Source organism: Lathyrus oleraceus, chromosome 3 (assembly GCF_024323335.1).
Source record: "Lathyrus oleraceus cultivar Zhongwan6 chromosome 3, CAAS_Psat_ZW6_1.0, whole genome shotgun sequence".
NCBI classification, from domain to species: domain Eukaryota; kingdom Viridiplantae; phylum Streptophyta; class Magnoliopsida; order Fabales; family Fabaceae; genus Lathyrus; species Lathyrus oleraceus.
In genome coordinates, this window is record NC_066581.1 from 19,385,016 (window position 1) to 19,457,104 (window position 72,089).

The 72,089-nt window shown below is 33.7% G+C and overlaps 2 protein-coding genes and 1 pseudogene across 2 annotated transcripts; 2 read left to right on the forward strand and 1 right to left on the reverse strand.

Annotated features, from left to right (window-relative positions):
• The first annotated feature begins 842 nt into the window (after positions 1 to 842).
• LOC127133734 (uncharacterized) lies at positions 843 to 942 on the forward strand (annotated as a pseudogene).
• A 9,032-nt stretch (positions 943 to 9,974) lies between these two features.
• LOC127132179 (GDSL esterase/lipase LTL1) lies at positions 9,975 to 12,038 on the reverse strand. The gene is made up of 5 exons (XM_051061072.1): positions 11,667 to 12,038; positions 11,378 to 11,505; positions 11,050 to 11,292; positions 10,645 to 10,897; positions 9,975 to 10,440 (listed from the first exon to the last, which is right to left on the reverse strand). The coding sequence occupies exons 1-5, from the start codon at positions 11,920 to 11,922 to the stop codon at positions 10,202 to 10,204; spliced, it is 1,119 nt and encodes a 372-aa protein (XP_050917029.1). The 5' UTR covers positions 11,923 to 12,038; the 3' UTR covers positions 9,975 to 10,201.
• A 22,004-nt stretch (positions 12,039 to 34,042) lies between these two features.
• On the forward strand, positions 34,043 to 53,361 carry LOC127129434 (uncharacterized). The gene is made up of 5 exons (XM_051058619.1): positions 34,043 to 34,202; positions 34,320 to 34,502; positions 34,579 to 34,689; positions 34,762 to 34,811; positions 53,318 to 53,361. The coding sequence occupies exons 1-5, from the start codon at positions 34,051 to 34,053 to the stop codon at positions 53,359 to 53,361; spliced, it is 540 nt and encodes a 179-aa protein (XP_050914576.1). The 5' UTR covers positions 34,043 to 34,050.
• The last annotated feature ends 18,728 nt before the right edge of the window (positions 53,362 to 72,089 follow it).

The window sequence follows — 72,089 nt, forward strand, 5'->3', positions numbered from 1 at the left end:
CTTCCGTTCCACTTCTTAATATAATTGCATGAGCTTGGCTTCTCAGATTGGGTTGGGGCTGTCCAGGGAATGTACCAGTTGGTGCAGCAGTAGGTGCTTGTTGTTGAGCTACTTGAGATATTTGCGTTTCCAGCATTTTGTTATGGGTAGCCAGGGCATCTACTTTGCTTGCTAGTTGTTTAAGTTGTTCGCCAGTGTGTATGTTCTGGTTTAAGAAATCTTTATTGGTTTGTTGTTGGGAAGCTATAAAGTTTTCCATCATGATTTCCAAGTTGGATTTTCTAGGGGTATTATTGTTAGGATTCGGTTTCTGATATCCCGGAGGTATAGATGGGGCTTGATTTGGAGACTGTCCAGGTGCGTATAAAGCATTATTACTCTTATATGAGAAGTTTGGATGGTTCTTCCAATTTGGGTTATAGATATTCGAATAGGGGCTTCCTTGAGCATAGTTTACTTGCTCTGTTTGGATTCCAGTCAAGAGTTGACATTCCGCAGGAGTGTGGCCTTGGATTCCACAGACCTCGCAATTCTGAGTTACAGCAACCACGGCGGCTGGAGGTGATACGTTTAAACTTTCAATTTTCTGGACCAAAGCATCCACTTTTGCATTGACGTGATCAAGGTTACTTATCTCGTACATGCCAGTTTTCGGTTGAGGTTTTTCCACCGTTGTTCGTTCGGTTCCCCACTGATAGTGGTTTTGGGCCATGCTCTCGATAAGCTGGTAAGCATCAGCGTAAGGTTTGTTCATTAGTGCACCACCTGCAGCGGCGTCTATTGTTAACCTTGTATTGTATAAGAGACCATTATAAAATGTGTGAATTACTAACCAGTCTTCCAAACCATGGTGTGGGCAAAGTCTCATCATGTCTTTGTATCTTTCCCATGCTTCGAAAAGAGACTCGTTGTCTTTCTGTTTAAATCCGTTTATCTGGGCTCTTAACATAGCTGTTTTGCTTGGTGGAAAATATCGGACAAGAAAAACTTTCTTCAACTCGTTCCATGTGGTGACTGAGTTGGAAGGAAGAGATTGAAGCCATCTTCTAGCGCTATCTCTTAATGAGAAAGGAAAAAGACGAAGTCGAATTGCCTCTGAAGTGACACCATTAGCTTTAACAGTATCAGCGTATTGGACAAATACGGATAAATGAAGGTTTGGATCTTCGGTAAGATTTCCAGAGAATTGGTTCTGTTGCACAGCCTGCAACAACGAAGGTTTAAGTTCAAAGTTGTTTGCTTCGATTGCGGGCGGAGCAATACTTGAATGCGGTTCATCTTGCGATGGAGCGGCGTAATCTCTAAGAGCACGAGCTGGTTCTGCCATCTCGGTTAAAGAAGGAAAATCTTTGAGATCAGGAAGGTCTATAGGAGGGAGATTGTTTTCAGCACGATATTCCCGAATTCGTCGTAAGACTCGGAGATATAGTTCGATATCGTTGATTCGTAAATAGAGCGGTTCGCCTTGAGAGCGAGTGCGTGGCATACAAATCAACGAAAGAAAGAAAATAGAGGGAAAAGAAACCTTAGTCTCTACAGCGTAACGGAAGAGTTACGATATCGATTGAATAAAAGTCCCCGGCAACGGCGCCAAAAACTTGATCGCTCGACTGTGTGAGTCGAGAATGGGATACAAATTGCAAGTGCACAGTTCTATCGCGTAGTTTTAAAAGATATCGATCCCACAGGGACTTATGAATCGATATACCGTTATCTAAGGTTACTACGTAAATCTAAGGTGAAAATGTTTGATTGTTTGGGGAAAAACTAAGGGCTAAACTAATATCTAGATTAAATATTAATAAAACGGATATCGGTATGTAGTTCGTCAAAACTAGGGAATCAAGTCTTTGTCGGCTTCTTGGTTTTAAAATGAATCGTTTCGGTTAACTTTATTGGTTAAAGGTTCTATCTCAAACTCTCGCTCTGTTGAATAAACCATGATTTTATATTAATGTTGCTGTCACTTATAATTAAGTCAAAAACCATATTTTGAAAGCAATAAAGTTGCAGAAACTCTTTTTAAGAAAATACTGACCGTTTTAAACACCCTTATCTCAAACTCTCGCTCTGTTGACTTAGGTTATATAATTAAATCCAAATGCTTAACTCTCGTCCTCACATTCAATCTTTAAAAATACTTTTTGGAAAAGGTCAGAATTTAATTAACTCTAAAACTTGCTCTCGCCCTGATCTAGAATTAATGCCTAACTTACACTGTCCAGTTAAAATCTCAAACTCTCGCTCTATTGATTTTAACTTCTTTATGTCTTTTACTTTTGTAAAAAATCTTGTTATTAAACCTGTAAGTTGAGACCGTAAAAAGATTGATTTTGATTTTAAGTTTAGATAGACCGACTCAGTCTTGATCCCTTATTCTGCTTACTTTACATACCGATACCTAGGCAAATTAGCCAGACATGCTAAACAAATAAGAATTTATATCATGCATAAACAGACTCATTCCAGGCAGATAATATAGATAAATAATAAAACAAAATATTAAATAATGATTAAAGAACCTGAATGCGTAATACAATAGTCTTGAACACTCCACCACAAGCCGGTAGGATTTGTTCTTGGATTCTTCAATTAAACAGTAAATTAAATCAAGGAAATAAAACTGGAATATAACGTAAGGTTAAATCCAGTATAAAGTTGCACAATAGTTTCCGGTGTAGAAACTATTATGCGAAAAATATCTAGAAGCTGAAACGGGAAAGGTAAATTTTGCAAGGGAAAAAAAGAATGTAAAGCTTGCAAAAGAAATAAATAAAATAAACAATGTTAAGTGCTGGAAAGGAAAAAATAAGCAAAAGGTGTGACAAGAAAATTTGGCAGAGCTTCGGCAATATGAGCGTGGAAAAACCGGGGGGCTTGAAACTTCCCAATTAGCTGCTATTTATACAGCTGCTGGTGTAACTGCTTTTCAAGGGTTTCCGTGTGCGTGGTCTCGTTCCGAGGGTTAAGCGTGCGTGGAAATAGCTTTCAACGTGGTCAGTTGAGTTCCTTGCGCCAAAAATATAGAGGACTGGTGTGACGTTCGTCACACCATGTGTGACGCTCGTCACAGGAGTGCTTTTAGTGTGACGCTCGTCACAACCCTTGTGACGCCCGTCACAGGCATAGCGTGCACTTTCTTTGGGCTGGGCTTGGTCTTTGTTATTTGTGTCCTTTTTATTCCTTTTTACACCTCCTTTTCTTCCCTTTTTCACTTTTGCTTCAAAATGGATACCTGACATACATAGCAAGGAAATACTGCATAATATCTGATAAAATGAGATATACTAAAGTAAATGATAATATAATCTAATTGAATTAAGTCTTAAAATGTGATATAATTTCGTGTTATCATTCGTCGAATCAACGATCTTCTAAAACACATTCACATACATACATTGATGGATGTAAAATAGAGCTTTCTGATCTTTCTTCATCAACTCTCTATACATGTTCCTCTATGCTTCAGTTGCATCTGCTGCAACCGCTACATAATCGTCATTGACGAGATCAAGGACGTCTTGAGCGCCAAACACCACACGCCTCTGAATCATCCACCGAATCTAATTCTTTCCATTAAAGACTAGGAGTTTCGTGTTCAAGCTACCGTTTTCATCGTTCATCTCCGATCTTGTGCAAAAATTCACTCAGATCTCATCAAACACTCGTGTTTCCCAATCCCGCGGAATCAATAAATATGATTTTGTTACGATTCTGATCGTAAATTCAATGTGAATTCAAGAAGCGAAATCAATCACACACGCCTCACCGTTCACTCGTGTTTTTCTTGGTGTTTTTCGTGGATCTGAACCGAAACTCTAGATACCAATTATTGATGCACAAGAAGGAAGAAGATCAAGATGGAAGAGAGATAATGTGTAACTGAATTGTAACAAACTTTCTATTGGAAATTGAAATTCAGTTATGAATTAGAAATTACAAATAAAGCTTAACTTTGTTTATATACTAAATGAACCAACTTATATAAAACTTAAATTCATACTAAATGCACCTTCAAATGAAAGGAGTTATAAGTAATAAATATTACTACTTTACAATTTATTAACTTGTTTAACATGTTATCTTATTTGTTTTCCTGACCAAGGAAACATACGATGAACAACCAAGGAAGATATAATTGAAACACTAAAAGTACACGAACAATCAATAGAATACATCAAAGGAAAAATTAATAGGATTTAATACCATCCAAATTTATGATTTGAAATCAAAAGGATAGCTAAAAGAAACAATTAACAAAAAAATAAGAAAAAGAAGCTTGCTCAACTTAAAGCACCACAAGGTGAATCTTCCATTTCTGTTATTTCTTAAACATAATTTTTTTAAAGATAAAATGATTGAAGCCGATCAAGAACCTCATATCAACAACAATAGTCCAAGAGAATTGGCACACATCAACAAACATGTGTCAATCAATGATAAGTTGCGATGAAACTAGAATCTTATAGCTTATTAATGTTAATGCGTTCATGGGAATGGACCATGAAGATCCTATATATCATCTAATTAATTTCTATGAGATTTTCGGTTCGATAGGTGCATTTAAAACTAAATAGAAACCAATTTTTGTAAGGCTTTTCCAAATTTTCTTATTAGAAAGGCAAAGGATTGCCATTTGGATATGCTGACTACAACTATGACCTGATAAATATATCCCAAGATATTTTAACTTAAAATAAGAATAATGATTTTCTTACATAAATTCATACACTTGTATACATTATTCACTAATTCGGTGAATAATATTTTATTATAAAAATTAAATAATTTTTTATTTAAAAAATAATAAAATTATTTTGTTTGATTTTTTTAATTAAGAAGTATTAATAATTAACCAACTTTATCATTCCATTAACCAACATTTTACATATCATTAATCAACTTTGTTTTCCTACTAAAAATTATTTTTAATATCGACGGTTATTAACCAACTTCATCACTTCATTAATCAATTTTTTACTTTTTATTAATTAACTTTGTTTTATTGCTAAAAACTATTTTTAATATCTGACCGTTTATTGACCAACTTCATCACTTCGTTAACCAACTTTATTTTACTATAAAAAAAACATAATGTGCACAGACACTGTTCATGGGTACTATTCACGCAAATGTAATGTTCACCTGAGACTATTCACGCACTGTTCACATCACTATCTATGTAATGTTCACTATTCACGACGTTGTTCACCGTATTTGTGAACAGTGCATACGGTGTAATGTATGATATTGGTGTAAGCATATCATTGCTAATAATCATAGAGTCGAAAACGACAATTATTATACTCTCCCAAGGTTTGACATCAACCTTATGTGCGTGGAGATTTATTTTGCAGGTCATAGAACATGCTTTTAATGATGACAACCCTTATAGATTAACATGTCCTTAATAATGATAACAACTAAAGTCAAACATAATGTGGTTACTGGTTAAAGATGCAAACCAGAATATTAGGGTTTGATGAACTTGACTCTCTGATGACGACAATCAAATGAAATATAACTCAAGTCTCATCTCAAAGTAAACACAAGCAAGTGCCTGTAAGAATGAAACATCAGTTAAGTCTTGAAGTATATGAAAGTCTGTCTCGAAACGTCTGAGCGAATACATTGTAAAAGCATGATGGGGGTTTTCTCCATCAAAGTGCATGGCTAAATCACAGGCACACACACGCGCGTACACACACACACACACACACACACACATACACACACACGCATGCACACACGCACTCACACGCACGCGCATGCACACACACACTCACACGCACACACACACATACACACACGCATACGCATATACACGTGCACACACACATACACATACACACACACACACACATTTTTCAAACTTATTTTTCTCAAGAAAACATTTCTAGAAATGCCTTGAGTTCGTGCCATACAAGTTAGGAATTGTCAGAAAAGATTTGGGCAGGTGTATGCTTTTGCCAATCAATTGACACCTTATGACCATCGATTGAAGAAATTCAAAAATGCATCGGAATCGATTAAGACAATGCCTTAAGGACTGGTAACAACCAAATATCTTGTTTTTTGTTTGCTTTCTCTTGTTGGGTGAGAATATGGACTATGAAAGGTATGGATGGGGGTTAAAAGGTCTCTCAAATTAAAAAATTCGTTTGAAAAAGATTTTTATTAGAGTTTCAAAAACAAAATGTTTTTCATGGCGGAAGCAAAGTTTGCGTAAAAGAGATTATGCTTATACTACGAGATTCACAAATGTACTTAATGAGTTTACAATATATTCAATTGGACTACTGAATTTCACCAAAGTACAAACTAATTGAATTGTAAAATCGTTCAATTTCACAAGATGTGTTATCGAATTATTTTCAATTATGCACCGAATTACCAATTCTAACAAAACCTACAACTTATGCAACAAATCTCTACTAACAGATAAACCTATCAGCGTCCAATTCTAGAAAGCAATAACAACAAGTAATCATGTGATCAACTAAGAAATTAAATTAGTGTGAAAGAGAGAAGAGATTACACCAGGATTTATAGTGGTTTGTCATGTTTGTCCTCTCTTTGTGCTTAATTCATTCCCCAATGGTTGCCCATTGAAAATTTGTTGGTCTTCCACTATGATTTACAACAATATTACAAGAGTTTGTACAATCACTAGTCCATAAATAAAACGACAAACAAAAAATTTATTTTATTCGGGATCTTGACTTGTACACAACTCCACGAACTAAAATATATGTGAAATCTTTACTCGAGATCGCTTCATGAATCTTCCAGTCCCAACAACCTGCTCCTAAGTTTCCACCTTCGATAATTTCCACATAATTCTGATGGTGTCTTGAGTGTTGGTATGTCTGAAGATCAAAAGAACTCATACCATGTATGTAGACTTTGACACAGTGCTACCAAGGTCAACCTAGAGAGAAGAGCCTTATCACTTTCCATTGCAATTGTCACAACAAGTCATAACACTACACAAACTTGTAAGCCTCTGAAATGTTTAAACAAATATTCAAAGATACGTTAAATCCAAAAATAAATCTCTTCAATCAATCACAAATCTATCCAGATAAGATTTGGATCCATGCAACAATGGAAAAAGAATGAGATAGAAGATGAAAGAAATCAATTGCAAGTGTTCAAGAAAGATTCAAAACCCTTTTGAAAATGTAAGAATAAGTGGCTTGTGAGTTTCCAAATCATCATTGAAAGAATTTGTTTTCTAACATTATGAAAGATTGAGATATGAAAATAATTTACATGTGCTAGAGGTGAAGCACAAAAATTGGTGAAAATATTATATTTGATTCGAGTGAAGAGCATTTGGTGATTTGGGTCAAGTTGGAAAAGTCGTGTGAAACAAGATCTGCATTTAAAGGATAGACCCATTTTGTGTGATTCGAATCAAGTACAATTCATGATTCAACTCACAAGGTATGTGATTCGAGTCATAGTTAAGTCACGATTCAACTAAAACTTGACAGTAGTTGAAGGAGGGCATGTGATTCTACTCATGCATAACCTTTGATTCGACTCAAAGTGTGCATGACTCAAATCATAGCAAGCTATGATTCAACTCACAAATTGCAACAATGCCCTGATTCATTTCTGCTTTTTTTAATTGACTTAGGGAGTGTGTCATTCGACTCACACATCCAAAATATAAAAAATTCAAGTTTTCAAAGTTGTTTTGAGATTCTACTTTTGGCATGACTTGAATTAATCCCAATTATGGTTCTTGTTCATCAAAATCGACTAATTGACCTAAAGCATATTAGTGAAAAAGATGCATAGATGTGAAATTTGAATTTTTGAATGGTCTCTAATGCATTTAGATTCTTTTTCATAAATCCCAATTATAGCTGCTAATAGAAATTGGCCTCTAATGCATTTAGATGTGATTTTTTTTAATGGTCTTTTACAAGAGGAAGTTTATGTGTCGCATCCTTCTGGATTTGTGAAAAAGAATCAGGAAGGGGTGGTGTATAAGTTGCATAAAGTTTTGTATGGACTGAAACAAGCTCATAGAGCTTAAAATCTGAAAATAGATTCCTTTTTAAAGCTTTAAGGATTCAGAAAATGTGACATGGACTATGATGTTTATGCTCAGCATACATCTGATAGCAATACAACTTCGGTGTGTCTCTATGTTGATGGCATATTTCTGAGGGAGTTGTTCATATGAGATAGTCAAGTTTAAGAGGGTGTTGATGAATGAGTTTGAGATGATTGATCTAGAAAATATGGTATAATTTCTAAGGATGAAGATTATTTACTCTGATAAGGGTATAATTTTGCATCAGCTGAAGTATGAAATTGACCTTTTGAAGAGATTTGAGTTAATAAATTGCAAGTCTTCAATCACACTTGCTAAAATAAATCATGAGATAGATTCCGATGTTAAGGATGATGGTGTAGATGCTACAACTTTTAAACAGTTGTGGGATCATTGAGACATCTCTATAACACCATACCTGACATCTGTTATGAAATTAGAATTGTGAATATGTTTATGAACAAATCAAAGTGGTCACATTACCAAGCTACAAGAAGCAACCAGTGGTTGCATTGTCAACCTGTGAAACAGAGTATACTACATATGCTTTGTCTGCGTATCAAGTTGTTTGGATTAAGAACATATTGCAGGATCTGAAGATCAAGGGGATCAAACCCGTGAGGTTGATGATTGAAAATTAAATCAGTTATAAGCGTTGCCAAGAATTCAGTGCTGCATGGAAGGAGCAAACACATTGACACGAAGTTCCATTTTCTGCGTATTCAGGTTCATAATGAAGTGTTTGAAGTTGTTCACTGTAGCACTCAAAAGCAACTTGCAGATGTTCTGACCAAAGCTATTAAGACTGAACACTTCATCCATTTGAGGGATAAAATTGGTATTGTTAATTTTAGTCTTGAATGTGGATTTATGGATGGTGTTGAAGTGTAATCCAAATTCATTTTAAGTTGCATTTAGATTTAATTTGAGTGTCATTTAGTTGTTCTTGTGGTATAAATACTAAACTCAAATTTTAGTTTGTAACATAATTCATCTTGTAATTGTTTTTCAGTTGAGAGTAAAAATTAATTAAAATTCTCTCTCTTCCATAATTTTCATCTTCATCTTCACCATTTTTGCATACCAATACTTAGAATACAATTAAGTAGTTCTTAAAATAGACTTGCTATATTTGTATTACCAAATATTATGAAAAATCTAGAATGAGATAAAACCACATATTTGAATCATGAATCCTTCCAATGGGTATGTAGGAATGACAATTGGACTCATCCTCAGTGGATACCCTTAAAATTCAGTCACAACGAGTATGATAGAAACCCGTAAAGTGGATACTGACATGAGCAACTACCCATTAAAATAAGCGGGTACGGGTACCTTAGTATCCACCCCGTCTCATACCTGCATAATATATATTTATGTATTTTTTATTTTTATTATTATATACACAAGTTGATTTATCAATTTTATTAAACACATCATTATTAAACTTGTATATATTTTAATATTGTTTATTTTTTAATTCAATAATAACATCCATAAAAAATTTTAATATTATAAAAATATATAAAATTATAGTTGATTAATTATTTTTATTAAAAATACGGATAAACGAGAACTTACATATCTATATATTATAGATACACATGAATATAAATCCAGGATATCCATATATTATAGATACACATGAATATAAATTCAGGATAACTTTTTTAAACTGAGGACTGATGCTAGGTACAAGTACAAATTTTAATGCTCACATGAATATAAATTCAGGATAACTTTTTTAAACTAGGACTGATGCTATGTCCATACCCTACTCATTCTCACTGATAGAATTATTCCAATGATCAATGTGCACTGAAAAGTGAGAACTTTTGTAACAATAATTTTAGTGAAATGCAATAACTTATCTATAATTTAAAATAAAAGAGAGTGGCAATGAAAAAGAAATGATTGGAGACAAAAAAAACACTCAATTATTACATATGCAGTGGCTTTTATATTGCCAATAGAGATTGACAATAAAGACAGTACTCATCCTCATCCATCCCTCACTAGTACATCAACTCAAATTCAACTTATACATAAAAATCACAAATTAACCAGTAAATCTTCTTTTAACATATAAAAAAGTTGCAGCAATACTAAAAAAATCAAATTAATTAACTATATATTTTTGTTGGAATCCAATGCTAAAGCAGTGCTGAGATTCATTGGATACATATATTCTGTTGTGCCTGACATGATCTGATTAACAATAATTCTGTTAGCCTTTTCTGATGGATGGAAAGCATCCCAAAATGCATTAATGTCACGATTTGGGCATAAATTTGAGAGTGGTGTGCATAGGCCAAGCCCATTGTAGGGTCCTTGTCCACAACATGCTACCTTTGATGTAACAAATCCTGCATACCCAATAAATTTTATAGTTAGTTATTAGCCACGGAGTCTCCGACCCAGTTAAAGAACACCAGACATGAGACAGACAGATAGTGACACGTTAACACCTTTATAAAATAAATAAATTGAACGTAATTATATGTCAGAGTGTCAATACGTGTCAATACATGTCTGACATCAGACTCAAGTGTTTGTGTTATAAAAGTTACCATATGCTCCGGGACTAGTGATGAAGTTGAGAGCCATTTGTCTGGTGTTGGCTCCTATGAAAACATTTTCACCGATTTCATTGTTGAGTTGTTGGATTATTTCAATAAGTTGCGGATTGAACAATCCTGCTGCACGTTGTAACTCAGGTGAGCATTCTCCATTTGTGCTTCTTTGAGCTAATTCGGCTGGAACACAACCAATTGGACCAGTTCCTGTCACTATCACCCTTCGTGCTCCAAGATCATGTAGCCTCTGATATAATTGATATCACAGTATTCAAATGTTATTGTTACTAACGATTAACGTGACTTTATATAACTTTTTTGACTCAGAAACCAAACAAATAATTAATAGATCACATGCAAAGAAAAGGACATAATGAAATAATTAAGTGATTAATTTACCCTTAGAATCTTCTTGTATTCAGATATGATATATCTGACATAATCCGGTAAAGAGTATTGGCGCGATCTTGCCGAATAAGGCACCAAATAATAATTATTCACAAAATCATTTCCTCCCAGAGTGATTAGTACTAATGCTCCATTCACTAATCTCTGAGTTCTTGCAGGTCCTATAAGACCACTCACTCTCTGTTGATATTCTTGAAAATACTGCAATTGTCTAAAGATTCTAATTATGTTTACCTGCAATTAATTAATTGCAACGTAAATCATATCATACAAAAAATTAACCTTAAATTAAAATATTAAACATTTGAGTTTCACGCACAAATTGGATTCCAGTGTCATTGAGAATTCCAATGCCAGCCGAAGCAAAATTCGCGCCAACAAGCAATCTTTGCCCGTTAAGTTGAGGACTTAAGTAAGGCAAAGTTGCTTCAGCCCCAATTGCTTCACCTGCAAAAGTTATAGAAAAAATATTAGAAAAAAAATTATATAAATGAAACGAGAATAACAAACTAGTGTAACTAACTAACTAACCATGATAACTAACTTTTGGATACGATAATATGAACCAAATTACTGTTTAAGAGAAATTTAATGAAAATTATCTTAACTGATAAAGTCAGGAATGTTGCGGCCGTTAGAGAAACGTCCGGTGGGTTGGCGAGTTGGATAATCAATGCCATATGGATAGGCGTCGGCGCGAGCCGTAGTTGCTAAGTAATTGTTGTTGCCATTGTCAACAAGAGAATCACCGAAAACAAAGAAAGCACGTTGAGCTTCTGTTCCTTTGAAACTGGTTGTGAATGCCAGAATTAATATGATCACTGCATTAATGTGATAAGATTGCAAAACCATAGTGGTAGCCATGGATTTGATATGAAATTAGATTGAACAAGAGTAAAATTAGCAATGTTTTGAAGACTGCAACAAGAGAAATATTATATATATAGTGATTTTGGAAAATAACACTCGATGATGAATGGTCCACATATAGAAGTAGGACACAAGTAGTTGCATAATTTCATTAATGCAATATTGAAGTACTCAATTTTGAAGGTATGGACTCTGATGCATACATAATATATTAAATCCGTAAGTTGTGTTTTTAATTTTAGTTTTTAATTTTTTTAAATATTAAAATGAAAATCCGCATAAAAATCAAAGAGAAATTCACAAAAAGTCTACCGATTTTAAATTCAAAAAAAAAATCTCAAGATATCTGCATATTTTAATTTTTGAAACTAAAATAAAAAAAATTAACATTTAGTAATTATTCCAACAAAAACACGCTAGACAAAAAATTATTTAAGTCTAATAAATATATATATATATATATATATATATATATATATATATATATATATATATATATATATATATATATATATATATATATATATATATATATATATATATATATATATATATATATATATATATATATATATATATATATATATGTATTTATTGATGGTTGATTTGATATGATATGATGTGGGAAATATAAACGGAAAGTAACATATGCAGTAGTATTATGATTACCGACCAAAAATGGAGAATAAATAACTAAGGCAATCTTCATTTCATTCTTCTGCTGTACGGGAGATTTTACCACTCAAATTAGATCAAACATGCAACATTGTGTCCATTTCAAGTACTTTTTTTATGTGTCATCAAAAATAATATTCTTTTTTTAATTATTAAATAATCAGTTCTCTTTGAAATTGTAGGGGTCCAAGGTTTTATTATATGAAATTTGTGAATAGAAAATGAAATCAAGGATTTTGAGAATTTTTTACTCAAATACCACTGGTTTTTTTTTAAATCTCAAAATAACTCAGTTTTCAATTTTTTTTCTAAACTACTTCAGTTTCAAAAACAAAAAATATGTAAGGCATAGGCGCCAGACCAATTAACGTCTACCATTAAACATTAAGTGGAGGTACTGTCAATCCAATTGGCGCTCATGTGTTATTTGTAAGAGGAGACGTCAATTGGTCTGATGCCTCAGTGTAATTTGAAATTTTTTGGTTATAAATAGATGTGTTGTGTGATTCATTTTTCCACATCTCACTTCGTCATATAGCAAACATGTTTGGTGTTCGTCGTCGCTATGGAAAAATGATTTATTCGAAAGACAAGCCTCTGATGTTGATGCTCTTCTGGAACATCTGTAGTTTCGATCAACTGAAGAGGGAGTTGGTTTATTGTTTAGATGGAAAATACCATAAGGGAGAAAAATTAAAAGTATTGAGAGACTCGATAGTATATTTGATTGGGTGCGAGTCAAAACTGATAAGGATGATAGGGAAATGATGTTTGGACGAGATGACATCAGTTTGATTGTTGTAATCAGTTAGAAATGTTATGTTTTAAGTTTGCTTATGTTGTAGTGATGTTTGTTGTTAACCTTGTTGTAACAAAAAGATAATGATATATAAAAATCCAAGGTTACAAAAATTGAAAGGAGATATTATCTTATGATGCAGATGTTGCTCCTAAATTGGGACAGTTGTTCTTATTGTGTCCTGGTTGACGACATATACTACATAGTCTTATCCATTTTTATTCTAATACGCGTGTTGTTTGGCCGTCATTTTTTATTTCTTCGCATCTCATCATTGTGTCAAACTATGTCACCTTCATATGGAGACCAATATTCCTCCATTGGTAGCACTGAGAAGCTTTTGTTATAAACATTCATGACGGTAATGGCCTTGTAAACATCAGATAGATGGTTGTAAGCGTCCTGGCGAGTATGTGCGCATGTCGCAATGACATGAGAGCAGGGAATACGGGAGGCCTGGAACTTTCCACAATCGCACCAACTTCTGTTTAGTTTGACATCATAGGATAAATTTGGCCTCCCCTCATTGTGGTCCATTGTTTCCTATACACTGAAATTTTTCCTATGACGGTCAAAGACTGTAACCGTGTGTGTGCTAGCTCTGATACTTTCCTCTTACATCACTTTTCTACAACATTCACTGAATATTTGACCCGACATTAACACTGCACTCCATCTTTCACCTTTGGTTGCGAAGGTAGAAGCCAACCTAAAATAGGTTGTTCTGACGAAAGCGATTATTGGTTGATTTTTAATTCCTTTGAATACGCCGTTCATGCATTCCACAAGGTTTGTTGTCATGTGACCCCATCGACAGCCTTTGTCAAATGCCCTTGTCCACTGCTTTACTAGTATGTTATCCACTCATCTTCCTGCATCTGCATTAGACAATCTAATTTCATCACGGTAATATTGAAATGACGGTTGGGTTAGAGCATACCCAACATTCACCACTTTTTTTGCGAAGGTTCTTATCTTTGATTGCACGCATGAAGTTTTGTGCGATATGTCTAATGCAATAGACATAGGTAGAAGGAGGATCATGCCATCCGTTATCATGGTTATTGTAAGTATTCTCAATGGCAGCATGTATATCTGAAATCAAACAGAGATTGGATTATGGAGTGACATGTGGTCTGAGATGTCGAAGAAAGAAACCTCAACCACCAGCGGTTTCACCTTCAACCAGAGCAAAGACAATGGGAAAGACATTGTTGTTGTCGTCTTTTGCAACAACCATAAGCAAAATACCCTTGTATTTTCCGTATAACCATGTTCCATCAATTTGAATAATAGGTTTGCAGAATGCAAAACCTTTGATGCATGGTTCAAATGCCCAAAAGAGGCGGTGAAAGATTTTATTTCCAGCAACACAGGTTCCGTCTGGCATAAATGCTAGCAATGTCTCCATAATTGCAACAGTTCCTGGTACGTATGTTTTAAGGGCCCATAAAAAATGTGGCAATTCTTTGTATGAATCCTCCCAGTTGCCGAATACATGTTCAACAACCTTTGTCCTTGCAATCCACGCTTTCTTATAAGATGGAGTATAATTATATCTTGTGACAATATGAGATATTATTATACTCACCTTCACTGATGGGTCTTTGTTAACAAGCGGAAAAATGTCTTGAGATATCAATCCAGCGCTTAATTTACGATGATCTTGTTCAACATTAGTTGCAATGCAACTGTGAGGTGGGTCTATAGAAGTTATCTCCTAATAGTCGCTTCTTTTTTTGTGAGACGCAGCTAACCGAAACTTGCAAAGGATGTTACGACATTCGATGACATACCTTCTCGAATTAGTGCGTTTCACGGTGAAACCAGCATAGTTATTCATATGAAATTTTTTGATAGCTCGCACACATTCTTCTTTAGTGCAGAACATGTCTCCCATTTTTAACTCACCCTATGATCGTGGATACGGGTTATAAAAAACATTGTTGGATGTTTCATTGTCATGCATATCGATTTTTGTCATATGTTGAGGAAGATTATATACAGGACTTGGAGGTAATGGCGCTAGATGATCGGTGTCTCCAATGTTGTTGTTCAACATATGATTGACCTGTGTCTCGGTCTCTTCTTCTTCTTCATCAATGACGTTGACTTCTGCTTCTGCTACTGGGTCGGCTTCATCTAAGCTTTCTGAATCAAATTCATCAAATTCAACTTGATTAGTTATCTGAGATTGCTGAGATGGTATAGTTGGTTGAAGAGTAATATATAACTCAATAGAGTTGCAACCAGAATGTTTGTGACTAACAAACATATATTCAACATCTTCATCGTCCTGTACCTTTAGCGAGAAAATTTTGCATTGACTGTTCTAAAAAAATTTGGATTTTGATACATAATTTGTGACCAAAGACCAGATCCTATGCAGGATTCAATTCGTTTTTTCAAATGCAAGAAATTTTAATTTCTCTTGATCGTAAGTCGGATAGTATCGGTGTTTCGAAAATAAAACCCATATAAATCAGACTCATATGTCTCACCATTGCAGTGATCATTGCTAGTATATTTTGGTGCAGATGACATTCTAATATTTCTTATGCAGATGAAAAATAATATTTTATTTTGGTACAGATGAATTTATGTTGATTGTTGGATGTAGATAGTAAGACACTTAAATAGGTAAGTGATGTGGCAAACCTGCAAGCCTTAACGCCAGTTCAATTGGCGCTAGCATGTATTCCTTGCACATGGGCGGCAGTCCAATTGGCGCTACCATGTCTTACTTGCAGACCTCGTAACCAAGCATGCAAAGCCATGTATGCGCCAGGCTAGGTGAATACCATGCATGCATGCAAGCCTAGGAGGCGCCACTTTGATTGGCGCTAGCATGTGGCATTTGCATGTGTAAGCCAAACCATTTGGCGCTAGCATGCAATCACAAATATCCATGCATTCAAATTTGTGCATGTCTTTGCATGTCACTCATTATAAATAGTCATGCAACTCTCACATTTTCCACACCAACAATCACTTCTTCCTCTACAACAGTCACTTTTTTCATTTGCAACAACCATTGTTTTAAATATTTACTCCGACAAGATGTCTCTCCTCACTATGGGTGAATCGCACAGAGGGACAGTTGCAAACATAGCAACTTATGTAAGTGTTTAAGTCTTGTATTACTTTTCTAGAATAATTTTTAATAACGATACTTAATTTGTTTTTTCTTTTTTAGGATGTTTCTAGGTTTCGAACTCGGGTCCACGAATTTGTACACATGGACCCGATGATTCAACCGTATGTCGAACTCGCCGGTTTTGGACATATAAGAAAAATAATGTCTTGGTCGGTGGATGATAAATTTATTCTTGCGTTATGTGAAAGATGGCGTCCCGGGACACACACATTTTGGTTTCCAACTGGTGAATGTACCGTGACGTTAGAAGACGTCTACATGTTATTGGGAGTGCCTATCGAGGGTAAGGCGATAAATGGTAAAACCAACTATGCGAATTTAATTTGCATGAACCTTTTGGATGTTGATTTGTTAGATGATAACTCGAGAGGTCAAGGTATACTCCTTTCACGCCTTAAGGCATATTATAACAGCTTATAGTTAGATGAGAATTCTACCGAAGAGGCTCGAATAATAAAAGCTAGGTGTTACATTATGCTTTTAATTGGTTCATTTTTATTTCCCGAAGGTAGTGGTTCTAGTATGCATGTTATGTATTGACCTTTACTAAGACATGTTGATAGAATAGGAAGTTACAGTTGGGGGTCCACTTGTTTGGCTTATCTTTATAGCTCTTTGTGTAAAAATGCACACAAAGACACATCTACATTTTCTGGATGTGTTGTTCTGCTCCAAGCATGGGGTTGGTCCAGACTACCGTCCCTAGCGCCCGTTAACAACAACCCATTCACATTCCCGTATGCACAAAAGTAAGTTCTTAAAAATGGAATATATTTACTTACTTTACCGATTATTATCTCTAAATAATATTTTTACTTTTATGGTGCAGATGGTCGGCACGTGGTATGAGTTATAACAGATGTCCTAGACACTGTATCGCCCATTATCGCAATCTCTTGGATCACCTTCGACCAACAGATATATGGCCATTAATCTAATTATTTTGTAATAATTTATTAATTTCTTCTACCAAATTTATAATCTAATATATGTTCACATTTTAGTTCATTTGGCGTCCATATCTAAATTTGGATCATGACCATGAAATCAACGAACAAGACGCATCCGTTTGGACTACATGCACACCAATCATAAAATTCACCACTATGGAGATGCATAATAGTGATCGTGTTAAATTTCAGTTCGGTATGCTTCAACATATCCCAGATCCCTCGACAAACCTAGGAGAATGGCCTCTAAGCAAAGTTAACGACCAATGGAACTTTAACCTATGGCAAAGCTTCGCTAGATCTGAGTGTCGCAAATGGAAGCACCGCCAAGACCGTGTCTTAACTGACGTTATGATGCCAACTGAAGAAAAACCAAGTCGTAATTGTATGGCTTAGTACAGATCGGTTGGATTTGAGTTCATGGCCGAGGATATGTACCTATACGACCCACGCCATGCAACTTACACACCAGAAAGCTCAACATCTAACCCCCAATAACATTTCCAGACCGGTTACTCATAACCCCCAATCCATCAAAATTTTCGATCCACAAACACACAAACCTACAATCCTAACATGCCAAACACCAAACCACAATACCAAGAGCATACCCCGTACCACCACCAATAACTAGATCATCATCAAGACATCCAACATCTCTTTGCACCCAACACATCACCCTATCATAACTGCCTTAGCCAAAACACTCAACGATCATTTAACATCAACCTTCCCTCCTCCTACTATATCCAAGAAGCCCAAATATCTCAAAACCAAAACCTTCAACAACCATATGGCTACCAAACACCACAACAATTATTTCAACCTTTCTTCGACGCATCATTCACACCAATGTCCCCCTTCAATCGTCCCGATCACCCTCCAACAACTCAAACATAGTCCAACTACTCTGGCATGATTCATGAACTCAGCTATGGCAGTACCCCTTCGATGCATACACAAGACTATGTTTATTTGTTTGACTATATCAGGAAATCTCCTGCAGATGACGGTGATGTTCCTGGGCCCTCAGATACTCAATCACCTGGGGTGAATCATCAACGTGGGTTAGGGCCACGAGTTCAGGTAGCTAGGGGATGTGGGACCGGAGGTCGGTTAGGTGATCTCGGTCATCGACATTAGTCTTTTTTGTGTAAATGGGTATTAATATTAATATGAATTGGTCTGATTTCGACTTTATCTAAAATGTACAATATTTTTCAAAAATAATTACGAAACACACACATATGTCAGACCAATTGGCGCCTCCTTTAAAACTTAACACACCAGCGCCAATTGGATTGGCAACCCAAGGTGGATCAGTCAATCCAATTGGCGCCTCCTCTCTAAGTTTAAGAGCACACATCAATTCATCTGGTGCCTCCTCTTCAAAGTGGGGTAGTTTGGGATTTTTTTTGAAAGTTGGGTTATTTTGGGAATTGTTTTGAAAAACTGGATTATTTGGATAAAAAAATCGGATTTTGAATGAGGTCCAAATACATTGGTTAATTTATGAACTTTTAGTTAGCAATATGACGTGGATGTTAACGAGTTAAGTGGAAAGATGGAAAAGATGGCATGTAAGCCAATGTCATCTATATGGACTATTTCTTTTAATTGTTAAAAGAAATAAAAAAAAACTTTTTTTCTTCATTTTTTCTAAATTTCTCCTTTTCAACCAAGTCTCCTATTACAAATATTAATATTAATTAAAATATAGTTACAAATCAGTGCAGCTCATTATTATAATACATACTATAGAGAAATAGGAGACAAATAATAAGTTGTCCCGCTATTATTTTTAGATGGTAGAACCAATTCTCTTAAAAATTATATTTATTGTTCTCGGAGACATAACATTACTATGCATTAGTCTTTGGAATCTCTCTAAAAGATCCACAGTCTCTAGTGCTAGAAAACAAAAAGTGCCAAATACAAATGGTATACAAATATGTTGCAAATTGATTGTCAGGACATGTTTTCTCATGTTTAACCATTTTACTTTAAGAGGCTTTGAGGACTTCTTGGCCCACAATAAAACCTCCAGTCAACAGTCCCACCAGTGGAGAAACACCAGTCAAGTCTACATATGCATAGATGCATGTTTCTCTCTTTTCCACCCGTAAACCCAAACATCTATCAGCCTAAGTGTCGATCTCCCCTCATGTGGGCCAGTCAAGAAATTTACAAGCGTCTCTTTCTTCATAGATACTCCGACTTTGTGGAATATGTCAAATAAGACATTCCTAACATAGTCATATCAGTATTTGAAGCCTAGAAGCTTCCTACAATGAATGACGTGTTCCCCAAATGTATCCAAACACACCTTGTAATAAACAGTGCAAACCTCATTAATAGGAAATAAGGGAATCATAAGGAAATATTTAAGAATAGCATGGTATTCTTCCAAAGACAAATATCGACCTAGTCCATCAATAGGAATAACAAGGAGAAAATATTGAGCATGTGTTACTTGTAAATAATCAAAAATTGATTTATGTCTTGTGATCATGTCAAACTTTACATTCGTATCCTGAACACTTTTACTATAAAGAACACTCACCAAAACATGTTATGCTTTAGATGGGATAGTGTCCTTGCTAGTAAAATGACTAAGGTCAATATCTGGAATTGCAGCACTAAGACCATCCAAAGCTCTATCAAAATCAAAGTACATGCCATATATCACATTTTCTCTCGATATATGATATATTAACATCCAAGATTGGTCCCCTAGAAGTCACAAAAGTGTATGAGGAAACCTCAACTATCAAGTACAATCCCAATTCTCCAACTCTAATAGGTAAAAAAAAACCACCCTCCACTGAATTTCCCTGAAGAAAGGACCTCCACTAACCATAATGTATTCAACTGCCTTATGCAACTCTTTATCAAACCAAATAGTTGCCTTCTACATATGATTAGGTTGACACGTTATTAAGCCAAAAAAGAGTTTAGTGATACCCATGTAGGATTGAAGTAGATGAAGCTCTCTCTAAAGATCCCTTAGTTGTGTAAGAAGATGCATTAACTCAACAACCATAATCACTATCTTAATGGAGAACCCATTGAGAAAGAATCCATTTCGAATAATATCCCATTCAATAAACTTCATCCCTAATATTATCATTCCAATTTCCAAAGGGGAAAACTACCCACAAAGTTTACTACTATCACACGAGGGCCAAAAAATCTCACTTTTACAAATATTCAATTTGAGACCTTAATCTTAGATTTGCCTCTCGAACGACGCCAAGAGTTTTAGCCACCTCTTATGAATCCCCTATGATGTTCTCTTCATCAAGATACCAGGTATAAAGAAGAAGCTTAAAATTGTCTTTGATATAATGAATATGTGGGTGTAACACAAAATAAAAAAGGAGTGGACCTAATGGGTCACCTTATCACAATGCAGTGGCTAACGTAATATGCTTATCCCCAAGGTATAAAGTCTATACCTTATCATAGATAAACTCAACCCGCAAGGAAATAGATGGCCATACCACCCTCACCTTTTGTCGTAGGGTTGATCGATCTACCAGGTTGAAAGCATTCACGAAAGTTAAACATTATGAAAACCATTGAGAAATCTTCTAAACAAAGTTAAACATTTTATTTTCGAGAAAGTATGCTATGTCATTAGGCTTCTTAAAACTTTTGAAATTCTTCCATTTTTCTTATACATGTAACATAATTGTGTTACTCTAACATTACCTAGTCATATTACCATAGTTTTTCATGGGTTCTAATTTTATTTTCTTGGTTCAACCCTACACTTTAGAAGTTATGTTCTTTGACATTTTCTTTAGTATTTTCTTTCAAAAATGTATGAAATTCTCATTTTTCTCTTAAAAATGAAATATAACCTACAAATAGTAAAAAAACTACTAAAAATTATGCCTTCAAATTTTTCTTAAAAAAAGCATTACAAAAATATTTTTCATGTCATTAGTATCCACACAATAGAATATTAGCCGTAGACCATGTAATTAGTAAAATATTTTTAAAAACTTTACGGAATATTATCAGTATAAATTCATTTAACGTAAGTTCAAATTAATTCTTCTTCTCCTGTATCTTATCTCTAAGCCAACTCGTCACCCTTATTTTCTTTCCTTTAATTAAAATAGTTGACTTGGCGATGTAGCCTCTGATTTTAGTGGCGTGATGCCTCGCCTTAGGCCGCTCCACCCTTAACATTTATTCGGTTTTTCGTGCTATTGACGTGCACTGACGTGCACCCGTGGTTTCTTTACTTTCATATATGTTCTTTTTGAAGTTCCCTTACAAATATCTATATGCAAAGTTCACCAACAGCAAACATTGGTATAATTCAGTGCGGTGGAGTTTTTCTTTCAATTGGACGGTTGGCGAAGTGTTTGTTTTCGGGTGGGTTCTCATCGACTATGAGTTTTGTTGTCCTTTTCGATGGTATTTTCTTGTTTGATGGTGTTTGGTTCCGATGACATTTCCAATGGATGGTTCGACATTGCTTTGTTATTTTGATACAGAGTTGGATTTATTTATGATGGTTTCATTTTGAATTTGAATATTGTTGCTCTCATGCTACAATTCGTTGGCGTTGGTGGTGAATTCTTGACTTTGATCTTTGTTTCTTTCCATTCTACTGAGATCTGCAGTTTTCGAGGTGTTTGGGCTTTTAAAACACACCAAATGACATATGATGGTTACAATCTCGTCGCCGATGTGATGTTCTATTGTTGTTCGATCAGATGTCTTTGAACTAGCTCGTTGTGGTCTGGGTTGGGTAGGCTTAAAAGGGATGTTAAGCTTGTTATGGTTTATTTAATAGAGGTTGTTAGTATGTGTATCTGTCTATATTGGCGATCAATATATTCACCATTCTTTAAAAGATGAGTTTGATTATTCAAGCTCCTCTCTACTCCGTTTATAATGCTTGTAGCTTTTTACACTCGTTTAATTTTGCAATTTGGTTTCAGGTCCCGCATTGAATTTGTTGGATTGTATTTTTGTATGTATCTACCTCCATTGCATTGGGCTATTTACTTAATTTATGTTAAGTTTGTTTTTTGTATACCACTTTTGTTTTTACTGATGTCCCTCTAGTTTTTTGTATTTTATTTTTTTATTTATGATGTTTTCTTTTACTTTAAAAAATGAATGAAACAAAATATTTGACTAAGAGGATATTTTCTTATTTTCACCTTGTTAAGTAAATCCAACAAAAACATATTGCAATCATCAACAAATCTAAAAAAAAGTCCAAATAAAGGCCCCATATATTCATATTTACATGACCAAAATTGCAGTCCAAACTAAGGTTTCGCGTTTGCACCATCTATTATGTGCACTTTATCCCACCCGCCTAATTTTTATTTGGATTTATGCAAGCACACACATTAAGATGAATTTTACAACTTTTAAGCTTTAGGACTGCAAAATCCATTGAATTTGTCCTACTCCGCCCTTATTCTTTTATGGGACGAATTAAGGTTTTAGGTACTGTCATACCCCGAAATTCGTCATACCTCCTCATTCAATTCTATTGGATCAAGGTTTTATTCATTTTCATACATTTTTCTATTTGATCATGCATTTAGATCATTCATCGGCATGCGTATATTGCAACGAATTTAGGCCAAAGGTTCGACAATAATTGATTCATTTATTTTTGAGGTGGATATCATTTGGTAATTATTTGGGTTTATTTCCCATATGTCTTATGATGTAATTCATCTCTTTTCATGGTTAGCTAAGAGATTATAATTATCATCACTTAATTCAGAGGTTTGCTTTGATTCAAAGGAAATGGCAAAGTTGGAATAAAATGAAGATTTCATTAATTTATTGAAATTCACGGTACAATACATATTTCTTTACTTACAAATCAAAAGAATATATTACAAGGAAAGAGGGTAAAAAATTATATTTTTTTGGTATAGTTGACTTTTTGGTCAAGCACTTGACTTGTGGTCAAATAGTTGAATTTTTGGTCAACTGTTGACTTTTGGCCAATTATCGACCATTGACTCGATTTTGACTCCTAAATTTTCCTAGACTTATTCTACAAGCATTTGATCAAGGGATTCGTCATCATTCATCATAATTGACTTGTGTCATGATTATGTCAGGTGCTAGTTTCCAACAAATTCTATCTTTTATCAAGCTTCACTTCCATGACTTATTTTTCAACACTTTCCAACATTTTTTCAAGCCCAAAAATTCAGAATTTAATACATGAGTTTATGTCATTCAAAAGTGCTTATTTTCAACACAAAATCACTTCCATAAAGCACTTAAAATAATGGGATGACTCACTAAAAATTCAAGGCAAAAGTGGTAGAAAAATCAAGATAAAAGCATTCAAATTTAAGTTAATTACTAGTGACTCTTTTCCTTACATTCCAACTTGGTACTTTTGCTAAATTCTAACACTACTACCTCTAACCTAACTTAGAAAATTCACAACTATCCATTATTTTTCCACCATTTTTTCTTCTCAAATTCTCTCTCAGTTCATCTTCTCCCTCACAATCACCAAAGTTCATCTTCATCATCATTTAGAACTTCACATTGAAGTTCTAAAATGGTGGAACTTAGCCACAATCTAATTTCCAAAAAACATCAATCAATAATTCATACATTATCATCAACATCATCATCTAAAGTTTATCAAGATTCATCAACAATCATCATCTAAAGTTCATCAAGATTCAAACACAATCATCATCCAAAGTTCATAAATTCAAGCTTATTTGTCAATATTCTACATTCATTCATCATAATAAATAATCATCAAGTTTGGAAGTTAATTGGATTAAAGGAGCTTATTCTTGAAGTATTTTGGTTTTCTCTTTGACATTCCGATTTTCAACACTAACCAAAGCAAAACTCTGCTCCGTTGGTAACCCTTCATCTCTTCCACACTCTTTCCATAAATTATTTGGTGTTTTCTTATTGATTAATTTAAGTTACTATTTTGAAATAGCTTATTGGAATAATCATTTATTTTGGCATAAGACACATAAACTTGAAAATTGTGATTTTTTTTAATTCTTAGCTATTAGTAACGCGTGAATATGTAATTAGAAGCGGTTTTCTTCACGATTCTGAATATGTGATTATTTTTTCACTAATTATTATATAAGGAATACGAATTGATTGATTCTTTATACACTTTGTTCTTCACTTTTTTTGCCTGATTCTTCAAAATTCTTGGCTCATTAGAAATTTTTTATCGTATATTTGGATTCCTTGCGAAAAATTGAGTCTGGTGATATATTATTTGTATATTGTTTATTTGATTTGGGAATTTTAGTGGATTAAGTTCATGATTGTCTAAGAAAAATAATGAACAAATGAGTTATAAACTCATAATGTACAGAATATTGACACGTGTCCTGCTAACCTTTTTATTTTTCTCTCTCTCTCTCGGTGTCACGTGAGGCGCTGTCAGTGGTTCTTCCCAGCTAATAAAACAAAACTGAGAAAGGACAAAATTGTTGCTCACATGCATGCATGTGTAGTGTGCAACAAGAATCAAGGTCATAAGATCTTCAATGTTTCCATCCAACAAAGCACATCTCTTCCCTGTGTTAACTTCCTTTATGGACTGTTGACCGCGTTTTGGTGGCTTTTGGGGCCCTTTTTACTTTCAGCATCCCCTATTGGGCGTACACCCCATTGCTGACTTTTTTTTTCTTCTCTTTTTTTAATTCTTTTTGTTGTTTTTTTAATTCATGAAAAAGAAATACATAAATGCCTATTAATACACACTTTTTAATTAAAATAGCTTAATACATAATTAGTATTATATTTAATTAGGCTTTTGTTAGGAATTAATTAAATTTTAATCTCACTAATTTTCCTTTTAGTTTTCTTAATCATATATTTAATACACATAAAAAATATTTAAAGTACACATTTAAATAGACATTTTTAATAGATAAAATTCATTTTAATTGGATTTGGTTTTTGTAGAATTTAATTAATTAGGATTAACTTTTAATTAAGTTTAATTGCTAATTTCTTCTTAATTTTATTTCATGTTTACTTAGACATTAGAATTGACATGATTAAATTCCAATTTTCAATACCGTTGTTTTTCTCATAAATCCATGTGCTTAGCTTGTATTAGCATGATTTTTGTCCCTTAATTAGTTGATCAAATTCAACCTTGATCAATTAATTGCACTTAATATTGGACCTTGTCTCACACTTGTCCTGAACAACATGTTTGTTTCCCCTATCCATGCCAAGTAATCATAAGTCCCTTGATCACTTAATTGGATTAGACCTTTGTAATTACACTGCACTGGATCTTTCAGGTCAAAGTCAAGTCATGTTTCACATTCAAGACTGGATCACTTTTTCATCCTTCAAGCACAACAAAAAGATTTTTCTTTTAACACTTGTCAATTATGATACGAATTGTGCGCCATGAGCCTTAAGTAATGGAGAAGGAATGAGAGGGAGTATTCCTATTCTCATTATGAATGTCTTTGGATACAGGATGCCTGACTAAGTTGTTCAAAGTATTCACATTCATAAACTTTAGTGCAATTTAAGTCGAATAACTTTCAAGTCTTCTTCCCCATAAATCACACTGCAACAATCTTCATCAACAACACTTGTCTCTTTGGACCAAACATAACATTCTCTTTGACGCCCATACATTCTTTGGGTTAATCAAATTATGGTTAAACACCCATCTCTGAACCAAACACCTTCTTTTATTTCCCTGTAAGCCCTGTGCTTAGGCAAAACCCTTTTGTAGGTCTCCCTGGATCTAGGGAAAATCCTATAATTCTTCATTGGCCACACCATCTATTGGTTAATGTCACACTCTTTTTTCTCTTTGGTCATACTATCTATTGGTCAATTCCATACTCTTTTTTCTCTTTGACCACACCATTTATTGGTTAACGCTGCACCCTCTATTTTTTTTTATCATTGGCCACACCATCTATTGGTTAATGCCACACACACTCTTTGGTTCAGATACACTTGCCTATGGATCCAACAACACAACCTTTGGTCCAAGCAATATTATCACCACACCTTCACAACACTTTTCTTAATTCAAGCAAATCATTTTCCCTTTTAATTCAATTCAAGCAAGTTCTCTTTCCTTTTCTAATCCAAGCAACTCTTTCTTTTTCTTTTTATCACACAAATATTTTCAAAACAATTTTCCTTCTTTTCATAAAAAAAACTGTTATAATTTGTTCCTTAGTAGTCAGACAAAAAGCTAGAGCATTCGAACAAGGATCAAAATCAGCCAACGTCTACACACTTCTAGGATATGATTATAATTGTTCCCTAAAATTAACCAACACATCCGTATTTTCTACCATGAACTACATAGATCTTATTTTCTTATTGAAATATAGGAATACGTAAGCACGAGGGTTCGAATCCTTAGCGAGCACACTAATTAATAAACTTACTATTTTCCTTTATCATTTTTAAGTAACCTTTAGATAATAACATCTATTTATGCAAATAAAAATTAAAATGGTTCTAGTTAAGTACAACAGATGTGAGGGGTGCTAATATTTTCCCCTTGCATAACCGACTTTCTTACCCATTACTCTTCCCCTTGGGTTTTATCGATATTTTCCTTTTCATTCGAGAATAAATAAAGTTTGGTGGCGACTCTGTAGTATCTTCGAGCGTGCAATGTGCTTAGGTATTTTTCGTAGTGCGACACGTACATATTCTCTACTATGCTCGTCCTACTATGCTTTTTTTGTGGGATTTTGCAGAACGGACATGCATGTTTACTACCCATAATCAAAACATCTACTTGAAATAAGATGACATGAAAAATTCACCATTATTTTGTTCAATTTGCACATGTTTTAGTGTCGATTTTATAGATTTTTGTTGCATATGCTGGTATTTTGCGTTAAGTTTTAGGAAATGATAAAATGATGTCAAAGCCAAGTGAAAATGGTGAAATGACCAGAAAAATGCTAAGTGTTGAACTGATGACAGGTGCATCCTAGGACTGACGGGCGTCAACTTTCCCGAGGAAGCAACTCATCAGCCAAGAATCAAAGAAACGGAGAAAAAAAGTCAAAACACCATGAGTTACAGGCCTTTAGTCCAACTAACGTTTGTTATGGTCTAGGATCTTGAAGCCCTCATGGAAGAGTCGTGACGGGAAGGTCGTCAGCCCAACTGACGCCCATCATGCTGTTGTCATCCAAATTTTTCGCCCCAAATCCAGAATTCAGTTCTCCCACTTCCCAAACTTTATCTCACTCACTTTTCAAGTTTCAAGCGGTTGTCCTACACTAAACCTATTAATGGTCCTTTAGAACTCTTTTTTTAGGATCAGAGCTTGGTTAGAGCATATATTTCACTTGTAAAAAACAATAATTTCTCAAATTAAGTGATTATTGAGACTTTAGTCTCTAAGTATGGAGTACATTTTAGTGCATTATTTCGAGCTTCTCGCACTTCATTTTAAAATTTTGTTTTTGCACTTTATTTTTAAGTTGTTATTGTTGTTTCAAGTCAGAATTTTGTACCAGATAAGTCTCTCTTCGGAGCAATTTTATTAAAGCATTTCAGTTTATTTCATCACTTTCAGGTTTTGTTTTATGTTTTATTTTATTATGCTTAGTATGTATGTCATTAAAATAATATGTTTGTTTACTGTTTTAACATTTCAGCTTAAATCAGATGAGTATGGAATGCAACGAGAGTTATTTTAATATATTATACGTTAATAATTGTAACAAGAGTCATTTTTAAGTCTGAAAAAATTATGAACTTTATTGTTAAAATTTTGATGCGAAAGAGTTAAAACAGTATCTGACTGAAAGGAGTTCAGAAATTAATTTAAAAATACAGCAAAAGCGCTTTTTAAATTAATTTAGAACAATCTAATTTTCAAAAAGCGGTTTTAAACTTGTAACCGAACACACGAAAGCAAACATTTCTAAGTTTAAAATCTGGTACCAGATACACGAAAGCATACATTTATAAGTTTAAAACTAACTTTTCAAGTAAAAATTGATTATTTTCCAAACGGGATTTCGAACTTGTAACATGTACACGCGAAAGCAAGCAATTATATTATAGAGTCAAAATATGGTGTCATACACACGAAAGTGATTGATTCCTTTAACGTAATCCTTTTTCTGCAAGAGATTGTTTTTATTATAATTATAAAACACTATTTATTGAGTACCAACAGTCGACGAGAATCACATTCGGGTCTCTCGTTATTAGAATTACTTTTAAATCACTTACTTTCCAATTTTCACGAAGAAACCCAATCGCACCACCTTAGATAAACAACATAATAAAAGAGAATGGTACTTATCAATTGGTATCTATGGGATTCAACATATTTTATACAAAAACCGATAAAGCCTTGCACTTATGGCCACATCATGTTTTTGGCGCCATTGTCAGGGACCAATATCGTCAATATAGTAAATTTGTTGTTACATCGTCTAGACTAAGGCATTTTTTCTTTTAATTAATTTTATTTCTTGTTTAGTTTGTATGCAAAATACCATAACATTCAAGGAATTATTCCAACCGATAAACAAAATCAAGTGTTGGTTGCATATCAGATGCCATTTAAAACAACTTCATGCTCAGATGGCTGAGAATAAGGATAATTTTCCGTTTAAGAACTTTTTCGTCCCCTCTTAGGACGAACCTCACTCGAGTATTGTTAACCATGCAATACATGATAACAACTTCGAGTTGAAACCCTCGTTGTTGCAAATCGTGCAGCATAATCAATTCTTTGGTAGCCCAATGGAGGACCTAAATCTGCACCTCTTTGTGTTTGTGCAAATAGCTTACACACTCAAAAGTAATGGTGTTGAACCTGAAGCCATTCATTTGTGTCTATTTCCTTTCTCCTTGAGAGACAGAGTCTGAGCATGGCTACAATCTCTCCCGTCAAATTCCATTACAACATGGAATGAGCTAAAGAAAGTGTTCCTTTTGAGGTACTTCCCGCCTAGAAAAACTGCTCATTTAAGGAACCAAATTATCTGCTTTAGGAAGATGGACAATGAGTCACTTTTCAATGCGTAGAAGCGATATAAGGAGATTATGAGATTCTTTCCACACCACGGGATAGGAAAGTTTTTGATTATTCATACATTCTATAATGGTTTTCTCTATAATACGAGAATGAATAAACCTTTCGCTGATGCATACACTCTGATCTAGACTATGGCTCAAAACCACTATCAATGGGGAAGTGAACACGCTCCCATTGAGAAGACACAACCCAAGGGCGGTATGTATGAAGTGAGCAGTTTCAATTATAGATTAATTAAAGGTACCCGCATTGTAATTCCAAACCAAGTGCGTGAAAAAATTACTGGACCGATTGATGATGCATACATACCAAGGCATTGTTCAGGTAGGAGAACCAAAGGACCTAGGTAAACTCCAGCAGTAACCCCATCCAACCTTGATGATTGGGATCTGAGGTTGATACAGTTTTTACTTACACCTGGGATTAGAATGATTACAACCATCGAGTTATTATATCTTTGCATGATTCTATGTACATGTTGTAGCTGCAGAGTGGAGAACAACCAGACGAAGCACATCAAGTTTTGTCTTAGAGGTTTTCCAAACTTACATTGCTTAGCCTGGGGACATGCCATTTTACCAGGGGGCGGTCGATTTTGGAGCAGCTAATGAGGAAGTTGGTCAAGAGGAAGCTACTTCTGAAGGAGAAACATTAATAGGAATGGAATCAGGATCAGGAGATGATGAGATGGAGAAGGAGTAGGATGTGATGATTAATGAAAGTTTGCCATAGCTGAGTGAAAATTTAAAAGCTTTCAATCATTTAATGCTTATCTTTAAATTTTTGTTATGAGATGTTTTTGTCGGTGTTTACACTGTGACTTCTTGAATGATGTTTATGTATAATTAGTATGTTATTTTTAATATAGTATGTTTTAATTAGTTTGTTTGAATTATGTTGCACAATTTTTTATGTTTGTCTTCGATTTTTGTCTAGCTTGCTTGAATAAGCATAAGAAGAGTCAATCAAGTTTCAAATAAAAATGTAATGGTGATGATAAGAAATTTTTATAAAGTGCATACAAGCAAGGTACATGTTTATCGCTTTATAGAATATTAGCATGGATTTAAACTTTGTGCTTCATACAAAATCATTTCATGCATCATTTGGCAAAAACATGTTTCATGTTTGAATCACTTAGGTCCAAACCAGAAAATGTGAGGAAGCCATCCATTCCTTACTTTTATGCTCAGGAAGATTGATAATCTTTGATCTAACTCGTTTGATTCATGTTTAATCTTGCAATTGTTTTGATACTTGTGAAACATAGAAAGGATCAAGGCAAATTTTTAATGTTGAGCAAAACTACCAAACCGAAAAATGGCCTCATCTTACCTTGTGAGTGAGTGAGCATTTTCCCCTTTGAGCCATACAAAGTCATGAATGAATAAATTTTAAACTCCAACAAATCAATAAGTAAACCACTTGGTGACATTGTTGTATTTCATCAAAACAAATCAAAAAGGTTATCATTGATTCATTCTTTTTTTCCTGGAAAGCAAACCCTTAACCAATCAAAATGAATCACCAAAAATGAAGAGTATAATTCTTGAAAAGAAAGTGAATTACTTAAGTTGGGGAGAGGTTGCTTCTTGGGAAATAAAAAGAAGAAATTTGAACAAAGAAAAAGAAAGATACAATGCAAGAAAGAAAAGAGAAATAAAATAACGAAAGGAAAGAATGAAAAATAAAGGAACACACTGTGCATAAAATGAATTTGAGGGGTGGAAAAGAAAAATGAGAAAAGGAAAAAGGTATATTATGTACCAATTTGAGATGCGCTTCATTAACTTGGACCATTTTTGTTTCAAAACCCTTAGTAATGACCTTTTATTGTGAAACCCGACCAAGTAGGATTACGTTGTTGCTTTAGAATGTATGACATGACAGTTGTGTTTAGAAATTAATTCATAATCATGTTTTGATTATGAATAAGAGTGTCAGGGTGATTCATGTAGGACTACGTTGTTGCTTTAGAATGTATGACATATCAATTATGTTTAGAACTTAATTCATAATCATGTTTTGATTCTAGAAAAGTGAATGAGCATAGCCTGCACATCTGCATTTGTTAACTTGAACCATACATTTTCTTCAGTTGTTTTTTTAAAAGAAGTATTATTGAAATTGAAGCTTTGAGGATTCTCTTGCCTTTGAAAAAGTTGTAAACTTTTATTGAGGAAAAACAAAGATTCAAGTTAGGGAGAGTTTGATAAGTGCCAAAAGATACTATAATTCCACATGAAAACTTGACATTTATAGGATCAAACTAACATGTTATATCATTGAATCATCTAATTATTACATACAGTTTAGTGCCAAAATATTTGTGTATAAAAATGTTTTCAATTGCTTTGATTATAAGTTATATCTGATAATGCATGATTTCTTTATTTTTTTGTTTTCAATTGCTTTGATTATAAGTTGTATTTGATATTTGATGGTTTCCTTGTTTTATTACAGGTTAGACATGGCTGATGACCAACATGAGGAAGTTAGTAAAAAAGTATCCGCGGAAGAAGAAATTCGAAGAGGCATCACAGTAATGAGAAGGGTGGTCCAAGGAAGATCTCGAGGCATCATACTAGATGTCTATTGGAACAACCAGGGACAGCTTATAGAACCTAATGGGCATACCTTAACTAGTTTTATCGGTGCACTAGTAAGGAATGAAATTCCCATTACATGTGATGATTGGAGAAACAAAGAGCTGAATGAGTCCAAAGAAAAAATTTGGAGTGAGATAAAGGTACAATCATTTGGCCCTTAATTATACGGTATCAATTATGTTTTTTCAATTACCGATACTAACTATCAATCTGTATGTTTTTCTTAGCGATGTTTTAACATCGAAGAAGAAAGAAGAGGTTTTTGTATGAAATTGGCCGGAAAGCTTCTAAGAGGGTTTCGGACATTTTTATCATCCAAGTTCCTTAAGGATGCGGATGGTAATTTTGTGGATGCGGAGCTTCCTAAAAAATATGAAAGTTTGATATCGGCTGAAGAATGGGAAGCTTTCAAATCCAAAAGACAAGACCCGGTTTTTCAAAGAATAAGTGCTACAAATCGGGAAAGAGCATCAAGTCCCGCATATCCGTACCGAAAAGGACGTGTCGGATATGGACGCTTAGAACAATCCATGGTAAGTATTTATAAATTGCGATAACAAATTTGTTCATCATATATTAGTTTTATCTGATCAAATTGTATGACTTAATGTGTAGCTGCAGAAGGAGGAAAGTTCAGAAACATCTCTTCCTGCACATGTTTTGTGGAAGGAAGCCCGTGTGGGCAAATCTGGAGTTCCTCAAGAAGAAGTTTTACACGTATACCAGAAATGTGTAAGTATAACATTTTTTCATTAATTGAATAACATTTTTATACACAAATATTTGACAAGTATACGGTATTCATCTGATTTTTCAGGAGGAGCTATCTCAGTCTTTATCTCCCGATGATACTAAGGGCATACTTAGTCGGGCATTAGATGTCCCTGAGTATTCTGGTCGGGTGAGGGGTAAGGGATTTGGAGTCACTCCGACCTCCCTGAGTATTAAAAAAGGAAAGGCTCCTAGTAATCGGGAGCTTCATGCAAGATTGGAAGCCATGCAAGCTGAGCTTGATGCATTGAGGAGAGAAAGAGAGGCTAGCGCCTCAACAGTATACAGAGATGCTTCGGACAAAAACAGTATCAACTGTACCTTTCAGCCGAACATTCCAGAGGTAATTACATATAATTGTCTTAAATTGAACTATTTGCTTAAATTATGTATTTGACATATATACACATTAACGATTTCTTGTTATTATTGGTTTTAGGGCATTTCCCATTGTCAGCTGTATTTGTCGTCACCATACTATCGGATGGTTGGCAAGGGAAAAGTGCATAACGTTAGCGGAGTATTACTCCACACTAGAGAGCTCCCTGCTGGATGTTTGAAGGTATCAGTTGATATTGCAGTTGAGCCGAATGCAGCATTACCATATCCTAGCGATGATTCGGATGCAACAACGGTGCACGAAGCAGTAGGTTCGTTTGTTGCATGGCCGACAAACCTCATATGCGTAGGATATGAGGTATGCTTAAAACTTATGTTAACTTTAATGTGTATATTCAAAGTTTAAAATTTATGCTTAAAATTTTACTTACATATTTTCCTTGGTTATGTTAAATAGACTCCCACAAAATCCAAATCAAAAGATAATGCGATTCCACGGCATACCGAGTCCACGGTTTCAAGAAAAGAGGTAATATACAATTATATGACATATATTCATGGAAGTTGTTACATTCTTAATTTGATCTAACTATTTATATGACATGTAGCTTCAAGAAAATGAGGTTAGCAATGCCTCCGCACAACAAAAAAAGGAGGTTAGCAACGCCTCCGCACGGGTAAAAAGTTCTGGTGCTAAGAAGACCGTAGCTAGGAAAAAAACTGCCACCAAGTATAGGTCGTGCCTCAGGACATTTCTAGAGATGACCGATATACCGACCGGAGGTGTTCGGACCCTACATATGGAGGTAGGGATTTTCGGCTTTGATTACGACCAAATGATTGGTAATGAAGACTTCATGCAAGTTTTTAGTCATGAAGAAATCGGCGTCAACGTTGTCAATACATATATTAGGTAAATCCAGTCTACTTTGTTTTATTAATTAAACAACTTATGTTAATGATGTTTACTTTATGTTAATCCGGTTTACTTTATGTTTCAAAAGAGGTGTTAATGATGTTTTTATATTAGGTTTTTGTATGACAAATTGATGCGCCCCAATGGTTTGGACGTGTCATTCGGATTCTTAGCACCCGCGACCGTCAACTTAGTTTTAATCTTAAATAGACCGGATACCGTGACGGAGTACGTTCTTCGGATCCTCATGGACAATAAAGATGCGGAGAAGTTGTTTTTTATACCGTTTAATACCGGGTTAGCATTTCATTCTAAATTCATCTATTATAATTATTTTCCAAGTTACCATCTAACATTTGCCTAATCATTACAGTGGACATTGGTTGTTGCTCGCAATCAATCCTATCCGAGAAATTGTGTATTATCTTGACTCGTTAGGAAATGATTGGACAACATACCCGGATATGAAGGTCCTAATTGACACGTAAGTGAGAATGTTCAAAAAATTTCTTAGTTTATGTGAATTGTTCTAATTGCTTCATTTTTATTTTATTAGCGTCCTACAAGCTTTTCGGGCCCAACGAGTTATCCAAACCTCAAGGAGGGGCGCCAACTCCATTACATGGATTAAAGTGGCGGTATATTTTTAATTACCACATTTTTTATTATATTAGTGATGACACTTGATAAAACTTAGGATTTATAATCCATATTTTTTTTTTCATATGTAGTGTCCTCAACAACGTAATCAAATAGATTGCGGGTATTTCATGTTGAGGTTTATGCGAGATACTCTTGCTTTGGGCCAATTAAAGATTCCCACCGATGTATGTATTTCTAACTTATGAGTTATTTTTATATTTACACATATCTCATATAATTAAATAGTTGGAATTAATTCAAAATATGTTATATTATTATGTAGTACTTTGAGGAATTCAAGTGTGCATTTTATACAAAGGATCAAGTGGACGAAATCAAAGAGGAGTGGTGTCAATTCATGTTAGAGCTCAATGTTTGTTCATAAATTTGTGTAATTAATGTGTACATTTGTAGTATATGTAATGACTTGTAAATGTGTACATAAATTTGTATATATTTTGATACATTTAAGGCAAAATTGGTTTGAATTGGTATATATATATATTTGTTAGCCAAAAATTGGTAGAAAAAAGGCCAAAATGGCATATATAAAATGTGATAATTGTCTGTCAAAATCTGGTTGAAAACAGGTAGAAATTCTGGTTTATAAACCTGGAAAAAATGTGGTTTAAAACAAAAGCTTCAAAAATTTCGTATACCTTAGACAGCGCTTTTGTAAAAAGCGCTGTCTAAGGGGGGGATTAGAAAGCGCTTTAGGCAAAAGCGCTGTCTAAGGGGGGGGCTTAGACAGCGCTTTTTGAAAAGCGCTGTCTAAGGTATACCTAAAAAAATTAAAATAGGAGGGTCTTAGAAAGCGCTTTTGGCCAAAGCGCTGTCTAAGGGGTGGGGCTTAGACAGCGCTTTTCAAAAGCGCTGTCTAAGGTATACCTAAAAAATTTAAAATAAGAGGGTCTTATAAAGCGCTTTTGGCCAAAGCGCTGTCTAAGGGGGGGGGGCTTAGACAGCGCTTTTAAGATTTAAAAAAGCGCTGTCTAAACCTTTAGCAGCGGAGGTTTAGACAGCGCTTTAAAGCGCTGTCTAAGGCTAAAAAAAGCGCTGTCTAAGGTCTTGTTTGTTGTAGTGTTTGTGTGGTGTGTTTTGATCTTTTTGTTATTGTGTAGAAATTCCCACAATCCACCAAAATGGATACACAAAGCAAAGAAGATGAGTTTATGCATGTTCGCTAAGCGATCATCTAGAGAGGCCAAGGAAAGCTCACTCAGCGAGCCTAAAGCAAAACAGGGGCATAGAAATTCAAAGTTTAGAATTTAGCTCTCTCGCTAAGCAAGAGTCAATGAGCTTTAAGCGAGAGTTGGCAGAAATTTTCAACATTCAGAAATCATCACTTTTGCTAAGCGAGCCTTAGAGAAGTTCAAGCAAAGAGAAACAGAAAGTTTGGAAAATCAAAATTCACCACTTTTACTAAGCGAGCAGTAGCGAGCCACCAGCGAAGAGAAACAAAATGTTTTCAGAATCAGAATTCAGCATTTTCGCTTAGCAAGGGGTAGCGAGATGGCTCGCTTAGTGAGGCATATTTCGCTAATCTAAGAGAAATGGTTCAGAAAAGGCGGTTTAAGAAACCTTCATGGAGAAGTAAAGTCATTTTGCTAAGCGAGGCAGCAGTTTGCTAAGCGAAGACAACAAAAACCAAATCTATAAATAGGGGCAGAAACATAACATTTGGGATCATCTTGTTTTTAAGTATTGTAATAGCATAAAATAGAAAATAAGAGAGGGAGATTGAAGGATACAAGTGGGATACACGACAATTCTCGGGAAATCACTATTGAGGCTCATTCATCTCAATTCCTCCATTTCGCATCATCCTACCTAATGATGGATATCTAACTCTCCTTTCTTATTGGGATTCGATGTAATCCATCGAACCGAATGTATATTTATTGATCATGATATTATTTAATCCAGTTATTTATAATTATCAATGTTATCTTTGTTTTTACCGATTAAATTCACTGGTTAGAATTGTTATTGAAAAATACTTTCAAATCTTGATATATGATAACATTTATTAAACTCTAATTACTAGATATAGATTTAGAGTTCAATATTCACTCAAAGTATCAAGTTTTAATGCTACTTGATTATTTAATAGATTGATAGATCATCGACTAAACAATCCGGTAGAAATCTCAGCAGGAGTTTAGACATAAACATTGTTATGAGTAATGCATGAAGATAATAATGAATATATATGTTATATATATATAAGAATGATCAATGAATACATACGCATTCGGTGGATGAAACATATTCCCAACAAGTTCTCTTACCTGTGAAACTCTTTTTTTATCAAATACCGTCTTATATTTCATTACTTTTCCAATTAAAATAACTTATGATTTCGTACTGAAAACCTATTAACTTTTGAACGGTTGTGATATCGCATCAATCCCTGTGGATACGATAAAACAAATACTTACTTTAGATTATGGAACATCAAGTGTCTCACCCTTATTCCTACCTTAACATTTGAGCCAGAGCAACTAAATTTAAAGCTCAAAGTACTACCCTAAAACCTCATATACGAGTTTCTAGATAGTGATCTTAACTAAGTAGTCATAATAAATGTTGATCTAGGTAGAGACAAAACTGATAAAATCCTTGTTATTTTAAAAATATCTCCAAAGGAAATAGGATACACAATTAATGATCCCAATGGAATCAATCCCTATGTATGTATGCACAAGATCCTACTTTAAGAGGATTCCAAAACCTTAAGAGAACACTAGAGGAGGATGGACCTCAACATGAGTGAAGTAGTAAATAAAGAAGTATTGAAGCTTCTTGACGTTGGGATTATCTACCTTAAGTTTGATAGTAAATGGGTTAGTCTGGTACACGTGGTACCAAATAAATGTGGGATGATAGTGGTAAAGAACGATAAAAGAGACTCTGCAGCCACACATATAGTAACGGGATGAAGAATGTGTATTGATTATAAAAATATGAATAAAGCCACTAGGAAGGATTACTTGTGTAGTTGAGAATGTTTTCAAACTACTTGCTTGCGTTCTGATTTAACTTGACAAATGGATCAAAAGGGGTTTTCATAGGTTTGGAGCAAAGTAGGCAAGTGTCCTTCAACTAGTCTAAGTAATACTTCCTTTGACAAATGCTAATTCTAGTTTTAGAATAATAAAATTCTATTCCTAGGAAGTACTTTAGCTTGCCAAGATCTTTGATTTTAAATTTACCATCAAGTGTGGTCTTTACTCTGTCAATTTCATCCACGGAGTTTCCAGCCAAGATGATATCATTCACATACACTAGCAATACAGCGAAATGTGAACCATTGTGAAGTGTGAATAAGGAATAATCTGAACTAGGTTGCTTATATCCTTGATTGACCAAGAAGCCTGATAACTTTCATGCCTTTTTCTGTAGTCTTCCTTAAACCACAAAGACATTTCAACAATTTGCATACTTGATTTGGCTTTGGCCTAGTAATAACTTGTAGCATTAGCATGTACACATATTCATGTAAATCTCCATTTAAAAATGCACTAATTAGATTCAATTGGTACAAGTGCCATGAAATTATGGATGTCAATTCAAGTAGTGTCCTCACAGTAGTGATATTTTCAACATGTGAAAATGTATAAAAAATATAAAGCCCTTTTATCTGATTGTAACATTTGACTACTAGTTTAGCCTTGTACCTCTCTGTCGTCCCATTTACTTTGTGCTTCACCTTATAAACCCATTTGCTACTTAGAATTGATACTAGGTGGAGGATCAACAAAAATCCAAGTTTTGTTGTGCTTCAAGGCATCTAGTTCAGAGTTCATTTCCTTGATCCAACAGTCATACTTGCTTGCTTCTTGGTAACTATCTGGCTCATAAAAAGTTGTAATGGACAAATAAAAATGTTGTTGTGAAGTAGAGATATTATTTAATAAATGAAAATTCTTAATAGGATATATCACACCTTAAGAATTATGGTGTTGATTTCTTTGAAAAACTGCATATGAAGTTCGACAAGTGACTAGGCTTTTGGGTATATCTAGTGGATATTCTCAACATTTGTGGTTCAGGTACGAAATCATTTTATAACTCTGTCTCTTTATGTCAAGTGTTAGAATGTGTTCGTATAGTAAGATATGTGACTTGGATGTGGTCATGACTAATTTTTATGGCAGGTTCAGGTTCAACATCATGATTAGAGTGTTATGTTCAAAGAAAGGGTAGTTTTCGGTTGTTAATACCTTAGGATTGGCATTAATTTTGTAAAACAAATAATGTAATCACCTCTGTTGTTTTAATATGTTGGGTTGAAGAAGTTCAACATCTGGACCAACATGTCATGTACGATGTCACGACATCATGCCTGTGATATCGCACATGTGTAGAAAACTGAATTAATTAATTCAGGTATATATTCTGGGATTAGTGAGGAAATTTGGTGAATATCCTAACTTCCTTATGGAGGTCTTAAAGACTCAATCAGAATATATAGGCTCTAAATATGGAGATATTTTGGGAACTAAAAGATTGAAGACCTTGATTGTAGCAGAAGTTTCTGCTGACTTTGTAACAGCAAAGAAGAAGTTTGTTGCGATTTCTGAAGGCCCAAATCCAGTTAGGTGCTTAGGATATAAATAGCATATTGTAACCTAGTTTTAGTAAGCCTCGTAGAATGAAAAATTAGGGGGGTGTGTGAGGTAAACCTCCCAACCTGTGGGAAGGTTACCATGTGTTTCTCAGTGTTCAAAGCTGAGAGTATTTGTAACTCAAAGCCTGTAGGTAAGAGTTGTTATGATCTTGAACGAAGCTGTGAAGCAAGTTCAAGTTTTTTAGCATTACATTGTATTTGTAGTGATAGGAATGGAAACTGGAGGTTTCTATCTAGGAGTTCCTAGGTATATATTGCATTGGGTAGGGATTAAGTGAAGAGTTGTAAACGGGGGAGTTTAACTCTGAATTAATACTGCTGATAGTGGATCTTCTTCCTGGCTTGGTATGCCCCCAGAGTAGGTGATGTTGCACCGAACTGGGTTAACAAATTCCTGTGTTTGTTTTCCTTCTGCATGTTATAATCCTGGCTGCCATAACTTAGCTTGTATTTCAGTCTGCTTATCAAAATAATAACAGACTTGGTACATAGCATTCTGTTTGAGTGTCAATCAGAATGTTTTGACATTCATCATTGACAGCATATACTGAATAATAGGCATGTTGGTTTTTCTGCTTCAGTTCAGTATTTATTTCAGTCTGTTCTTCAAGAGGATAACAGACCTGGCCAAAGGATCATTGTGAAACTGTCAAACTGGATGTCTTGACAGTTATTCCTGTAGGATGGTACTGAAGTAGAGACTGGTTGGTCTTTTACAGTACAACATTTAGCACAACCTGTTTTCAAAAACATAACAGAATCAGCATGAGGTATATGCTCTGGCTGTCAAGCTGAATGTTGTGACATTCATTCCTGACAGCATGTGCTAAATTGTAGGATGATTAGTTTTTCTATTTCAGTAATTTTCTCAGGCTATTCTTCAGGAATCCAACAGCTGAGCTAAAATCCAGGAAACTAACAACTAAGCTACAATTAATGAACCTAACAAATAGCCTATTTGTTAGCACCCTAATAAGTGGAAATTAGTTTAACTTGTTCAACCTTTATTTTAGGAAATACAAGGACAAGGCCAGCAAACTGGAATGATGTAGCAGATGAGGTTCAAATCACTATTGAGACATCTTGCTGATAACTGTGCAGGAAAATAACAGAAGTGAGTGCTATGGTTGATCTCTGCTGAGCCTTTCTACCAGATAGACAGAACTGGGTGTTCTTCCATACTATGGTAATACAGGAGCAGATGTAGTGACATCTGTAAATGTGTGCACATTAGTACTGGATGTTAAGTGTATATATATCTTGCTGTATTAGTGACAATGTTGGATCAGATGTCATGACATGGAGTAGAACATCTGAAATCTGACAAACCAGAATTTCAATTGGTATCAGAGCGGGCATCCTGTTCTGTTTCTGGATGAGATCCATGGGTGATACTTTCTGGTAAATTGCAAGGAGTTATGCTAGTACTGATGTTGGAACCTGTGGAAGGTTCTGTGATTTCCCTGAATGGTCCCTTGAAGTAGGTGGATGGACTATTCATGGCAGGAACTGTGGGTACCTGTCTCTGGAGGTTGGCAATTGGCCTTTGTGTGGGACAGCTGTGCTAGTTTTGAATCATATTCAAACTTGGTATGTTCTTGGAGGCTGATCTGGTGAAGTGTGTGTTCATAGGTTGAGTTGTATTATGATTTCCGCTGCATAATACCTGGCAAAACTCAAACTCTGATGTAGTTTCCCCTCATGTGGATGAAAGGCTGTTGTATTCAAGATTTCATCATAACCTACTGAAGATGTCAAAGATACTTGAGTCTCCTCAAGTCCACTCATCATGACGTTCTCACTTCAGGATGGTAAGAATCACTTGATCACTGATTCTTTTACTCTCTTGGGTAGTGTATATGAAGACCTTGAAGATTTTCAAGGAGGGTTTGTTCCAAGGAGGTGGAACTAATGTTCTATGTGATGTTAGAACATGTTGTTCAACAAGTATGCAGCTACTGGTTGAAGAGCAGATGTTTTTAGGTGTCAAACAAAGGGATATTTTTGTTTGGAACCTACTCCTGACCTGGAAGAGGAGACATCTGTGTGTGCTAAGTTGACAAGGGTAGGGTCAACTGTGTGTGTGCTCAAGAAGGTCACTTTTAGATGTCTGATCTCTAGAAGTGGAGCTGGTTGAGATGTGACATTGTGAAATTTCCTGCTGGTTGTCTTATTCTTGTAGATTGATCAGGGTTGGATAGTTGTTCCCTGAAGTACTATGTTGTGTTGGAAGACATGTCCCCTGGATGTTAGAAGTCAATAATGGGATAACCTGATTGCTATTTCATTTAAGAGGATTGGGACCATGAATCTTGTTATTCAAACACCACGCTCAGAAGTGGCAGTTCTTTCAAGGAGTGAGAATATGAAGATTCAGAGGTTGGTTGAGGTAGTATGCTCTGGCAATGCATATCTACTATTGACTGGTGTCTTTTTTTTGGTACTTATGGTCAGCTGGAGTCTGATTGGTGTGATTGGAGTATGTATAGGTATAACTCATAGAGTTAGTTGCCACTAGTAGGGATGGTGTATGTCATGTTGAGACCCTTGTGTACAATGCATGGATATTGGTGTGGAGTTTCCATGATTGTTAATTTGAGGGGGAGTTTTGGTTAACCTCCTCACGTTTGGTCAGCCTAGGGTCTGGTTGGCTGTTGACTTGTGTCACATGGGTTCTGGTTGTTATGTGACACATTTGCAAGGAAGGATTCATCTCTCTCATTCCTAAGGGTGAATCTAATCTGGAAAGATTCTCAAAACTGTTGAGGTGCTCGCAAGTAGAAGATGTTGACACAAGAAGAGTATTTTCAAAGTATTCTTATGGTGGAAGTATCTGAAAGGATAATTGGGAAAGGATTTAAGATCAATGTCTACTTGGGCCAAGTACAAGTATTTAATTGATTATCCTTGGAGCTCAAGATAACTGATGTTCTTAAAGATGTTGGAACATCTCTTCTTCAAGACCCTGTGCAGAATCACAGGAAGGATAGTACATTGGTTTATGATCTATCTCTTTGGTGGCAGCAAAAGCATATGATCTCTGAAAAGGTTTCCTGGCAAGAAACATGTTCAGCCTTGATGTGTACAAGAAGAAGAAGACATCATAGTCTTGATGGTGGTTACTTGGATCAGTTTATTTCTGATCTAGGTAAGGAAGTGCATTGGCTAATGCACACTATGGAGTTAAGAATAAGTGGCAACATTCTTGACATCATGGAAACAACCTTGCTTTAGGAAGTGGAATCCTTTGTATAGCTGAAGGGGTAGTTTCTAACTGGTCCTTCTGAAGACTCATGCATCAGAGTGTCTGATGTCTTTGGAGAAGAAGCAGGGATTCACCAAGGTGTGAGCTTGGATGACTTAACTGCAAACCTGCAGGATGGAGGTTGTTTACTCAAACTTGGTTCCACAATCAAGTCTATGAGAGCATTGAACTCTTGTTCTGTGTAGGGAGGAAGTTCTTTCAAGTGGCAGAAGAAGGAGCTGAATTCAACAGCTAGATGTTAAAACACAATGTTGTCACATTTGGTTCAACATCAGAATCTTAGTTGGTGAAGTGGCACATCAACTTAAGATAGAAAGGTCTACAAAGTTGTAGATTGGGTACTTCAAAAAGAGCGTTCTCATTGCAGTTCTTTGGAGTTGCTGGATGGAGAAGATGTTACATGTCCATGTCTTAGAGAATCTAAGTCTTGTTTAGCATATAGCTTGAAGTTCAAGTCTCACTTGGAAGGTCAGAATATCTTTGGGAGAAGTCTGATAAACGTGGAGAGGTCAATAAGTGACATTTGACTTTTTCATATGAGGATTCATGAAGGAGGTAATCAACCAGTGGCATTTGGTCTATCTCAGAAGTGAGTTCGAAGAATCAAGATGATCAACTTATGGCAGCTGATTATCCTTGAGGAAAGTCTAAGACAAATTACTTTTGAGCAGAAAAGTAGTAAGTTGAAGACAAAAGAAGGTGTTTTCTATTTCATCTCTTGGAGCTTGTGGTAGGAGTTCATTTGGATAAAGCTGAGCTATCTATGGAAGACTATCTCTTGATATGAGATGAGAATGTATCTGTCCCAAGTTGTGTATGGGTTCATTTGGATCAAGCTGGTGACTCAGTGATATCTGAAGATTATCAGAGGGGGTCCTTTGTTATATTGTGAAAGATGTCCTAACTTATGTTAGAACATTTTGTGAAGTGGCTTTCTGTTCTGGTTAGAAGAGAGATTGACACAGAGTGTGGATGTGTTTAGCAAAGAAGGTTGAACAGAGGGAGTGCTCTTGAAGACATGAAGATGTGTCTTATGTTTTCCATTCATCAGGTGGTCTGAGTTCTCTTTGAATCAGGAAGTATGTGAAGGTCCAAATTTGGGGTGTTGGATGTGTTCATGTGTGATCTCCAAGTTTCAAGAGGAGAGTTGGTTGTTCATGACAGGGGGAGTTCTGTCGTTGCGCTGCAAGTAATCATCAAGCTTGTGGTCTATGTGCTCTCAGATAACTGGGTATGACACCTTGGTAGTTATTGGGATGATGTGGTGTATGTCAAGGTTGAGTGAGCAGAAGAATGTCTGACCGGATGTCATGACATTGCCTTGGACAATACTGTTATTTCCTTCTGAATCTTACAGTCATGGGGAAATATGGATGTGACGGGTCTAATTATGATATATTAGAATAAGCCTGAGTGTTACAGTTGTGTGGTACAGGGGGAGTAACCACCTACTGGTGTTTGTGATTTTGGCTTTAGTGGTGCCAGATGTCAAGTTTCTACTGGAGGTACGAAAGTGGTCTTAGGAAATGTTGATAGGAAGAATACATGAAGAATGCAGGAAAAAGCCGCGTTGAATGTTAAGACATCGCGTGCAACGTGTCTGACTGCATATATGGAATAGTCTCCATGCACTGGAACTGTTGTTTTGGAAAAGAAACAGTCAAGAGCTATAAAAGATATTCAAAGATAGTGTGAGATTTTGTTGGTGATTCTCTGACTGTTTCTCAGCAAATATTAATGAATCTTGACCAATCATTTATTCCTACCGTTAATTCCTAAGCACGGGCTGGACTATTTAAAGGATGTAACAGCACTCTTCTTCTCACAAGAGAAACATTCCATTCCCTCTAAACCATATGGTATGTTAAGGTTTGGGCAAACTGCGCCTGGATCTGGTTTTGTGAAGGGTTCATTTACAAATGTTTAGCTAAAAAGGGGGAGAGAAATATTGTCCTGAGAATGTACCAGAAGCAAGCAAAATATGGTAGCAAGCAGAAGTTGGCTTCAGGCACTAAAGTCACTAACTGTGTATATCACTTGTGTCTTGTGATCTGAGTTAAGAGGACAGTTGTGTCTTGTGATCTGAGTTACATTATCTATGTACTCAGTATTACATATTCTTCAGGAAGCTCTACTGTTGAGGGGAAGGATTTTGATGCAACTGATTCTTGTACTTCTACTTCCTCATGTACACCAACTTTGGTGTTTGTGGTGGTGGAGATAATGACAGAGAGGAAGTACATACCCAAACTGGGATGTAGTGTCTAGTGTAATGGTTATTTGTTTTAGCTAAAATTTGCCAAAGGGGGAGATTGTTAATACCTTAGGATTGACATTAATTTTGTAAAACAAATAATGTAATCACCTCTGTTGTTTTAATATGTTGGGTTGAAGAAGTTCAACATCTGGACCAACATGTCATGTACGATGTCACGACATCATGCCTGTGACATCGCACATGTGTAGAAAACTGAATTAATTAATTCAGGTATATATTCTGGGATTAGTGAGGATATTTGCTGAATATCCTAACTTCCTTGTGGAAGTCTTAAAGACTCAATCAGAATATATAGGCTCTAAATATGGAGATATATATGGAGATATTTTGGGAACTAAAAGATTGAAGACCTTGATTGTAGCAGAAGTTTCTGCTGACTTTGTAACAGCAAAGAAGAAGTTTGCTGCGATTTCTGAAGGCCCAAATCCAGTTGGGTGCTTAGGTTATAAATAGCATATTGTAACCTAGTTTTAGTAAGCCTCATAGAATGAAAAATTAGGGGTGTGTGTGAGGTAAACCTCCCAACCTGTGGGAAGGTTACCATGTGTTTCTCAGTGTTCAAAGCTGAGAGTATTTGTAACTCAAAGCCTGTAGGTAAGAGTTGTTATGATCTTGAACGAAGTTGTGAAGCAAGTTCAAGTTGTTTAGCATTACATTGTATTTGTAGTGATAGGAATGGAAACTGGAGGTTTCTATCTAGGAGTTCCTAGGTATAGATTGCATTGAGTAGGGATTAAGTGAAGAGTTGTAAACGGGGGAGTTTAACTCTGAATTAATACTGCTGATAGTGGATCTTCTTCCTGGCTTGGTATGCCCCCAGAGTAGGTGATGTTGCACTGAACTGTGTTAACAAATTCCTGTGTTTGTTTTCCTTCTGCATGTTATAATCCTGGATGCCATAACTCAGCTTGTATTTCAGTCTGCTTATCAAGATAATAACAGACTTTGTACATAGCATTCTGTTTGAGTGTCAATCAGAATGTTTTGACATTCATCATTGACAGCATATATTGAATAATAGGCATGTTGGTTTTTCTGCTCCAGTTCAGTATTTATTTCAGTCTGTTCTTCAAGAGGATAACAGACCTGGCCAAAGGATCATTGTGAAACTGTCAAACTGGATGTCTTGACAGTTATTCCTGTAGGATGGTACTGAAGTAGAGACTGGTTGGTCTTTTACAGTACAACATTTAGCACAACCTGTTTTCAAAAACATAACAGAATCAACATGAGGTATATGCTCTGGCTGTCAAACTGAATGTTGTGACATTTATTCCTGACAGCATGTGCTAAATTGTAGGATGATTAGTTTTTCTGTTTCAGTAATTTTCTCAGGCTATTCTTCAGGAATCCAACAGCTGAGCTAAAATCCAGGAAACTAACAACTAAGCTACAATTAATGAACCTAACAAATAGCCTATTTGTTAGCACCCTAATAAGTGGAAATTAGTTTAACTTGTTCAACCTTTATTTTAGGAAATACAAGGACAAGGCCAGCAAACTGGAATGATGTAGCAGATGAGGTTCAAATCACTATTGAGACATCTTGCTGATAACTGTGCAGGAAAATAACAGAAGTGAGTGCTATGGTTGATCTCTGCTGAGCCTTTCTACCAGATAGACAGAGCTGGGTGTTCTTCCATACTATGGTAATACAGGAGCAGATGTAGTGACATCTGTAAATGTGTGCACATTAGTAGTGGATGTTAAGTGTATAGATATCTTGCTGTATTAGTGACAATGTTGGATCAGATGTCATGACGTGGAGTAGAACATCTGAAATCTGACAAACCAGAATTTCAAATATGGTAAAATATGATCATGATGAGTAATATGTCTAGAAAGGAGTATGGTGTTGGAATTTAGGTATAGGATTATAACGCCTTTGACATTTTTCTTGTATCCCAAGAGAATTTATTTTCTGACTATAGAATCCAACCTAGTTCTATGATTTTGTAGAGTAGAAGCATAACATAGTGATCCAAGAACTTTTAATTCATTGATATCATGATCACTTCCAAATCTATGAAAAAAATGTGACTTATTTTGAAGTAAAGGACTAGGAATATGGTTAATGAGATAAGTGACACGAAGAACTACATATGACCACATCTGTTTTGGTAATTTTGATTGAACAAGTAAAGCTCTCCCCACATTTAAAATGTGTTTGATGCTTCCTTTCCACTCTGACATTTTGTTGGGGAGTCTTAACACAACTAGTTCGGTGATGTATGCCTTTTGAAGAATGAAAATCAAACATAGAAAACTCATGACCAATATTCATCCTAACAATCTTAACTTTGCAATTGTATTGAATTTCTGTCATAAGTATGAAAATTTTAATAAGATTGGTAACTTCAAATTTTTAGTTGCAAAAGATAATCCAATTGAATTGACTGTAATCATCAAGTGCATTGAAGAAATATTTATGACCATGAAGGAATTGAATAAAAAATGGACCCTAGAATGTCAAAATGAATCAATCGTAACATTTACTAGCTTTATTATCACTAAGATGAAAAGGAATTTTTATATGTTTGGCATAAAACATATGTCACAAACAACATTTTTATCTACATTTACAAAGGAAAAATGCTTGTGTAGGCTAAGTAATCTCCTATTGGATAAGATGCCTAATCTGAAATTCCTTAAGGTTTCTTTAGGTAGGTAGGTTAAGATTAAACTTTAGATGATGATGTGTTGGCTTGAGGTGAGGCTTGTATGGTGGAAAGGTAATACAGTCCTTCAACCAAATCAATTGAACCAATCATCTTCAAGCTCCTCTTTTCTTGAATTAAACACTTGGCATTATTAAAAATCACTATACAATCAAGATCGAAGTACAATTTTGTCACTGACAGTAAGTTCATGTTAAACTCAGGCACAAAAAGCACATCTTGTGCAGTGAAACCTAGTGAAAATGTTACAGTTCCTGAGTATCTTGCCATTTTCATATGGCCATTCAACAATCCAATGTTGATTGGGATTATCTGCTTTCATGAATCAATTTTTTTTATTGAGGAACATATGTGGTCACTTGCACCCGAGTCTGCAATCCATGATCCAATATTCAAGTGATTCAAACAGTGAGATATTCTAGATATACCTGAAGTGATGTGTGGATTGGCATATGATCCCATGTTTACTTTGCTAGAGGAAGCACCAAGATTTCCAACAATGCTTAATGAATGGAGCAAATTCACAAGTTGATCATATAGATCTTTAGTGAAGCTATATGAGTCATTTCTTTTGAAACTTTTTGAATCAATAACATCCTCCCTTACTTCATCAATTAAAACGAATAGAGATTAGCCATAATAGTATTATTATGAAAATTATGAGGAAATCCATGCTTCCTATAGCATGTGTCAATTGTGTGTCCATTCCTGCCACAATGAGTGCAAGTATTCTTGTTACTAGGAATGAACGAAAAGCCTTTTCCACGACCTCTACCTTGTGACTTCTTGTAATATGCAAAGTTGAAGATAATCTTTGACTCGTCAGAAACTAAAATCTTGAATTTCCTTTCATGTTGAATCACCATAGAGAAAATCTTATTGAGATTAGGTAATGGATTTATCAACAAAATCTGAGAACGAACTAGATCAAAAATGTCATTCAACCCAGTGGGAAAACATATTGAACCTGTGATCTCATGTATATGTTAGAATTACTCAGACATGGGATGCAAACACAATGGCTAGGAGAAGCACATATAGGTGTAGGGAGATAAGCTTCAAGTTTTTTCTAACAAACTTTCAAGGCAATAAAAAATTCAGAAATAGAACGCGAGTCATGCTTCAGGCCAAAAATTTCACAATCTAACTCGGAAATTTGAATGTAATCTCCTTGTGAGAATCATTCTTTGAGTTCGTTTGATACTTTAATGGAATTCTCAAGGAAAACAATGTTATGCGCGATTGATCCTTCAACTAAATTCACGATCCTTGAGTGAACAACCATGTTACAATGATTCCAAGCCTTGAAACTTAGGTCAAACTCAACCAGTACAAAAATTAAACCATCAACAAAATCAAATTTACTTTTCCCACCAAGAGCACGTCGCATGGATCTCACTTATGCAATATAGTTAAAGTGAGTTAGAACCTGTGTAACTGAAACTGAAGATGGAACATCTTAAGGAGGCACATAGTTCACATTTCCAGGTTGTTGAGAGGTGTATTGGACCAAAGAGACCAGAGATGTGGTGTTTCCACCACCATTGATGACAGCATTAGCTCCCTGAACATTCGTGAATGTTAAAAACAAGAATAAAATGAGGAAGGAGATGTACAATAGAGCTCAAAAGAGCAATGATATCACCATGATGAAACCAAAAGAAAATCTACTAAAACAAATGAAGTTATCTCATTGAGTAAAAAAAGTTAGTTACATGATATATAAAGTTAGTTTCTAACAAATCTCAACGAACTAACTATAATTTGTAAGTAATTCTTTAGTGTGTAAAATTCCTCTATAGTTAGTGTACACTTAGCAAAAGTGAACCACATCATGAAGATATTAGTTAATTTGCCACGAAAATTAGCTAATTCAACAATATAATATGCTTTTTACTTTCAAATACTTTTAAAATTATTGTTAACCGTAACTCAATCTTACAATCGTCTAATATTTATCTCTTTTATAAATTTGATATTTATTTATTTTGTTATATTTAATTAATATTTATTTTATTTTTAAATCTTTTATTTATTTATTATTATATACTTTTTACCATTTATATGTTTGAAATATAAAAAGTTAGCTTTTACATTTTAACTTTGTAGGCCGCATCAATAAATGAATTTCGTTTGAAAATTATTCTTTAGTTTGTACCTTGCAATTTTTTCTATAAATTTATGGATTTTCTTAAAAGTTATTTGAAATAGCTTTTAAGACTATAGTTTCCGGTTTGTTATTTTTTTATATATATTTTTCCCTTAAATTAAAAAAAAAAACCTCATTTTTATTTTATTTATTTTATTATTATTCAAAGTAAAATAAAATTTCAATAGAATTTATTGTAGAATTCTAGACAATAAATTTATTTTTATTATTATTTTAGATTAATATATCTGAATTCAAAATTACAATGCTATTAATTTATGTATTTTGTTAAATTTTATTAGAAAATTTATCTATAAACATTTAATATGTTTGGTGTTATGTTTAATTTTTCTGATATACTTAAAATATTTTGCATGTGTTATTAATACGTTCATTTTTATCAAATATTAATAATATTTTATAAAAGATAATAGAATTATTAATTTTTTAATTAAGAATGCCATTTTATCTCATTTTACATTTATTAGCTATTGTAACCCATAATTTATTAAATATTCAAATTAATTTATCAATTATTAGTCACCAAATATAAGTTATCAATTATAAACTATAAACTATCAACTATCAGTAATCAAGTAATAAAATATATATTACTCCCTCCATCTCAAAATAAGTTTTGCATTTTGAAAAATTATTTATAACAAAATACTTGTCACTTTAACTTAGAAATGCAATTTTAATTTTTATCTTTCAATTATACCCTCTAATTAATATTTTTAATTTATTGGTTTTTTAACTTTACATTAATGTTAACTCGAATACACTAATGATTGATAAAGTTAATTTAGTAAAATCAATATTCTCTCTTTCATTTATTTTATTTTCTTAATCTATGTGAAAGTGTTAAGCATGATACTTATTTTGGGATGGACTGAGTAACATCTAACTTATCAACTATTAACTATTAGTATATTTGTATGTTCTAAATATTTTATTTTTTACTCATGTTCTATATATTAAGTTTATTACAGTTATCTCTGAAAATATGATTATGTTGACTAAATTAAAGAAATAAGAAAGTTCATGAAATTTGTTAACAACACATGTTTTCTTACATATTTATTGTTTTAAAAAAAGAGAAATTATTTGTGTTCTCTTCATAACATTTATTGTAAATTTGTATTAAAAAAATGTAAATATGTTAGAATTTTTTTGGCTAAAAAAACAATTAACATGGTTGAAAATTAGGAGTGAAAATAAGCCAGTTGTCTACCATCTAACTTACAAAGATCTAGGTAAGATCAAAAAAATTTAACTGAAAAGTTTTAAGAGTTTTTAATAAACTTATTTAGTTAAAAAAATATTATAATATTGTATATTGTAGTTTGAATTAAAATATAAATTTATCAACCTTTTTAGCAACTTAAACTTATTAATCTATATTATTAACTTTTTTGTTTGCGGGTGTATGACATGAGTTGTAGTTAGGTTAGCAAAGTCGGGTTGATCTCCTTGAACTCGCTCATGTACGTCCAAAGCTCACCCTTATGTGGTAGGTGGACACGAGCCATTATAGATATATTGATACATAATTCCTCAAGCACGAGGCGTTTAGGGGTGGAATCCTTTTAGAGAAAGACCATGACATTTATACAACCCCTTGAGCATAAGGTGTGTAAAAGAGAAATGCTTTCAAGGAAGACCAAGACATTTACCCGGTCCCCTAAACACGAGACTTGTAAAGACAAAGTGATTTTAGTGAGACCAGTCATCCTTCAAATGTGGGTTTCCCCTTACGGTTGGAAATTTGACTTGTTTGTCTGTTTGAGTAATCTTTCCCCCATTGTTGGAACCCTTTTCATTTAATTTTCAAACTCTTAATTAAAGAATTTGAGTTTAGTTTTTACCTTTACTGTTTGTACTCTTGCTGAAGTTGTTCGTAAGTTTTTCTTGTTTTTGTTTTTATCTTTCACAGACATTTATTGTCTCATGCCCCCAAAGAGCATCACTTGTAGGCTTAAGAATCCACATAGGGTTCTTGCAGATACCCCACAGGGTTTCGACCGTAGGCTTAAGAGTTCTTGTAGGATTCATGTAAATAACATGTAGGGCTTTACCTGTTGGCTTAAGAGCCCATGTAGGATTCTAACATATTACCCAATAGGACCATGATGATGATGTTGAGCATGTACTTAGTTCCTAGTGCTTGTAAAATGAGATCAATTAACTCATATATTCTTATTGAATACTCGTTTATCTTTTAACTTTTGATGTGATAATTTGGTTTCTTTTACAATTCACCAAATATAACCAAATGTATGACACAAGTTCAATGTTGCTCTAATTCTACCTTAGCTCTCATCCAAGGATAGAACCTCGACATTATTTTCACACATTATCTTTATATCATATTCCAAGGCATTATGATCTCTTTCGATGATGACTCTCTGTTTCTTAGCTTAATCCATTGTCACTTTCTTTACCATTATCGCCTCCGACAGTAGCATCATTGTCTTCATCATCAGTGGTAGTCTCATATGTGTTTAACTTGAGGCTTGAATCAATTTCCAGGCCCCATGGCGGACACCGAATGTACTCATAAAAGTATATCATTGTTACTCAAATTGTGTATTACTAGGGAAGCTCATTCCATTTGTCCCTAAATTTCTCATTGGTGATCATCCATTTTTATAGTGTTTTTTATTCTTTCAGTATTTAAATCTTGTTAAAATATCATTAAAATGACTGCCCTTAATTGAACGAAATTCTTAATAGGAACAAAATCAATCTTTATTGACTGATTATGCGACATATTATTGCCAATCAGTCATCAATGTGCTATATATGCATTTAGGTATGAATATTAATGGGCATTGGAATAAAAATTTATTGATAGATTATGCGGCATATTATTGCCAATTAGTCATAAGTGTGTTATATGTGTATTAAGTATGAATATTTTTCCGTCTAAAATATAAGTAAAGGTACATAATTCCTCAAGCATGAGGCGAGCAAGGGTGACATGATTTCCTGAGTTCTATTAGAAGTCGGACTTGTACAAATTATAATATTTTTGTTGACCTATTTTAAATATGTATTTATGTGTGGATAAGAATTGAATTAACTTGCTTAATATCAACCACACTTAGTAGGACTAACTTTTTTTATAGAAGGAAACAAAATAATGTTTTAATATTTGAATCATGTTATAATTGATTTCAATTTTAATTCAATGTTACATGTGTACACTCTTAGATCCTCAGATGAATGTGATTTTGATAGAATTTTGATTTTGAATTTCATTGAAATATTCCATTAATGAGAGTTAAGTTGTAACAATGACATGACTCTTGTATTTATAGAGTTTCATGCATGCTAGCTCTTCTATGAACTCACACACATGCATGGTGTAATTGATAAATTATTATTGCAGCGTATTTCCAGCTTATTTTATTCTTGTTTTATTGTGTTTTTTTATCGTGTTGTTCTGTTTTTGTTTATTTCAGTTAATAAGGAAGTGTTAGGAAATATTGAAGTGAAAAAGACGTAAGATCGCACGTTAGAGTAAAGTCTCAGTACACAAGATGTATGGCTAACACGGCATGGCGGTGTCATCTGACACAAGTCGTGTTAGCCCTTAAATCCCCCTAGTAGTAAAAACTCGAGAAGAACATGGGTTGGTAGTGTTGTCTGACACGACCGCGTTCCTCAATACAACCCCCATGCGTGTCAGGGAACACTAGTCGTGTCAAGCACAATATATATTGTGAACTTTTGCATTTCATAACGGTTTTTCGACCTCTGGACTTCCAAAACTGCTTCTCTTCATCCATAAGTGACCATTATGATTGTTTCCTGAATTTAAGTGGATTAATTGTTGAAATCATGTGTAAATAATATCTCACTTGCTTGGAATTAGGAGAGAGTCATTTTAGATTATTTCTTATTTCATTCTAGCCTTTAGACTTAAGCTTTACAGTTGTTTCTATGCAACTTTTGCTGAAATTTTCAGATTCCCTTCATTCAAGTATTATTTTCCTTTAAGTTTATTCATCTTATTTTCATTTTATTACAATAAGGGAAAGAGAATATGGTATGTAGGCTAAAAAAGATCTTATATGGCCTGAAAGAAGGTCCAAGATAGTGTGGTCTATGAAGTCTTAAAGCTTCGTGCACAAGGAAGGTTTCAAGAAATGCAATGTTGACCACTATTATTTCTTCAAGAGATATAAGTCAATTTATATCATTATTTCACTTTATGTCTATGACAAGTTGGTAGAAGGTTCAAATATGGAGAGATAAGAAACTTAAAGATGTAGATGTCAAAGGAGTTTGACATGAAGGACTTAGCTCATGGAAAAATCATCCATAGTATGCAAATCATGAGAGATAAGCAAAAAAGAGTTTTACAATTATCTTAAGAAAAATACATTAACCTTGTTTTGAAAACATTTAACATGGGCAATGCCAAACCAGTTAGCACAACTTTAGAAAGTAATTTTTGGATATCAAAAGATTAATCACCTCTATTGGAGGAAGAAAGAAAATTTATGGCTAAAATTTCATAGGCTTCAGCCTTTGAAAATCTAATGACTGTAATGGTATGCACAAGGCCAGACATATAATGGGTGTTATTAGCAGGTTTGTATCAAATCCAAGTAAAGTTCAATAGGAAATAGTTAATTGGATTTTGAGGTATCTATGAGGCACCACCCGGAAAGGTTTCTACTTTGAAAAAGTAGAAATAAAAGTACTAGATTAATTTACGTTTATAACTGAAGAAGTGCAATTAGTTATATATTTACTATTGATACTAGAGTAGTTAGTTCGATATCGCATATACAAAATATTCTCATGTTACCCACTACATAGGTTGATTATGTAGCAAATAACAGATGCTAGCAAATAATTGATATGACTTCAAAGATATCATACATTATATATAGAAACAACAACGATCTAAACAATTGCATATATATATATATATATATATATATATATATTATATAATATATATATATATATATATATATATATATATATATATATATATATATATATATAGATATAGATATATGACATAAATTACATATAACAACAAAATATAAAAAAGTACTCGGGAACAAGATAAAGATGAAATGTGTTGGAATTTTACTATCCATGTTGCTTGACATGCATAGTGGGAAGCAGCTATGTATTCCACTTCACATAAAGACAATGCTACTACGGGTTCTTTTCTTGAGCTCCAAGCAACATATGCACCACCTAGCATAAACACATAACCAACTGTTGATTTTCTATTCTCAACATCACTACACCAACTTGAGTCGGTGTAATCCAATAGGTTACATTATTTTCTTTCATCAAATGAAGGAAATAGAATTTCATAGTCGAGAGTTCCTTTGAGATACCTTAGTATCCTCTTCGATGCTGCCAGATGTGATACCTTTGACTTTTGCATGAATTAACTCACCATACCTACACTCTATGCTAGATCAGGCCTTGTATGACAAAGGTATCTTAATGACCCAATAAGTCTTATGTACTATATTAGGTCGACAACATCTTCATCTGAGTGTTTCAACAATTGCATTCTTGGTTCAACAGATGTGGAAATCGCATTGCATTCTTCCATCTCAAATCTTTTGAGTAGTTAATTTGCATATCTTCTTTGATGCATCATCAGACCTCTACTGCTATTGTAAAATTCGATACCAAAGAAGTATGAAATGTTATGGATATAAGACATTGCAAACTCCTTGTTATGATCAGCTTTGAAGTCTTTGATCTCTTTCTTGCAGCTACCTGTTATTAACAAGTCATCGATATAGAGACACAATATAAGCAATTCATTCTTGCTTCTTCTTACAAATACTCCATGCTCGGTTGTGCACTTCACAAATTCCTTCTCCCTTAGGAAACTATCTATCTTCTTATTCCAAGCTCTTGGGGGTTGTTTGAGTCCATACAGGGCTTTATGCATCCTGTATACTTTTCTTTCTTGGCCTTGTTTCATGAATCCAACTGGTTGTGCAACATAAACTTCTTAATCTTAGGGGCCATTCAGGAATTCAAGTTTCACATCCATCTAACACATATGGCATTTGTTCATGTTTGCTACACCAACAACCAACCTGATTGTTTTGATCCTAGCAACATGTGCAAAGAATATGTCAAAGTCGATTCCTTCTTTCTGAAGAAATCCTTTCGCCACAAGTCTTGCCTTGTGTCGAGTTAATTCTCCTTTGGGATTTAACTCCACCTTGTATACCCATTTCACATTGATTTCCTTATTTCCTTGAGGAAATTCAAAAAATGACCAAGTGTTGTTAACTTCAATGGACTTCAGTTCCTCGTTTATCACTTTCATCCATATGGATCCTTCAATGCCTCAACTACATTGGTTCGTTCAACATATGCATAGAAAGCATAATGTACCAACTCACCTTCATCATTGACCACATCATATGATGTAATCACATATTCATGCAACATTGCAGACACGTGTCTTGTTATTTGAGGTCTGCTTGTGCTTGCTTGACCTCTTACTTCTTCTTGTCGAAATTCTCGTTTGATTTCACTTGTTGGTTCTTCACATAAGATAATCCTTGAATGCTTCTTTAGACTTTAAGTTCAATCCCATTCCTTAAGCTCATCTAAGATCACGTCCCTACTGATCACTACTTGTTTAATCACTGGGTCGAACAATTTATGTCCACCAGTCGAATGATATCTTATTAGAATCATTTGACTCGACTTATCATCAAGTTTTCTTTTCAACTAATCAGACACATGTCTATGCGCCATAGATCAAAATACTTTCAGATGACTTAACTAGGATTGACACCAGACTAACATTCTTCTAGCATGATTCCTTCTAGCTTTTTTGCCGAACATCTATTCAAAATGTATGTTGCAGTTGACACAGTTTCTCCCCATAATTCTTTGGGTAAATGTGTTCCTTTCAACATACTTCTCACCATATTCATGATGGTTATATTCTTCCTTTCATCAATTCCATTTTTTTGTAGAGTGTAGGGTGGCACCATCTCATGCACAATCCCTTCTTTCTTACATAATATGTCGAAGTATTTCGACACATATTCTACACCACCATCATTCCTCAGAATATTGAGCTTTCGACCACTTTGTCTTTCGACCATAAATTTAAACTTCAAAAATACCTCAATCACTTCCCTTTTCTTCATGATCAGGTAAGTCTATATTTTTTGACTAAAATCATCTATGAATGTAACAAAGTATATGTTACCTCCAATCAAATCCACCTGGATAGGACCACGCACATCAGAGTATATGATTTCAAGAATTTCCCTCGACTTGCTTCCTGCATCATTGCTAAAGTTGTTCTTGTGCTGCTTTTCCTCCACACTTTCCTCACACACTTTATTTGGATTGTCGATTTTTGGTAACCCTAAAACCATATTTCTTCTTTTCAGATCTCTGATGTCTTTGAAGTTGAGATGACCAAGTCTATAGTGCCATATCCAATCATCCCTAATATATGCAGTTGGAAGGCAATTGTGTTCCATCATATTAAATTCAATCTTGAAGGTTCTATTCAAAGACATAGAAACCTTCAAGACTATCCTTCCAGTTGACTCGAGAACTCTCATCATCTTGTGTTCAATCAACACTTTATAATTCTTTTCGACCAACTGCCCTATGTTGAGCATATTACTTTTCATGTCTGGTATATACAATACATTAGAAATGACTTCCTTTTGCCATCTTTTCTCATGATTAGAACATCACCAATACCTTCAGTTGCTAGAGTATTATCATTTGTGAATTTCACCATGTTCTTCATCAAAAAAATTATGTTGACAACCCAATATTTCCTACCAGTCATGTGTGATGAGCACCTTGAGTCCAAGTACCATTGGTCCTTGAATCTTTCTTCATCTCTTATTGTGACCATCTGCAACATCTTTTCTTCTTCATGCTTTGCCATCTTTGATTCCTTTTATTGATTATTTTGTTTTTCAAGACAGACACGAGTATTGACCATACTTATGACAATTGAAACATGGAATGTGACTTTTGTCAGCTTTTCGTCAATCACCTCTTCCTTTACTTGTAAACCCACCTATATGGTTACTTTGGTATGAGGGTATTCTTTGATTCACAAAATTTCCTTATTTCTGGTATTACTTACCAATCAAATTTTTGTAGCCTTTTCTATCTTTGTTGTCAAACCATTTTCCTTTGCCTGTCTTTTCTCTTGCTAATCGCGTCTGCAAAGTCATATCACTCTTCGACTTGTTTGCACCTCTTTCAACCATTCCTTGTTCATGAGACTCAAGCATCCCTTGAAGATCTTCCTCTGTCAATGTTGACAAGTATTTCAATTATTCTATGGATACTACCATGTGATCAAATTTGGGGGCCAATGACCTCAGGTCTTTGAGACAACTGAGCTTTATGTCAACACCTCTCCACATACGTTGATTTGATTCACCAGTTTCATAACCATAGTGAAAAATCAGTTATGCTTTCACTTTCTTTCATATGAAGCAATTCATATGTCCTTTTGTGAGTTTGTAACCTCACTCCTTTCACCTTCTCAGCACCTCCAAACGATTTCTCCAAAATTTCTCATGCTTCTTTCGCTGATTCAACATCACTCAGCTTTTCGAAATTTTCTGGATCAACACATTGGTGAAATGTAAAGAGAGCTTTATAATCTTTCTTCTTCAATTCTTTGTGTACAATCTTTTCTTCATCTGAAGCATTTTCTGCAAGTGACGTTATTCCTTCCTTCACAAGATCCCACGTGTCTCGATAACAGAATATAAACTTCATCTACTTACACCAATTATCATAATTCTTACCATCAATAATTGGAAGACTTGTTGGAAAATGCATGTTCGGATGATTCATCGTGCTATGCTTATCAAGAATCTCACTATCAGTGTTCTAGATACCAGATGTTGGAATTTTGACGAATTCCAAATGTTGGAATTTCACAAAAACTTTGAGAATTCAGAACCAATCTTGATGAACAAGAATCAATTCTTCCGATTTATTTCGCCTCTTTTTTTTCACTCTTCACTCGAGTGAATCAACCACACATTGGTTGTAAGATGATTCCGCTACATAAAATTTGAGAAGAAAAGAAAAGATGAATTGGGGAAGAAAAGAGAATTTGGGGTTTGAGAGAAAAGGGGAAGAGGAAGAATATTTTTGCAGAGTTTCCTCTGTCTTCAAACTGAATTTTTATTCAATCTTTTCTATATGGAACTGCTTTGTTACAATAATAAGGTACCTCCATATTTATAGGATGAAATTGCGCACACCAAATATCTCCAACTAACCTAACTCATCTAAAATCATAAAATAAAGTTAAGTCTTAAATTCAGTTGAAGTCACGCTTCGTCTACATTTCAACAGCTTTAAAACTTATAGACACAGAGCATTTCGACAACAAACTCTTTCAAAATGATGTTTTGGCACAAAGAATTATATTCTCAACAAAATGAAGTATCATCAATATATCCTAAGACTTTGTTAGAGAGATTTGAGGACAAGGGAAGAGAATGCTTTGAATAAAGTGAATAACTGAGTGATAAGAATGGAAAAAATTAGAGAAGGAGAAATTTGGAGTGTTTATTTTTATTCATAATATAAAATTTGTATGATTTGGAGGAATTAAATAATTATAGTGAAGGAGGAGGTTTGGAGGACTTAAATCAATTGTTCAAATATAATCTATGTTGTTATAGTATTTTAAAATTTAAAAATATGTTAAAAACAAACATTCATTTATCATTTTATACAATATTATTATCTCACAAAATATTAAATTATTTTTTATGTTTTCATTAAAAAAAAATCAGAAATCCTCAATTTTTCTCTCATTCTAACTTGCAAACAAAACCTAAAAAATTGCTATGTTAGCAAAAATTGCGAATAAATATTTGATATAAATTTATATTTTTTTAAATTAGAACCTAGGCCCTAGTATTTAAATGTCATTATATAAAAACTAGGTTGTGATGTTGACTTTTGAAAACTGAATATCTAGTAGAGTATATTTTTTAAATGATAGATTTAATAAATTAATGAATATATAGTGACCTAATTAATAGATAAAATGTAAATTGAGTGGTTATTAAAAGGACCACATTATTACTATAAAAGGGCCATATATCCATAGACTTTACAATACCAACTACTCTTCCACCTAATATCCATTGACAATACATAATTCGGCTGGAAAAACAGCTCAACCAACAATACTCTTCACCACGACCAAATCATAACAATTATTTTATATTATTTTATTCTTCCATTCAACCAACTTTTCATGCTATTTAATTGATTCCAAACAAATTACTAACTCTTTAAACTTCTGTTCTTAAATTCAACTCACCAACTTCCTCTATCCTATAGTAGTAGTAGTAGTAGAGCTAGCTATAGTAAGGAACAGCAAGGTTGATGCAATTCACATGGCAATCATTTCACAGTGTAACAAGATCTGATATAAATGATTACTTTCTTTGTTTTGATTTTAATGGTGAAAACTGGAATTAGATTAATTAATGTATTCCGTATAACGAACACATTTGGAGGCTGAGTTAATGTCACAAGAGTTTGATAGATATTTATTTCACCAATTTTCTTAGCTTCTATTGTTGGTGCAACCTTTAATGTATTTTCGGAGATTTAATTTAATTTGGATGTACTACATTTTGCTTCCATGCTTCTTAATCAACAGAATTGTTGGTAAATTCATAGCTATGTCGGTTTTTAGGGTTTAGACTTTTTATCTCCTTCCCATTAGTTTAATGTTTTTCTAAGTTATCAACGGAGCGTTCTAAGGGTGTGTTTGGCTTAAAAGAGAAGTTTTGAAAGGAAAAATAAATAAGAGAGAGTAAGAAGAGAAATAAAGTAGATTTGAGATATTGTTTGATTTTAAAAAAGAGAGAAGAGAGAAGTGTGACATGCTTTTAAAGGTTCTATAATACTAAATAATATTTTAAAACAAATTAATTTAATTCTTTTAATTTTAATTTAATTAATTAATTATATCTATAAAAAACATTAATTATTTTCATAAGATTATTTTTTAATAGTTTAGTTATTGAATTTTAGTTACGAAAAGTGAATAAATGAGATATTGGAGATTCAAACTTTTGAGTCTGATATTTTTAGGAATTACCAACTGAATTGATTATCACGACAAAAGTTTGTTTTTAGACTAAACAATATTATATGTCCAACTTATCTTACATTAGTTTTTTAATTGTCAATTTTTAAAGTTTTTTTATATATCTAGGTAATTAATTTTTTTGTTATTTTTAGTATATTATTTATTATTTTCTATAATATTTTAATTATTAATATTTCTTATTTATTTATTTCTTCATAATAAATAATTAGAGATATTGTTAACAAACCGATAATTAATGTTATATTAACTTTGAAAACAACCATTAAAAAGAAATTAAACTTCTTCAAAAGTGACACTTAGAGCAGAGGGAGTACATATTATTAATCTTTTAAAAGCTTTCTAGACACTGTGGAAATCTCAAATAATGTACTTACAATACTCTCTTTGTTTCTTTGTAAAAACACTTATACTTTTTTTCCCGCATATATTAAAAAAAAGGGATCTATACAAAGTGGTGAAGTAATAAATGCATGAAAAGTGTCTTATTTACTATTCATACAATAAATGTATGAAAAGTGTCTTATTTACTATTCATACTATAAGTCGAGTATACCATCATCTCGATAGTTTGGTTGATATCACTTATTGGGTACGGGAGATCGGGAGTCATATTGTTTATATTTTAAAACTATCAACGAAGGATCTCGACACCCTTCCTGCAAATAAGGGGTTAGTTTTGGATGCAATGTTGTTAGAGAGTCCTTATGTCACCTATCTTTTTTGTAAAGAGTATAATTTATAGTTGTTGTCTTGCTTTCTCTCACGCATTAAAAAGATGTTATTTATAAGGTGTTCGATGAGCCGAGATAGGTACTAGGTCCAATTCTTACTTCTTCCTTGTTTCACTTTACACATGGTCAAGCCTCAAAATAGGATGTATCACATGTTTGGGAACAAAAGTCATTGCACCATCACAATTTGGATTGTCTGACTACATAAGCAGACAATCTCTCACAAAGTTAGTTGATAGTGTGTTAGGTATATCTTAACTAGATGATATGGGTCATGGAGATGATCATATTGGAGATGAGGATAAAAAGATAAGCACTAATTAACATCAGACAGTGTCTCTATAAGGTTACAGACAGACGCTTCATGACAATTATGAAAATTTCATAGTTATTTGAATTTCCCCCTATCGTGAAGATACAATGAAGGTTTTGGACGATAAATATTCCTACATGCCACCTCACTCCATATGCCGACCACCATGTTCTCTGAAGCTCCCCTTGGGGGTGAAGTTGACATTATTCATAGGTGCATTTAATCGTTCCCCAAAGGAACATCGTAGGGTATAGATGGTTTGTGAGCTCAACACGTATTAGACATACTATGTTGAAAAGATTTTGTTTTGGCAAGAGATCATTTATAGAAAATCACTTTGGTAGTTAACTTATTGCTAGGAAGAGGATGCTCGATGAGTTAGGCATAGTTTATAGCTTTTCACCCTTAACATTGTTATCAAAGCTTGATTGAATAACACACCATATTTTTAAAGGTTTTATTTCGAGGCGCCTAGTATCCATGGTTGCTTATGAAAGAAGTTAGTAATGACGATGTAAAATATCTCAATGACTTTCAGTTTTGGGTCTAGGTATCAGGTGTTGTTAAGGCCATTTTGCATAGTAAAATTAAGGTGTTAAGCAAGTGACATACACGTTGTTATTTGGATATACTCATACTAGGTTATCAAACGCTTTTAATATGGTAGATCAATCGACACTACTTTGTAAAGTGAGGGTGAAATGCCCATATATTTTTTGTGGGTTGAGTTTTTTTATGGTTAGTCAAAGAGGATGTACCTTAGGGATGGACATGTTATGTCAGTCACTATAGTACAACAAGGAGATCTATTGGGGGAAGATCCTGTTTTTATCTTGTGTTACGACCTATTATTAATAAAATCATAGACAATTGAAAGTTTCTTTTTCATGCTTGGTATCTTGATGATGAGACCATTACAGGATTTAGATGAGGTGGACAAAGGTCTTAATGTTCTATTGTGGAATGATAATTGTGGATGATTTGAGGTGGCAAACTCTTTAGGCGGTGGTGCAAGTCTCAAAAGTGGTTAAGCATGAGGGTGAATATGCATGGTTAGCATTCCAACGCCTAAGTTATTAATTGAGTCCAAAAAGGGTAGAATGAAGTATGAAAAATGTGTGTACCTTTAGTCTAACACCTGCAAATATATACATATGTTCTAGATAGTTATTGGATTTTACTTCATCTTGGGCTTATTCCTTAGGAATCGCAAACAAACTTTCTTATATTGGGCCTTTGGCTTGCCCAGAAGAGTTACCCCAAGGCTTTCCATGATGTGGTGAATGGGAAATCTTATAGGATTCATATTGGCATCGTGGTATCGGGTTGACTACAAATGATTGTGGAAGAATGTGAGAATTGGTTACAAGAAAGGTGGAAAACAGGTGCATTAAATACAAATCCCACCATTGCGTCATTTCATAGGATTTTTGTATATGTGTCCCTAGCTTCGTATGAAAATTCGATAGGGATTTTGATGTTGCCATTACCTATTCCATTTGTTGGGAACTGACGCAATTTCTAGTGTGTCATCATTACCCATCCCATTTGTTGAAAACTTGTATAATTTCTCGCGTTTCGTCATTGTGTGTCCCATTTGTTGGGAAATAGCATAATTTTTTGTATTTCGTCATTACTCGTCCTATTTGTTAGGATCTGACATTATTTCTTGTGTTTCGTCATTATCCATACCATTTGTTAGGAACCAACGTAATTTCTTAAGTTTCGTCATTTTCTTTCTCATTTGTTGGAAACTGGCGTAATTTCTTTGATTTCATCATTACACATCCCGTTTGTTGGGGACTAGCATAATTTCTTTGGCGTCAATGGGATTTGTAATAAATGCATTTGCGAATTTTATTCACTTCAAACACATTCCACATATTTAAAATTTCAAATTTTTCATGTTATTGGTTAAGATATTATTTATGAGAATAATACAACTTATATAACTTCCAAACCTTATGTTCTTGCCCATAAGTTACAAATCATCCATGTTGTTATATATATATATATATATATATATATATATATATATATATATATATATATATATATATATATATATATATATATATATATATATATATATATATATATATATATATATATATATATATATATATATCTTTCCCTAATTCTCTATTTAAAAAAATAATTTCAACATCAACATCCATTTGACATATCCTTAAATTTCAAATCGAAGCAAGAGATATTAGTACCCTAATAAATGTCATCCCGAAGAAAGTAAAAAAGGTGTTAAAGACAAGCCATTTATTCGCACCTTCATTAGGTCTTAGTTTTTTTTCTTTCACAGTCCATTTGCAACCTAGCAATTTGTAATTAAAAAATAATTATATTAAATGCCAAGTTTGGAGAATTCATTTAGTCACCTATGGCTTCTTGCCACAAATATGCATCCACAAAAGAAAAAGTATCTTTGATGTTCGTAAGAACCTCCTCTAATAAATATATTATGTAATTTTTATCAACTCTTTCTCTCTTACCTCTTTGAGGTTTAGTTCCATCTGATTATATATTCTTACAACTCTGGTGATCAGTTGCATTGCCCAAACTTTCTTAATTTTAAGAAGGATTTATCTTCATAGAAATCAATATCCATTACTATGAAAAACACATTTAAACTCGATTGAATATGATGTGTTACCTCGGTTTCAAAGACGAAGTAACGAAGAGCGTCATAAAAAGTGCGCACTTTACCTCTCGGTTGAAACTCCACCTAGAAAAAAAGGTTGAACTTGTAGTGTGTTCGATCCCCAGCAATTGCTTATTCGATTTTTTAAAGGCTTTACTTTACCTCTCGATTATTAGTAAAACCGAGGGGATATATATATATATATATATATATATATATATATATATATATATATATATATATATATATATATATATATATAATTTGTTTTATTAATATATAAAGTTTTTTATTTTATATAGTTATCGTTTCAATCTATAAGTATAAATGTTTGACAAATTTTGAATTTGATTCATCATCATCACTGTCAATCTGAGGGTCAATAACAAATGTTGGAATCTCATTTTATTGAATCTTAGAAAAGAACAAAATTGGATATTGTATGCATTTGTTTCTAATATAAAATAAAAATGAATTAGATAAATAAAATAAATTTTTTAGTTACATGATAAGAGATTATGTTAAAAACACTAGTTCTAAATAAAAATAAATAAATTTGCTCATATAATCCATCACATAGATCCTTTCCAAACTTTTTAAGTTTCACTTTTTCATGACAAATTCTTTCGTTATAAGTCATATATATATATATATATATATATATATATATATATATATATATATATATATATATATATATATATATATATATATATATATATATATATATATATATATATATATATATATATATATATATATATATATATAAAACTAAAATATGGACTTTTCCCATCCGTTCATAAACCAACCAAGATAGTAGATTATATTTATTGCAAATAAAATGATGAGTGGAAAAAATTGAAGAAAAAAAACATTTATTGTTTTTTATTTTCTTTCAATTTTTTATCGTTCATCAAATTTTTTTGTGTTGCAGTAATCAAATAATATACTATATTCAAAATAAATTGCAGTATAATTAGGAATAAATTTATCAATATTGTCAACGGAAGAAAACAATATATTACATAATATAAAATATAACAAAGTTTCCTCTTATCATTCAACTTTGGCAAGAGGTGGAAACACCAACAACACCACCACCACCACCACCAACAATATTATGTGAGATAAATTTTTCTGTCTTGCAATCTATCCTAAAGAATGATGGTTATATTGGGGAGTCGGGAAGAGTAGGGAGCACCAATGAGATCAATGCTCCAGGACCATAAGAGAGGAAGATGTCATATCTCAATCCAAAACCTTAAGGTGTTAGAAAAATGAGTTATTTATAGGAAATGTGGGACTTTAACCACTCACACTTGCATCCAATATTCTTCCCCACAAGTGTTAGTCCCTCACATCCCATAACAGGATCCAACACTGGATCCAACTTCTGGTATCTGTAATTTTTTTTGTTTGGTCTAAGACTCTATATCTAACTTTTTGTGTTGGTTTTAGTCGATAAAGTCAAAATCTGCATGAAAATTCGGATTTTCCTGCGAATTTTACCTTTAAGGATTAAAACCAACACAAAAATGATATATAAAAACACAGACAAAAAAAGATACAATACCAAAATAAAAAATTCGCTAACTTAAAGGAAATAAAAGACTATTTAAACTAATATATTATTTATAATAATGATCATTTGATTCTATAATCACCTTATTTAAATAATAAACTTATTAACTTTGTTGTTAGATAATAAACTTATTAACTTTGTTGTTAATTGCGTACTGAGATGATACACATTCATAATCTACTAGCAAATTTAAGTCTCTCGGGTCATTAGTCCAAACACATGCCGAACAATCTCATGTTTAAAACATGAAAAATAAGCATAGTAGCAATAATTAACTTAATAAAGATTATATATTCCTTTGAATTAACTTAATAAATACTACGTATTATGTATTCCTTTCTCCTTTACCGTTTATTTCACCAGAATCAGGTGGAACTATTTATGGATAATTTCTGTGGCATTTATAAAAACAAATTCAATAAGAAGATTAAAATACTTTGTTAAGATAAAGGTATCCAATATGATTCACACATAATTAAATGAAAATGTTGTTCATGATATTTGCATATTGAAAGAATTTTAAAGAAATAATACATATTGGTTTATCGAAGATTTCTCAAAGGTTGGAGAATTTGATAGTTTATAATTTCCTACTCTAAGGTGGTTCTCATCGTAATCAATCAATTATTTTTTTGCTTTTATTTGCCTCCACAGACCTCTTTTTTCCTCAGTTATTTTTTTAATTAAATTTTAACTTGGATTCTTTTTCTTCATAATTGTATATTAAAATATACTTTATTCAAAATGAAATATAAACATAGATAAACTAAATTCACATAAGTTAGTTGTCTAAGTTTTCTCCCCTAACTAATAAATTGGTTTATTTAAAATATAAAAGCTTAAATTAAATAAATATGAGAGGAACAGTTGATAATTGTATTTAGTTTTTCAAAAGGACTAAGCTTTATCTGTATTACATTTTCAAATTGAGAACACAGAATGAGAGAATAATATATTAAATGATGAGATTAAGAGGTACAAGATTTGTTTTAGAACATGTAATTAATTAATTTTTCTTTAATATAAAATAAATAACTAATTAATTTTTCTTATATGACATTGCTTGTGAGGTGACATTATGAGTCAAGTTATTCTAATTATTATTGGCACATGGTTGTATTTTGTTTGTCATTTTGGCGGTAGAGATTCGGTACCATAGGATGCTAATTTCAACATATCTATTAAAGGTTTTTCAACATATCTATTAAAGGTTGACGAATAAATCTCAAACATTTATGATATCATAGTTTGCGGTATAAAGAATTTGTGAACACATTTTTGTTAACAAAATGGACAAGTCTCTCTCTCTCTCTCTCTCTCTCTCTCTCTCTCTCTCTCTCTCTCTCTCTCTCTCTCTCTCTCTCTCTCTCTCTCTCTCTCTCTCTCTCTCTCTCTCTCTCTCTCTCTCTCTCTCTCTCTCTCTCTCTCTCTCTCTCTCTCTCTCTCTCTCTCTCTCTCTCTCCCTATATATATATATATGGACAAGGCTCTCTCTCTCTCTCTCTCTCTCTCTCTCTCTATCTATATATATATATATATATATATATATATATATATATATATATATATATATATATATATATATATATATATATATATATATATATATATATATATATATATATATATATATATATATATATATGCATGGCAACAAGGCGGTTTGGGGACGGTTTTTACCTATCCCAAACCCAAACCCGAATCCACAAACAATCTCCGTTCCCCGCCCCAAACCCAAACGGGGATGAAGAACTTAAACCCAAACTCATCCCAAACAGATTCGAGTTGGGATCGGGTATCCCCGCCCCGCCATCATCCATTTAGTGAAATCAATTTTTTTAATAGAAATATTTACCTTTTTAAAAATCAAATTATATTACAAATAATCAAATAATAAAATCTATAAAAAAATTATACAAACATTTAGAATATTTTAAATAATTTATACAAATCAAAATATTAAAACATTGGTCACTTATTTAATATTCTAAATCATCAAAAATAAATAATAATGTACATAATAAAATAAAACGGAGCGGGTTCGGGGTGGGTACTAGTGTCTCTATTATCCAACCCGTCCCAATATTTTATAAACATGGAAAACCCAAAGCCAAAGCCAAACCCAATCAAAGCGGATTTTCCCCTTCAACTTCTGGGCGAATTCAGATGGGTACCCGCGGGTACGAGTTATGTTTTCATGCATGTACAAAATGAGAAGACTAACTAAAACATCATGGATTAGCAAATTCAAATGTTAGGAATGCTCTCTAAGTTTCTATTGAAATCATTAATTAAATTGGTATTGCTATGTAAGTTTTCGAGAGTCTCGTTTCAAGTTTTTTTTTTTGTTGAGATTTTATATAATTTAGTCATAGTTTAATAATGATAAAATAAATATAAGTCAATTTAATTTAATAAATATTTTAAGAGGCACCATTTATCTATAATTTAATTCTGAAAATTTTGAGTCTCTGCACGATTGTCTGCTTTGCACACCCTTAAAGACAGTCATGAAATCATCTAACCATGTATGAGTTCTAGATATTACGAAGATAGCAATCAAAACTTCCAAGATGCCATTGTCATCCCTAAACAGCCTACCATAAGATGTCATACTTGGATTTCCAGTCGATGTTCCATCACTTTTCCCTTTCATCCAATTCAAAATGGGGGGAGACCATATTGCCTCCTTGACTAATTGAGGAGTGGGAGGGGGAATATCTAGCTTGAAAGCTTTTAAGAGAACAAAATATTTGATTGAGATGCTAGCAGAAGACTTAGAAAGTATACCCAGTATAGATACTTGAGAGAAAAATCTCATCTGAAGTGGTTTCCCATCTTCACAAAACTCTGTTGGATCTAACATTGTTTCTTGCTCTCCAAGTGGCACCGACCACACTAGTTAAAGTAGCCAACAAAATTAAACAGATGTGTTTAAATGCACGAGCCTCCATAATAGCCCAACAATCATCCAAGGACTTTATCCGTGGGTTAGTTGCTAGGTTGGCTAGCCAGGACCAAAGGGGTTAAACATATATGTAGTCAAAGAACAAATGATTAAGGGAATGATAATTTTTCATTTAATGATTACAAATGGAAGTCATGTAGATTCTTCTAAGAGAAAGTTTATAATATGTTAGTATTTTACCAAGTATGAGTCACCAAAGCAAAATAGTCATTGTGTTGGCCTATGAATTTCAACATCGCATTAAATCTTGTTTGAAAGAGACTAAGGAACATATCCACAAGATTAGGATCAATCTCTCTTCAAAACATGTCCAGAATCTTGAAAAGGTTTATACAAATAAGCACTTTGACAAGTGTCAAGTTCCACACGTTCATCAGATGTTAGGGACTTAGTGTATTTTTAAGTCTAGAAGTCAGCCAAACTAAGGATGCTTCGACAACACTATAGGATCCAATTGAAGATTCTCGACAAAGACGATAAATCAATGATCGGGACTCAGTGGTGGAGGAACCGAAGGAAAAAAAGGTTGTCTTTGAAGCTGCATATAAAAGTAGCAAGTCCTAGAAAATGCCAGAAGTGCAGATGGCAAAGAGACCTGTGAAGGAAAGGCTTTTTCTTCCTTTGCCAACAATAGGTAAGATTAAGGAAAGAGACGTCGTCCAAAATGAGGATGAAGACATTTTGACAGATAACTTTGATTTTTGTTCAGAGGATGAATTAGACATAATATACAATATGATTTCAATTCTGTCTGTAGAATATGATTCTGTCACTGAAGTGACTAAAGAGGATGGGGATTTTGTTGTAGAGATGGAAAATCACCAGCCTCTATGTTATTATGTTATGAATAATGGTTGTGTCGAAGAATAGAAGACCATGTGTTGAAAGGCCTCGTGAAGGCATGAAACAACATTTAAAGCCTTTATTTATTTAGGCCAATGTTGAAGAAACATGAGTCAAAAAAGTGATGGTAGATGGAAGGGCAATGATGAATTTAATGCCACGTTATTTATTGAAGAAAATTATGCATCATTTCTATATGTATTTAATAAGATATATAGGTTAAGATCATACCATTTAGGAATGAATAAGCATAAATTGGTTGGAAGGTGAATGGCTTTAGGCATGTCTTTAAAGATATGGGCCATTTGATAATAAAAGGGCAGGTCATCAACACAAAATATCAGTCTTTTGCAAGAAAGATGTGTCTGTGAGAAGACATAGAGCCAACATAAAGGATAGACTTGGAGTGGTTTATACATTGTCTAAAGCAAGCAGAGTATTTGTTGAAGAAGATACTAATTGCATCAATGAAGGTCATGTTACCTTTGAAAAACCATAATGTCAGTTGCATATAGAGTATTTAAGAGTACCTTTTGGTATCTAGAGGCACTGCTGAGGATAGTCTTATTCTTGGAGACCTAGGGAATATATGATCTCCCTACATAACTCCTTTCTTCTAGGAGAAGTAACCTCTTTGTTAACCATCGAGCATTGACCATTTAAGAATTGAAATGGGTTAACAATGCTTTTTGTATTTTATTTATTTTTATGTTTAATTATTCATTTATTAATTTATACCATCTTATCTCACACATTATATCAACATTATGTGTGACATCTTGTCTCTAATCAAACATAATTAAAATTGACGTTAGAGCCGGCACCCTGCTCTGTTTGAGTGTGTTATAGTGTGACTATCATTTTCAATTTTAGATGGACACCGTTAGGGAAGTGTTAAACATGTGACTACATACAAGAGAATGGGGGGTGTTAATGGTGGAGGTTTGAAAAGTGATAGTTTAAAACAATTTCATTTTATAAATAAGAGTTTGAAAGCATTTTAATAAAAATGTTTGAATACGCCGCGGAAAATAAGGATAAAGAAAATAAGTGGAAAGTAAAAGAGTTAAGGGGAAAGAGGTAACACCAGAGGTTTATAGAGGTTTGGTCTTTAAAAAGTGACATACTCCTCTATCCAAGAATTTATATTGAAAGTATCTAATAATGCTTGAAAGATTTTGGAAGGTTAAGCCCATGAACCCCACAAGGAAAAAAGACGTTTAGGTTGACTTCCAACCAAACAAATAACTGATGAATGAAAAGGTTAGTCTTCACAAAAAAAAAATGAATAGAGCTTCGAGCGCTTGGTCTCTAAGACAAAGTGAGATTTTACATTGGCTAATCTCGAACCAAGTTGGAGTTCTGAGTTGGATATCATCCAAACTAAACTAACGTTTTGCACAAGCTGACCACGAATTAAACCCATACTTTTACTAGGCTAATCTCGAACCTAATGAGTTTTATACATGAATGAACTCATAAATCAAGTGAGATTGTATACGGAGATGATCTCCAACCATTGTGAAGATTTTTCTCTAGTTATTCTTTATGAACTCAAAAAGAGAGATTTTATTCAACGACGGAGCTCAAGAACCAAACAAAGACTTTTGCTAATCCTTAAAAGAGATTTTATATATGTTTAATTCCAAAACCAAAATAATTACTTCATAAAGAAGAAGAATTTACTCAAGAGGGAAAATAAACCTTGGTAAATTTACAATAATGCTCCCACCTAGAACAAACTTCCTCACTAAACTTAAGAACACTCTCAAAGCTCCATGGCCACAAATATGTGAGAGAAAGAGAAACAATTTAGAGAAAGAATGGGAGAAAGGAAATTGATATATCTCACATTTTAGTGTGTTTGAAATAAAATGGAAGACCTATATTTATAGGCCAATAAATGGTTCGTTTTAGGAAATAATCCATGAACGAAATAAATGATCCAATCGATTAGCTAATCAATTAGGTACATGCAACAATCAATT

Bases quoted from the DNA above. Each gene is read 5' to 3' on its own strand.
- LOC127132179 (XM_051061072.1), bottom strand. From the start codon at position 11,922: ATGGCTACCACTATGGTTTTGCAATCTTATCACATTAATGCAGTGATC. The intron at 10,898-11,049 runs GTAAATTAATCA...CAATTATATCAG, and splicing joins AATACAAGAAGATTCTAAGG to AGGCTACATGATCTTGGAGC. The intron at 10,441-10,644 runs GTAACTTTTATA...TTGGGTATGCAG, and splicing joins CACTAGTCCCGGAGCATATG to GATTTGTTACATCAAAGGTA.
- LOC127129434 (XM_051058619.1), top strand. From the start codon at position 34,051: ATGACCGATATACCGACCGGAGGTGTTCGGACCCTACATATGGAGGTA. The intron at 34,203-34,319 runs GTAAATCCAGTC...TTTTTATATTAG, and splicing joins GTTGTCAATACATATATTAG to GTTTTTGTATGACAAATTGA. The intron at 34,690-34,761 runs GTAAGTGAGAAT...TTATTTTATTAG, and splicing joins ATGAAGGTCCTAATTGACAC to CGTCCTACAAGCTTTTCGGG.